This window comes from Aedes aegypti, chromosome 2, assembly GCF_002204515.2.
Source record: "Aedes aegypti strain LVP_AGWG chromosome 2, AaegL5.0 Primary Assembly, whole genome shotgun sequence".
In the NCBI taxonomy this organism is placed as follows: domain Eukaryota; kingdom Metazoa; phylum Arthropoda; class Insecta; order Diptera; family Culicidae; genus Aedes; species Aedes aegypti.
Window position 1 is genome coordinate 84,974,322 of NC_035108.1, and position 60,948 is coordinate 85,035,269.

The 60,948-nt window shown below is 35.6% G+C and overlaps 1 protein-coding gene across 2 annotated transcripts; it reads right to left on the minus strand.

Moving 5' to 3' along the window:
- Window positions 1-25,068: 25,068 nt before the first annotated feature.
- Window positions 25,069-56,855, minus strand: LOC110675711 (general odorant-binding protein 70). Of its 2 annotated transcripts, none has more exons than XM_021841410.1 (5): window positions 56,461-56,855; window positions 35,882-35,969; window positions 35,646-35,761; window positions 26,041-26,233; window positions 25,069-25,282 (listed from the first exon to the last, which is right to left on the minus strand). In XM_021841410.1, exons 1-5 carry the CDS (start codon window positions 56,551-56,553, stop codon window positions 25,182-25,184), a joined length of 591 nt encoding a protein of 196 aa, XP_021697102.1. In that variant the 5' UTR covers window positions 56,554-56,855; the 3' UTR covers window positions 25,069-25,181. The 2 variants fall into 2 exon arrangements, with proteins under 2 accessions (XP_021697102.1, XP_021697101.1); XM_021841409.1 differs by having other exon boundaries at window positions 35,882-35,972.
- Between the last annotated feature and the right edge of the window lie 4,093 nt (window positions 56,856-60,948).

The following is a 60,948-nucleotide window of genomic DNA, read 5'->3' on the forward strand; positions in this document are numbered from 1 at the left end:
GGCCAATATGCATGGCCAAGGAAGTTCCTAAAACTGGACCAAATTTGCCGTCGACTGCTTCCAGATGCATCCAATTTCATTCATTTTTCATAAAGTTATAAGCATTTGAATTTGGGCAAAATTTTGCCTATCTCAATCATTTTGCCTATCCCCTGTACTTTGAAAAATCATAACTCAAGAACGAAGCATCGTAGAAACATAGTTTTTATATGAAAATTTAAGCAAATTTTCTCAAAAATCAAAAAAAAATATGAACTGGAAAAACTTTTCCACAAAACTTTCCACCGTTGGGAAAATTTGTAAAGAAAAGCCGGAAAAACTATGCCCGAACTCGTGGAAAATTTTCAAAAAAATATTTTCGAGAAGGTATATTTATAAGCTTTTATCACTGAAATTTTTGGAATGCACTTTTTTTGAGTTTTTGAGTTATGGCCAATTTTGTGAAAAATGACCAGATGTGCCATATAAGACTTTTCTTTGAAAAATCATAACTCAAGAACGAAACATTGTAGAAACAAGGTTTTTATATGAAAATTTAAGCAAATTTTCTCAGAAATCAAAAAAAAAATATGAACTGGAAAAAGTTTTCCACAAAATTTTCCACCGTTCCGATTCATAAAGAAAAGCTGGAAAATCTATGCCCGAACTCGCGGAAAATTTTTATTAAAATATTTTTGAGAAGGAAACTTTATAAACTTCAATTCTAGTAACTTTCAGGATGTACTTTTTTTTTGTTCCTGAGTTATGGTCAATTTTGTGAAAAATGACCATATAAGCCTTTTCTTTGAAAACCCATATTTCAATCGAAGCATCAGAAAAACAAGGTTTTTTTTATCAAAGCAATTGCAAAATTTCTAAAAGATCTGAAAGAAACGATATGGGATTGGCTTTAATGAAGTATAAATCGGATTGGATTATATTTTTCATGAAACATTACACCGTTAAGCAAAGCTGAAAAAACTGTTTCTTTTCCATTCCAAGGGATTCTTTTTTTTCTATGGAACAAATAAGATTCTTTTTATATTTTTCTTTAATTTTATTTATTCAATTATTCAGTACATAACTTACATTTTATCTTAAAACTATCTATTTTTTCAACCGGGAAGATTGCCTTTGGTTGCTACCACCAGAAGATTTTCGTTTCTTTGTAGTATTAAGAACAAAGCATGCTGTATTTTCTTGGTTTTCATGTGCATCTGAGAATTCACTCGCAAAAATGCTTCGTTCGTCTTTTGGAATAAATGAATGATATGTTTTTGTTCCAGGAATTGGAACAAGGTTAGAAAATCTTTCCTGAAGTAATTTTTCAGCCTCTGAATAGTCATTTTCAGTTGCATAGATGAATTCCCAATCTTTTTTAAATTGGTCTTTCACCTTTTGCGATACAGCCCAGTCAAAAAATTGTTTGGCGTTATTAATTTCCGCTGACTTTCTAATACTAGCATCTCTAGCCATTCGCTTAATATTGCCACCGATACCATCACATGGACCTTTTCCATGTGAGGTTGCCATTCTGCTCTAATTTTAAAATCATTTTCATGGTTGCATACATTTTTGAAATTTGATTTATTTTTGTACTGCTCTCCGCAACCATCAGAAAGATAAATGATTTTTTCAAGCTCAGGAAATTTATTTTTCAATCTTGAAATTAGTTTTGTTTGAAAAGCATAAACTGATGTCGTGTTATGCTTTTTATGTCAGCAATTACAACAAAATTTAAGACTTTGATCGAAGATTTGTCTTTGTAATAAATTACAAATGGATGTATTGTTACTTGAGGTCGTACAAAGTAATGGCTTTGAATGGAATCTTGTATCACGCACGAATAATTTTCCGCGAAATCCATCTGGCACATTATTTCTTTGTTTTCAACTAGTGATTCCTTTTTAGCTCATATATATTTATTTTGTTTATCTACTTTGAATTGATGCACAAGAAACTTCTCTGTGAGATTTTTCAAGTTTTCTATAAAATCATTTACATTTTCCTCTTTGTTGATAATTTCACAACGAGGAGAAATAATCCAAAAACAATACTTAACTTCTTCAACGTTGTTTTCATCTAAGCGATTGGCAACAAAATCTAATTTCTTTAATTAATCCTCACAGGACCTCAAGTAACAATCATCTGTACTATCTGGACATATCATTTGACTAGTCAAAAAGGTGTTAAGTTTTTTTTCTGTATTAGAGGGATTCCACGGAGGCATGCAAGTCGATTCTGATCGACCATTTCAAAAATATCTGAAACTTTGCACAGTTTTTCAGTTCCATCTAAATCGTCATTTTCCGATATCAAATCTTCAAGTTGAGTCACGACTAACTTTTCAAAAGGGTGTATGTGAAAATGGTTCAAAAATATTCAAAAAGCTGCTCAGCAAAAATGGTTCGTTCGATTGTTAGACAACTAAAGAAACAAAGTTAGACAACTAAAAAAAGATTCCAAAAAAAATACACACAGTAAAAAAATTTTTTTTTTTGCATTAAAAAACATCATTTTTGTCACAAAAACTCAAATATCTCAAAACCCTATCGGAATACCAACGTAATTTTTTGAGGGAAAACGGTCCATTATATTAGCTATCTACCATAAAAATTGGTGATGGTAAGCCAATAAACAAAAAGTTATGACATTTCAAATATTTCACAAATTTGACACTAAGTGAAATTTTTTTTTTCATTGTTTTTTTAGGACCGCAGTTTGTTGCTGAATTTTTTGTTAAGGGTACCACATGAGGTTAACAAGTTGTTTTCATGATATTTTATTTAATTATTCATAACTATTATAGAATCTATTAGAAAGTTAGACGCGATCCAGTGTTGTGATCTAAAGTCTTGATAGTGTCATATTTTTTATTGTACGTAACTGAAGAAAAATTCTCTCAATAGTGTTGAAACCTTTTGATAAAAGAAACCTATAAGAAATCTAATATTGAAGACAAAAGCTACAAAAAAAGTTTTCTATACAGGTAAACGACTAGTTTACCTGCAAAAAGTTTACCTCGTAGAGAACAAGGCGGGTCTATACCCAGGTGATCTAGTATACGTAAAGCAGGTCGGTTTTCTCGGCGCTGGTTTTCTCCACAAAGTTAAAATCTGATTACACCTGGGCATAGACCCGCTTTGGTAGAGAATAGACTTTGTTAATCATATTTGGGAGAAAGCGAGTAACTTCAACAACATCAAAAACATGATAGGTACATACCATGAACATACTCACGAAAAAGCTAAACATATACTACCACTATGGTTATAAAAGATTTAATTGTAAAATTTTTCTTCAGTCAAGCAAACGACACCAAACTAGTCAGTAAAAACTTAAAAGTGATTTTGTTTATTAAAATCTAACGAGCAACATGAGTAGTCGCTTTCTCAACTGTTGCAGGCCGTTTGCAGAAAAAAAAGTGTTCGAAAGAGCTACGAAATCTCACCGAAAGCACCATAGATAAACTGAAAGCTGCTGGTTATGCTCCAATGTCTACATTGAATACAAATTTACGCATTTGTACGTCCTGCCGTTTAAACGTTGACAAACGGGCAATCTGTACATCATCGGTTGATCAGGTTGCAGGAAGTTCGAAAACAACAACAACTGAGGAATTACTAGATGCACCGACAACAACTGAGGAGTTGCCAGAAGTACCAAGTGCAGATAGTCTTGCCACGGTACCATCAGCGACATCTGTTTCAACAAATCAATCAGAAGATGAGTGCATCCAGAAGGTCAACATCGAACGCTTCAACGAAGGGATAGCTGGAATAAAAGTGACTCCGATTAAATGGACGAAGATGGGTTACGTCAATTATCCCGAGAAAAAATACCGTGAAATCAACGAAGCTGTACGAAGAAACCTCTTCAAATTAGGACCTGAGGATGTGGAAAATACAGACTACGATGAGGTAATTATGAATATGAAGGAAAGGTTCTCGAATCTAGCCACGACAAGGAAAGAAAAATTATTGATTTTGTCGATGCTGCCAAGCTCGTGGTCTATTCAAGACGCCATTGATGAGTTCAAAACCAATAGAAATACAGCAAAAGAGGCAAAACAATTCAAAAATAACTGTCTTGCAACCAAAAATGCTAGGTCGAGTACTTCATTAACAGATGAGACAAAAGAAAAAATAATTCAATATTTTGAAGACGATGAAGTAAGTAGAGCTATGCCTGGCCAAAAAGATTATGTATCTGTAAAAAAAGATGGAAAGCGTCAAGCAATCCAAAAACGATTAATGATGACTACTTTTAAAGAAGCGTATACACGCTTCAAGGAAATTAACGAAAATATTAAGGTAGGTTTTTCCTCATTTGCAAGCCTTCGTCCAAGGCAATGCAAGCTTCTATCCAATTCAGGAACACATAATGTTTGTGTGTGCACAACACACGAAAAATATTAACCTAATCTTACATAGTTTGAAAAGAATCAATTTATCAAAGGATATTAAAATGTTAACTGGTAGTCTTTTGTGTGAAAATACAACATCAAATTGCTATCTACGATCTTGTTCGGATTGTCCAGATTCTTCATTATTGGAAAATACTTTATTCGCTGAGTTTGAAGAAAATTATATTGATCAGTTATCATTTGAGCAATGGGTGACCACGGATAGTTGTGACCTAGAAACTATTGTAAAACCTGTAGATGAGTTTGTGTCATTTTTTTGCTTGAAATTAGAAAGTTTAATTCCTCACGACTTTATTAAAACAGAGCAATCCCGTTTTTTAAAAAATACGAAAAATACATTACAAGATGGTGAATTTTTAGTCATTTGTGATTTTTCTGAAAACTATAGCTTTGTATTGCAAGATGAAGTGCAGTCCCATCACTGGAACGTACAACAAGCTACAATTCATCCATTCGTTATTTATTTCAATGGAAGTACGCAAATTGAACATTTTAGTTTTATTGTAATTTCCGAAGATTTAAGACACGACTCAGTATCTGTAAATTTGTTCATTGCCAAAATGATTAACTTTTTACGCGTTGATAAGGATAAAGAAATCAGAAAGATATATTTCACGTCTGATGGAGCAGCATCGCAGTACAAAAACCGTAAGAATTTTTCGAGCCTATGTCAATTTAAATCAAAGTACGGAATTGATGCAGAATGGCATTTCTTTGTTACGTCACATGGCAAAGGTCCTTGTGATGCTATTGGAGGAACCATAAAGCGCATGGCCACAAGTGCAAGTTTAGCCAAAGAACGTGAGCATCCAATTAAAACTGCAAAAGAACTATTTGATTGGGCGAATCGCAGAAAAGAAGAAGATTTAACAAAATTATCATTTTGTTTTTCTACTACTGAAGAGTACGAATTAACGGCATCAGAGCTCAGCGAGCAATATAATAACGCGAAAACGATCCAAGGAACCCAAAAATTTCACTGTTTCATTCCATTGTCAGAAAATAAAATTAAAGCAAAACTTTACTCGAACTGTACTGATAATGATGCAAAAGTGTTCGATATTGTAAAAAAATTGAATAACAATAAATAAATAAATAAGTATTATTGGTTTACCATCACCAAATTTTTATGGTAGATAGCTAATATAATGGACCGTTTTCCCTCAAAAAATTACGTTGGTATTCCGATAGGGTTTTGAAATATTTGAGTTTTTGTGTCAAAAATTATGTTTTTTAATGCAAAAAAAATTTTTTTTTTACTGTGTGTATTTTTTTTGGAATCTTTATTTAGTTGTTTAACTTTGTTTCTTTAGTTGTCTAACAATCGAACGAACCGTTTTTGCTGTGCAGCTTTTTGAATATTTTTGAACCATTTTCACATACACCCTTTTGAAAAGTTAGTCGTGACTCAACTAGAAGATTTGATATCGGAAAATGACGATTTAGATGGAACTGGAAAACTGTGCAAAGTTTCAGCACAATAGAAAAAAATGAATTAAAAAATTTACCAAATTTTGGTGCTGTTGCTTGGAATCACTCATTATGAACTTCAAAGCAATTAGTTTTTTTTTTCAGTGCATCAACCATGAATTTCATATTCTCATGTATCATGCAAACACAAACATTCATGGCCGATGAATCCTTTGTATAAACACATTGTTTTGGTTTAAGTTTCCAGAACGATGTGAATGAGACAGATTGCTGTTCACTCTTACAGGTTTCCAAATATTGTTTATATAAAGTATCCAAAGGGTCAAGCAAAAGGCGTTTTTGAACATTTTGGCGCACTCCATTGGGTAACTTAATAGATATGGTATCTTTCAAGCCAGGAAATGGCCGACTGATATCATCCCTTAGGTAAAAATTTGAAACTATGTCTTGGACATCTGATCCATGCGAGAGTCGTCCTACTTTTGAAAGTGGTTGAATCCCTAAATTGAATTTTTTTGATTCAGTTATAACGTGTTGAGACACGTCAAAATGAGATTTAACTTTGGCATATGACCAATTCCTAGGAAGTAATTTTAGAAGTTCAATTTGCTTGTCAGGTTCGGCTTTTGTAACAGCTGAGTTCAAATTTAATAAAACGGAATTAAAATCCTCTGTAACATCGACAATATTAGGCGGAAACCAAGCCTTTATTTTACTCAAAATTTGATTGAACATTTCGTCCATAGAAGCATTGGGATAGTTACTACTAGAAGCATCCAAACGTGAAGATTTTACTTGAAAAGAAATTTAAAAGAATTTAGCAAGCTCTTGTATTTTTTGTACATTATTTATATAACCAACTGACTCACCCGAGGAAGGAGTTTCCTTTGGCGACGCCAACGAAGATAGTGGTGAAACTTGTTCCTCAAACGCCATTGCTTCTGGAAGATCCGTTACGAGAGCCTTCTGGTCACCGGTAATGGAGCACTTCACGCAAATTTTCATCTTTTCCGTAATCCACCGAACTCCATTCGAATGAAGCTTACTGATGAGGCCTTGGCTGATCGATCGTAGATTTGTCCTTACTGATTTGTGGCCGTCCAGTCCAAAGGGGTTACAGCATAAAGAATTGTATTCGTAATATTGAACTTTGTCCATTTCAACAGTTTCGGGAAAACTTTTTTCACTTTACAAAAAAATAATAACGAGGAATATACAGCTGATAGACAACACTTGCACTTTCGCACTGCTCTTTGTTAGTTTTTGGTAAACTTATGATTCTCAAGCCATTTCAACGCTTTAAACTTGAATTGGTAAATACCTATTTGTCATATTGTCTACCCATTTATTTAACTGTCAATTTTGTAGTTACCTAACAGGAAAAAATTGCCTACATTCTGATTGAAGAAAACTTTGTTTCTATGTAGTTTCGTTCTTAAGAAATTTTGTTTATGAACTTATAAATTTGTAAATATATGATTCAAACAGCTCATCCTAGGGGCTGTCCATTAATTACGTAAGATAATTTTCTGGGTTTTTCATAGATTTCCCAGCTTTTCTTTATGAATTTCCCCAACGGTGGAAAATTTTGTGGAAAACTTTTTCCAGTTCATTTTTTTTTCTGGATTTCTGAGAAAATTTGCTTAAATTTTCATATAAAAACTTTGTTTCTACAATGTTTCGTTCTTGAGTTATAATTTTTCAAAGATAAGTCTTATATGGCACATCTGGACATTTTTGACAAAATTGGCCATAACTCAAAAACGAAAAAAAAGTGCATTCCAAAAATTTCAGTGATGAAAGCTTATAAAATTATCTTCTCGAAAATATTTTTTTGAAAATTTTCCACGAGTTCGGGCATAGTTTTTCCGGCTTTTCTTTACGAATTTTCCCAACGGTGGAAAATTTTGTGGAAAACTTTTTCCAGTTCATATTTTTTTGGATTTTTGAGAAAATTTGCTTAAATTTTCATGTAAAAACTTTGTTTCTACGATGCTTCGTTCTTCAGTTATGATTTTTCAAAGTAAGTAGTGTCAAGGGAAAACAAAAAATTTCCACCTGAGTTTTCCGGAAAAATAGGCGACCCTGTATTTTTCTCATTTTTTTTTATTCATATATCCATGAGCCCTACCTGTGGAAAAACTTTCATGAAAATCTGAGACCCTTCAGCCCAAACCCGTACTATAATAAAAAAAAAAACCATTTCTTACTATAGTCATACCACAGGACATTAATAAAATTTTAATCGACCAAACCAAATCTAAAACATCCGGCAAGTCTTACTCAAGAAGCTTTCTTTATGTTTTAGCCTTTGTTGGGACGTTTCTTCAAAAAGCTGACAAAAATTTTACATAATTACTAGGAATTTGTTGACAGAATATGCTTGTTTGTCCGAAGCACCAGAACTTCAACGCCGTGATCTTTCTGATTGTATCTTTTCCGCATCCCAACAAGAACTAATAGCGGAAAATGTCTGAACCCAAATCGGTTCATTGTTTTATCCAACATCTTTCCGCTCTAATGCTGAGCACAGCCATATTCCGACAAATTCCCAAACGGTCGTATCTGGGCGGATAGCCAAACTTAATTGCGCATACACAATTATGCCTTATGGTTTGTCACTCACTTCTCTCAATTGCTGCCATTATTTAATTAGGAAATTTTCGGGTCATCCGGTGGGGTGGTAACTCCAAATTGCAAGTTCAGGGTCATTCATTCAAGCGAAATCGGTAGTTACAACTGAAGCAATCAGCAGTTTTGAGATAGATGAAAAGTATTCATTAATTAAAGCAAACCACTCAAATATCACGATACATTATGTGAAAGAGCTATTATAATTCAATTAAACTGCTATAGGATCTTATTCGGTGAACTTAATGTCATCATTCCAAGACATTTCGCTGCTAGCTCTTTTTAGACTTCATCGGGTTCGTTGCTTTTCGTTGAAGTCTTTCGTCTTTCGAGCTCATTTACCCATGTAGAATTAATAACCATTTTCACGAATCCCATTGAAGTTTGAACTTGAAATATGTGAACTGCTGCTGCTTGTAACAAACAACAGAGACGTTCTTATCGGCGCAACATCATCTTCATTCATCAAATCAGCTCGAAACGGTTGGTAGGTGTATGAAACGAAATTGCAATTTTTGCAGCTTGGCAATTCAGTGATCCACATACTACTTTGTATTGTGCAGCTCTAGCGCCGTGCCGTGTGTGAGTTATGATTGAAGATGATGCGAAAAATTGAAAGATTCGCTTAGGCCGATAAATCAGCACCTTTGCTGCGATCATAGCATATGGGGCTCTAAATGGCCGGATGTGCTTTACACCCTGCAATGGCGATTGGGCTCCAGCTAAAAACAAACAGACGTCGTTTGATACGTACCGTAAAACAGGGTTGCTTTTATAATCCAAGGAGCTTGCCAGACTCGATGTAAAAGTTATGTATATTGTTGTATCAGTTGGTCGGTGTTCAGACAAACCGAGCTAAATGATGTTGTGGCGTTCTAAAGATACGTTAAAGACTCCATTCGTTCTGATATTTCTTATGCTATTTTGATCCAGATGTATCATCATATAGTTAGGTTCCCAGACAACCAAAATGTACGCATAACGAAATCACCTGGAGACTTTGTATGTGCAAAATTTCACTTATAAGATGTCGCGAAAAGGCCTTCTACGTACAAAAGTGGAGGCGATATGCGTGCATATATTATGTGATGATTAATGACATACAATGCGAGTGTATAAATATTCTCCCGAACTAACCTGTTATCTTTTGCGACTTAACTTATGATAACAAATGTTGATTTGACAGCTGCTACGGATTGATTCGACTTAGTTTGTACGAGTGTACAGGACGAAACAGAATGTACCGTTTTGATTCATATTACGGACAGCTTCAAATTCCGGACACTCTCGTTTGTATGGGAAACATTTCACACGAAATGTTTCAATTTTCGCCGTCCAAAAGTTCTCATTTTCGAGGCTCGTTCTATTAGGTTTTTTCCATAAATATCATTGCAAATTTATAATGCCCAACTACCTTAGACGTCTCTTAAGTGGTTGAACGATTTCAATTAACGATTTGACTGTTCCATTTATGATTATCATGAGCTGTCCGTAATTCGAATCAAAGCGTCCGGAATATGGGGCAAAAGTGAGGGAGCGTCCGGAATAAGAATCATGAAAAGGCCACGCGTTTTGATTTATTTAAAATTATTCAAGTTGCGGACGCGTATTCTTTACCCAACATCCGAAAGTTAAGGGCTTCCGACGCTCGATAACGCAAAAAAAATCATACAGAATGATTTATTTTGTATGGTCCATGCTGGGTTATACTTCACTGAGGCCTTAAGTGTCCGTAATATGAATCAAAACGGTACAAATGAACTCAAAAAAAAAGTGTTTTATGCGAGGAAACTCATCAATTTGACGAGTTTATCCACGGTGTTTTGCAGGTTTGATGTAATTAGTATGAATAAACGAGTTATAAAGTGAACTTTCATGCGATTTCTGGTTGTCTGGGTTCCATTACTACAGCAAATAATGCAAATATTTTGTTATTGCGAATCCAAAGCATTACGTTTGCTGAAACTATTAAAAAAACGCTTGATCCAGTCTGTCTGAACACCGACCAGTTAAGCAACGCTCCATGTTAGAAATACACGGCTTTTTTTACACGCCTTCCGGAATTTACACGGTATTTTTTTCGCACGCAATCCGGATTTAACACGGTTTTTTTCTCATTCACATGGATTTCAGAATTAACACGATACTTTTTACACGGATTCCAGAATTAACACGGTGCTTCATCCATTGTATTATACATTTGAGGATCCGAATCCAAATATGCTTGCTTGATCCTTACCACTTTGCTGTTAAAGGAAATTGTTATAATTGATTTTCAAGAATGTTGCGCTGAACGAAGTGTCCTACGGAATTTATAAATGTTTCACTGAAAATTGTTCATTTTAGCGGATTGCATATATACTTACAATGTATGATGGTGGAATCTTTTTCGGAGTTTATTTTAGGCAGAAAAATATCACAAGAAAACATTTTTGACTTAAGAAAAGTTTCTCAGAGTTGTTTTGTTAGAATGGTAATTGCCTAATGATAGACTTATTTAAAATTAAACTATTATTCAAGTCTTATTCGCCCAGATCTCCATTCCTAATCAACAACAATCATTTTATTAACGTAATACAGAACGTGTTTATTCAAAGACCTTACATCGGTTGTTAAACAGTAGTATCATTATGAGTAGACTTTACAATGTGCATACAATATTTAATGTACCAGGTATCAAGGATCAATTTCCCCCGTTTTTACCGAATCAAAGTTACTCCATTTTACGGTACTTACAACTTCGACACGAAATCTGAACAGGGCGCGATATTCGTTCGGCAGATGATGAGATTGGCAAAGTTGTGTGTCGAGGGAGAGGTGTGGTCCATCACGTCACCTAACGTGAGTCGGAATCTACGAGTTCATCTCAAAAGTCTGTGGATTTAATGAATGAAATTTTCTCGCTTGTTCAATGGCCTGAACCGGTCGGTGTGGTGTCAGGTTGAGGATGGGCATTTTTCTGCGCTTTGTATTTGTTTCGGGAAACAAGTCAAGGGTGAATTCATCATAATTTCCAATTGTTTTGTCGGTCGCCGGACCCAGAACCAACAAGCGATTGTCAGAGTTCATGTAGACTGGTGGCGTCCGAGACTCAGAGTACACACTTGAAGAAGACCTGGGTTACTGGCACTAGGTTCTAGCACGAAAGATGTGCGAAGTCGATTAGAAGCTCATGATTGAAGTTTTCAATGGCGTGGGAGGTTCTGATGGCTGACTTCCACAGAACCATTCAGCTGCGGTTGGGCGTCGTGAAATTTTTGGATCGACGTCGGCAACAATGACGCCACGATTGACCAGATTCGCGGAAGTGGCTGTTCGTTTGGAGATGAAGAGGAAGTTAGTTTTACAATGTACGGCTAGCGGCTGGCTGGCAATGGATTTAATCGTTTGAGCTGTTATTTGGTATGAAAAATGATAAATGAGAGCTGGAAAAGGAAATCCTTGTCAGCTCGTTTTCTGCTGTCAAAGATATTGAGTTATCTTGTTTCTTTAAACGCTGGTAAAGATACCAAACATTTAAATTGGAAGGAAGTACCGTCACATGGTTTTATTTTTAACTAATAGAAGATTGATATAAAGGAAGTCTACAGTAAATGAATGTTGTTTGTTTTTGCTGGAATTGTGTGTTGTAAAGTTTGTATTAATAAATGTTCAGTTCTATGAAAATATCGTAAAATTCTAGAATCAATTTCGGTGTGGTATTGGCAGCAAACATAAACTCTTAGTTCTAAATAAGGATTTGGACATGACATTAGCCTGACAGTTTGTGAGGATACTTAACACTTCAGTCGTCGCGCTGTTGTACTTTGTACAACACTGTTGAAAAAACCTCGCTTCTCGTTCACAACAGCAGCGTGGTGGTTCTGACGGTGGCAAACCGCGCGACGACTGGAAGGTTAAAATATATCCCAAAACAGAGAGGAATGAAACTAAAACTGTTTTCAAACAACTTTGAAAGCTTTTAAGTTCAAGATCAGAACAATATTCTTTTCGTTTACTGAATCGAGCGAATACTTTTTCCAAACATTTCCATATTAGATTATAAATGAAGAACCTCTAATTGTTTTGTCTATGTGAATCAAAATCTTTATTGAATTTTCAGAAAATAATTACAAATTTAAGCTATAATTATACATTATGCTTTTAGCCCATAGTGGTCCACATCAATCCGTTGTCAATCCAACTCCTAGCTGATTTTTTTGTTTTTTTTTTTTCATTTATAAAATATTGTATTGTATAAATGAAAAAATATGTTTTAAGTGCCATCTGTATTATTTTTATGTGCACTTTAAATGTTTTTTGATTTATTTATTTTTGGAAACAGTATGGTCTTATTATTCCAATTATTTTATCTTTGACAAATTCTTGTTAATCCACCAAATTTGACATGGAATGAAAATTTTATTTAACCCGTATAGGCCTGAGTGAAAGCAAAAATACTGAAATCCTTACCGCTCAGAGAACTCTTAACGGATTCAAATGATTTTTTGTCAGTTCACTGGCCCACATATCTAGTTTCTAGAAGTGACCAGAGGAACTCGGAAATATTCCTTTGGCCGGAATTATTCCGGTGGGTCACTGGGTCAAGTCGGGTAAAAAATTATTATTTTTCAGGACATGCCTAGTTACCTTTATTTATTTGCAATGTCAATCATTTTAATTTGCATAAATCATTAAGATCTGATATTTAACATTATAAATGAAGAGTTTTGCACCGTTTAAAATATATCGGATGTGGCCATTCGGACGTAATGTTCGGAAGAATCGGCTATAGAATTGTTGGATACCCATAAGCTCGGCACAGATGTTTAGATACAAATTGGCCACTGTATCGTAAGTTTGAGGCGTCCCGGGTCCCGAAAATGGTCATTTGTAGGATTAATCAAATGCAAAACTCAAAGTTATCCCATTCAATCGTTTTTCATAAGGTTTACTCAGTACCTTTCTCACCCGACCTGACCCAGTGATCCACCCGAATAACTTAGACCACAGGAATATTTCCGCGTTTTTTTGTCCACTTATAGAAACAAGATATGTGTGCCAGTACACTGACAAAAACAATATTTGAATCCGTTAAGAATTCGCTGAGCGGTGAGGGTTTTAAATTTTTTACTTTCACTCAGTCCTATACGAAAGAAGAGTCTCTCGTTTTCTTTAAGATTTGAAAATTAGTGTTTTATGTGTGACATCCTAATAATTCTTGATTTCCAACTCTTCAAAAAATTGGCTTTGTTATGGATCAATGGCGTTTGATTTGAACCTTTTATTATTGAGATTGATTGTTTCATTATGGTTTTAGAGAAATATTTAAAATTGAACAAATTCTAACATTTTTCAAACGGTTTTTTTAAATTCCTTTATTAGTATCATTCCAAACATTTCATTCATTTCTTATATCTAGGTGTTCTGTGTTATTAGACAACACTATCATCCTAATTTAGTAAAACAAATTTAAGATTTTATTAACATTTTGTTAACAACATATTACATTTCATTTGCCGTAGTAGTTCAGATTTTTTACAGGTGAGTTGATTTCATTTGCTTATAAAAGAAAAAAAAAACGCTTTGTATTTACTTAACCTAACTTAACCTAAACATATAACGCAATAATCGTGGCAATAGATGATTGTAACGATTTTTGCCTGAAATTATTAATTATTTTATTTGACATTTGTTCCAAAGTTTCAACATTGGATGTTCTATGTAACTCATTGATACTAGAGTGCCTGTAAACAAGAGTGACGTCATGTTCCAGTTTTGACAGGTCTCCTGCTCAATTGGAACGCGGATTTGTATGGAAATGACAGTTCGTCGCTGTTCCAATTTTGACATTGACGCCACTCTTATCTAGAACCACTCTGATTGATACCACAGAGAAACAGACGTAACTCTTAGAACAAATCATAGTCATGTACGCCCAATGCTAAAAACACTATAGTTGGCCGATAGACCAACAGGTGGCGGTAGTGTGTAAATGTCAAACACGAACAAAAACGACGCGAGCGCTGCGGGTGGTCGATTGACCACCTACCCAATATTTGAATCGATCATTAAAAATTTAGTCGATGGACAGCGATGAGAGTGTGACGTCTGTTTGTCTGTGTTGATACTATACCAGGGAGGAAGCTTCAGAATCATTTTCAAAATTTTATTTTGAATTCTCTGCAGAGCTTTCTTCCTGGTATTACAACGGCTAGTCCATATTGGTACAGCACACAACATGGCTGACCTGAAAATTTGTTTGAATATCAAAAGCTTGTTCTTAAGACAAAGTTTTGATTTTCTATTAATAAGGGGATAGAGACATTTTACAGAGTGCTTCGTGAAGCCCAAGCAGTACAGTTCGGTTTTGCGTCGTCCGTTAGATTTTGCACACGATTTCGCGCGTTTGGAGCGTCTTGCTGGGTAGTGCTTCGTGAGGCCCAAGCAGAACAGTTCGGTTTTGCGTCGTCCGATCGATTTGCTCACGATTTCGCGCGTTTTCGTCGCCGGAGAATTTTTTTTTTTTCCTGTTTTGGAGCGTCTTGCTGGGTAGTGCTTCGTGAAGCCCAAGCAGGACAGTTCGATTTTGCGTCGTCCGATCGATTTTGCTCACGATTTCGCGCGTTTTCGTCGCCGGAGAATTTTTTTTTTCTGTTTTGGAGCGTCTTGCTGGGTAGTGCTTCGTGAGGCCCAAGCAGGACAGTTCGGTTTTGCGTCGTCCGATCGATTTGCTCACGATTTCGCGCGTTTTCGTCGCCGGAGAATTTTTTTTTTATTTTTATTTTTTTTTTTTTTTTTTTTTTTTTTTTTTTTTTTTTTTTTTTTTTTTTTTTTTTTCCTGTTTTGGAGCGTCTTGCTGGGTAGTGCTTCGTGAGGCCCAAGCAGGACAGTTCGGTTTTGCGTCGTCCGATCGATTTTGCTCAAGATTTCGCGCGTTTTCGTCGCCGGAGATTTTTTTTTCCTGTTTTGGAGCGTCTTGCTGGGTAGTGCTTCGTGAGGCCAAGCAGGACAGTTCGGTTTTGCGTCGTCCGTTAGATTTTGCACACGATTTCGCGCGTTTGGAGCGTCTTGCTGGGTAGTGCTTCGTGAAGCCCAAGCAGTACAGTTCGGTTTTGCGTCGTCCGTTAGATTTTGCTCACGGTTTCGCGCGTGTTTGCGTCGCCGGAGATTTTTTTTTTTCCCTGTTTTGGAGCGCCTTGCTGGGAAGGCCCAAGCAAGACGGTTTGTTTTCGGAACGCCAAGAAGTTTTGCTGTCAGTGTCAGTTTTGTGTTCAGTCGAGAATGGATTACCAACTGGTGAGTTCGTTTCATGCTTATGATAACACTTTTTCTTGAAAGCGTAACTTTTATGAAATATTAAATCAAACTTTGTATGGTTCGTCACTATAAGTGTCGGCATTATGCTATTTTCTTATACAATTTCAATATACATATATTTTTCTCTTTTTGACATTATTAAAAATTATCTTTTGAATTGTTCGACATTGTGAATGTTGACGTATTTTTTAAAACTTCTACCATATCGAGACAAAATGCACAGTAATACTCATATGTCATTTTCAAACAAACTATGTATGGTTCGTCACTACAAGTGTCGGCATTATTCCTGTTTCATATAATTTAAAATGTGTAATTTTCAGTTTTCGTCATTAATAAAAACGTCTTTTGAATTGTTCGACATTATAGATGTTGACGTATTTTTTAAAGTTTCTTCCAAAAACTTCTCGAGACAAAAATACAAAACTAGCTCTGAATATAAGTCATATATTTCCCCCTTGTCCATGGATCGCATCACTGACCAGAGGTGACTCCCAGATCTTTTCCTCCCTCACTAATAAACACCCTTCCCGTGGTGATTGTGGAGATGCAGAGGTATTCTCGGTCTCTAGAAGCAACAATCATTACACCCTAACATTCCTTCCCCATCCTAACTGACTGTAAGGACTTGGCCGGCGCCGTTATTGATCAATAATATTAGATCTGCTAAAATTGCACTTCGAGAGTAAGCGGAAACTCCCATCCCTTATTCATTTGGATCGTAGTGCAATTCTTACCAGTTCCGATCAATCACGGAGTAGCAACCATTGACATGTACAGTCAGTCTATGCTATGCTATGCTATGCTATGCTAATAAGGGGATAGAGACATTTTACATATTAATTAGATTTGGCTTGAATGCCCCCAATGTGATTTTTGAAAGTTAAATTCTTATCTAGCATGAGCCCTAGATACTTTACTTCATCTGACCAATTTATTGGAACCCCTCTCATCGTGACAACATGTCTACTTGAAGGTTTCAAATAAAGAGCTTTTGGTTTATGTGGGAATATTATTAGTTGAGTTTTGGAAGCATTAGGAGAAATCTTCCATTTTTGCAAGTATGAAGAAAAAATATCCAAACTTTTTTGCAATCGACTACAGATGACACGCAGGCTTCGTCCTTTGGGGCGGAGAGGCCTGTGTCACCCGCAAACAAAGATTTTTGACATCCCTGAGGTAATTCAGGTAAGTCAGATGTGAAAATATTGTATAATATTGGTCCCAAAATGCTGCCTTGAGGAACACCAGATCTTACAGGAAGTCTTTCAGATCTGGAGTTCTGATAATTAACCTGAAGTGTACGATTTGACAGATAACTTTGAATTATTCTAACAATGTATTTTGGAAAATTAAAGTTTTTTAATTTTACAATCAAACCTTCATGCCAAACACTGTCGAATAAGTAGATGAAAAACCGAATTTAGTACTATACCATTTAATTCCACTAGAGTTTGTATCCTTTGACAGATACGCGTATTTCGACCTCAACTGTAAGGTCTTCAGTGTCGTGTACTAGACTGTCGAATGCTTTTTCTATGTCTAGAAGAGCAAGACCAGTACAATAGCCTTCAGATTTGTTGGAACGGATCAAATTTGTTACACGTAAAAGTTGATGAGTGGTCGAATGTCCATGGCGGAATCCGAACTGTTCATTGGCAAAAAATGAATTTTCGTTGATGTGGGCCATCATTATGTTCAAAATGACCTTTTCAAAAAGTTTACTGATGGAGGTAAGCAAATTGATTGGACGATAGCTAGAAGCTTCTGCAGGATTTTTGTCTGGTTTTAAATTTGGAACAACCTTAGCATTTTTCCATTTGTCAGGAAAATATGCTGATTGGAAACATTTGTTAAATATATCAACTAAAAATAATAAGCTACTTTCTGGAAGTTTATTGATGAGGATGTAGAAAATTCCATCATCGCCAGGAGCTTTCATATTTTTGATTTTTTTAATAATAGTTTTCACTTCTTTCAAATCAATCGCACATGAATTTTCGAAAACGTTCTCTTGATTGAGAATATTCCAGAGTAACTTGATTTTCAATTGGACTAGCAAGTCCTAAATTAAAATTGTGCGCACTTTCAAACTGCATAGCAAGTTTTTGAGCTTTATCGCAATTAGTTAGTAATAATTTGTTTTCCTCTTCAAATGCCGGTATTGGCTTTTGAGGTTTTTTTCAAAATTTTAGATAATTTTCAAAACCGTTTAGAGCCAGGGTTCAATTGAGAAATCTTATTTTCAAAATTTTTGTTTCTTAACTGTGCAAAACGTTTCTTGATTTCTTTCTGCAAATTCTGCCATATAATTTTCATAGCAGGATCGCGAGTGCGTTGAAATTGCCTTCTCCCCACGTTTTAAGACGGATCAAGAGTTTAAGATCATCGTCTATAATCACGGATTCAAATTTTACTTCACATTTTGGAATTGCAATGCTCCTGGCTTCAACAATGGAATTTGTTAAAGTTTCAAGAGCATTGTCAATATTAAGTTTTGTTTGTAAAGAAATGTTTACATCAAGATTAGAGTCAATATATGTTTCATCTATATATTCCAGTCAGCTCGAAAATAATTGAAAGTGGAGCTGATACGATTGAGAATCGCTTCATGAGATATTTGAAATGTAACAGGGACATGATCAAAATCAAAATCAGCATGAGTAATCAGTTGGCTACAAAGATGACTAGAGACGGTTGAGACCAAATCAATCGTAGATGGATTTCTAGAAGAGGAAAAACATGTAGGACTTTCAGGGCACTCATCAAATAAAATTCTGCCGTTGGAATTACTTTGAGAATTATTCCATGACCGATGTTTGGCATTAAAGGCACCAATGACAAAAAAATTGACTTATTGCGAGTCAGTTTGGAGCAAATTAACTTGCTGTCCAGAACATTGAAAAGGCAAATAGGCAGCTATGAAAGTATATTTACCAAGTTTCAAATGATGAAAACAGTTGATGTTTTTATACGCCTATGAATGATGATTGCAACTCCCCCACATGCCCCATCAAGTCGATCATTAGATAAACAAAAGAGCTAGGATCTCTTTTGAGTTTAGATCCAGGTTTCAAATACATTTCAGTAATAACTGCTATATGCACGTTATTAGCTGTAAGAAAATTAAACAGCTCGTCCTTTTTACCATTCAGAGGCAGACATATCACTAGAAGTGGGTACATTTGATGATTTTCCGTTAGAATTTTCGGTAGACGATGGCGGAGTAGATGTTACCTGTGGCGGCAGGGTTTTTTCCACTTGACTTGAAACAAGTAGAATGGGTACTAGGGCAATTCAAATTTTGAAAATGTTTGAAAATCCAATTTCCCATATGCTCCTTACCATCTTTACCATAAAAATAGTGTTCTGTGAAATTTTCAGCTTTCTAGGTGGTGATTTAAAGGTGGCCCAAAGACAATATGGGTTTATATGGAAATTACTATGGAGAAATTTAGAGAAATGTTCCAAACACTCTAGTACTGTAATGTAAGTAGAAACTTATCATCCCATATTGAAAACTCATTCTTCAAACCTTAATGAAGGATGTTGCTGAAGAAACAAATCCCTTTTGAGCTAATTTTGTTTGGGATTTTTGTACATGTTTGCAGGGCTATAATCCCATATTAAGCTAAATAATAGCAAACAAACTCATGGATATCTCTTCTGCTATCATTCGGATTGAATTTCTCTCTTCAGCAAATTTCTTCATTATGGTTTGAAGAACGAGTTTTCATACAAACCTATATTGTCTTTGGGCCACCATTAAATCGCCACCTAGAAAGCTGAAAATTTCACAGAACACTATTTTTATGGTAAAGATGGTAAGGAGCATATGGGAGATTGGATTTTCAAACATTTTTAAATTTAGAACCGCCCTAATGGGTACTCATAGTACGAATAGGGGAGGAGTTCAAAATACCTGCTACGATGTCGGCAAAGGATTTACCGTGGGTAGATACATTCGAAATTGAAAAATTCGAACAGCTACCCGACGGATTAAAATTAGTTTGTGAATGAGCATGATTATGATCTTCCTGATGGATATGATTCCTAATCAAGCGATCGTTAACTGAAAAATGAGCATTGTTAGATACTCTACCAGGGAAATTCCGGAAACGACCGTTATCGTGACAGATATTATCTTTCATCTGCTATGCACGAGCCTCAACGACTCTTTTGCGTGAAGGGCAATCCCAAAAATTGGACTTATGATTGGCCCCGCAATTCGAGCATATAAACTTGATGGTATCTTTCTTCACTGGACATACGCCCTTAGCGTGAGAAGAACCTCCGTAAATCATGCATTTAGCATCCATGCGACAATTTTTTATACCATGACCCCACTTTTGGCACTGAGTGGGGTTCTGGTAATTTCCTCCAGGTTTCTGGAAATGTTCCCATGTCACACGGACATCGAACAAAAGTTTTGCTTTTTCTAAAGCTGTGCTTCTACTCTTCAAGATGTTTGAGAAGAAGTTCGCGATCTTTAAGAGTTTCCGGCAAAACGCGACAGTCTCCTTTTTTACGATTTGGAAGGAAACCCTGGTTCCCCTAATGGAGTTCAAGATATTCTGCGTAAATCCCCCAAATTCGGAACAACTAACCACGATAGGCGGCACTCTTTGCTTCCTCACTTGAATTAAAGAGCCTGGGCTAGAGGCTGCTTCGATTTGGTGTTCGGAAAATTTGTCTAGAGCATCGAACTGATTGCTCATTTCGATGCAATTATCAACATTATTCATTTCACCCTTGGAAGAAAGTTCGCATACCGGAGAAACGTCCTTTCTTCCATTCTTCTCACGTTAGTTGCAGTTTTAAATCCCACTTTTTTTGGAAGGAAGTTGTGAATTCAGAGATTCACCCTTCCTTTTGTTTGTTGTTAAGTGAATAAACGAAAGAAGACGTGACCTTCGAGAGGTTTTTTTTTCCCAAGACGGTGTCCAAGAAGGATTACCACCTCTAGCTTTCGCCAACGGGTCCAACGAAAAATCGAAGGCACGGGTCCAAACAAGGACCGTAAAGGGATCAATACTAGAAAAAATAGTACTGAAAAGTACTGTTTTAGTAGCACTGAAAAGTACCGTTTTTAATTTTAGCACTGAAAAGCACTGTTTTTGTAGCACTAAAAAGTACTGTTTTATTGCTTTAGGTAGTTTATAAGAAAACTCCTAAGAGCAGAGAGAATTCGTGTACGAACAGCACGAAGGTACGATGCGCACTGATTTTTCAAACGTTTACAATCAATGTGTTCTACGATCATTTTTTGGTCCTTGTTCAGACAGAACGGACTAGATGAGATTTTGACCTTAAACATATTTTGTACATATGACTTCATTAATTCTAATTAAAATTTATACAGATGTTTCATCAAATCAAGTATAAAAACTGCAGCAAATAATGTAAATATTTTGTTATTTCAATTCAAAATTTCCTAGAATCACTAAAAGAAACATGGTCCAGTCTGATTGATTACCGACCATTCAATGAAGTTTTAAAAAGTTCGCACTTATTCTTGAGATAGCCTAGTTACAGTAGACGTCGAATTTTTTTCTGTTATTTTCAAAACAAATTGAAACCATTTTTTTTAAATCAAGTTCAGATATTTCCATATAGGGTCTTACTAAGCCCCGCGGCTACCCAGCAAAGCTATGCTGAAGGTGTCAGGGTTCGATTCCCAAAAGGTCCAAGATCGTTTCGTAATGGAAATTTCCTTGATTTCCCTGGAAATAGAGTGTCATCGAACTTGCCGCACGATAAGTATACGACTACGGAAATGGCAACTTTGTCAAAGAAAGCTCTCAGTTAATAACTGTGCTCTTAAGAACACTTTGAATTTCTCAATATAATAAAATTTCACAATGGTACCTCTCTTTTTCAACTTACCACAATCATTTTAACTCGCCATTTAATATTGTCCCAAAAAATAACTTAAAAGCTATCCTGCATAGTAGGGTGCGGCTTATTTTTCAAAAGTTCTCAAAACCAAAAATTCGTGTGCTCTACTGAATTTAAATCACGTTAAAAAAGAAAACTCAAAATCTGAGCCAAAAATATTAACATTTAGAGGTGGGGCAAGCGGTTTGAAGGTGAATTTGCAAGTTATAAAAAATGATCTTCAGTGAAGTAAACATAACTTTGTTATTTTTCAACCAATTTTTAAACTTTTAGCTCCATTATCTTCCAGATTAAATTTTTGAAAACTTCGTAGAACATAAAATTTGTCTAAAATTTAAGCTAGTCTTAGTTAAAAATACTTTCATTCTTATTTCCCTTATTTTACTAGAAAAATCATTTTTGTGTGATCATAACTTCATAAATACTCAATCGATTCCGAATCTTTTAACATTTTCTGAGGCAAATTGAGTTGTTTTCAAACTGTCCATACAACAAATTTTTATAAAAAATGGTTTTGACTTACATATTTAACAAAAACTACCCAAAAACATGATATTATAATGAAAAAATCAAATTTCTTTGAATTATTTAAGTTTTTTTCGCCGGAAATTGCATATTTTATATAAAACTTAAGATTATGAAGCATCTTGCCTTAAATACGAGTTTAATAGTTTATTGATTTTTTTTAAATATGTAAACATGCCTTTGTTTCAAAATTATTTTAAAATTGTTGCAAAGTCCTTCACAAAGGTTTAACAAATGAGAAAAACCAGTTTCAGCTTTAGAGATAATATTTAACTGGCAAAAATTTGAAAAACAAGCATTTTTCGTAAAAAAAAAATCATGTTTTTGTGCAGTTTTTGCTGAATAACTTGGTCAAAACATTTTTTCGTGAAATGGGATGTATGGAAGGTTTGAAAACAAGTGCATGTAAAAAGACTTGGAAACGGTTGAGTAATCATGAAGTTATGGTCAAACAAAGTTAATTTTTTTAGTAAAATGAGGACAAATTTGGAATGAATTTTTAAATAAAACTTGTTTTGATTTTAGACAAATTTGGTATTCTACAAAGTTTTCATAAATTCAATTTTAAAGGTATTGATGCTAAAAGTTTCAAAATCGGTTGAAAATAGCAAAGTTATGTTTACTTCACAGAAGGTCATTTTTCATAACCTGAAAATTCACCATCAAGACGCTTGCGCCTCCTCTATATGTTAATATTTTTGGCTCAGATTTTGAGGTTTCTCTTTCAATGTGATTTGAATTCAGTAGAGCACACGAATTTTTGGTTTGAGAACTTTTGAAAAATAAGCCGCATCCTACTGCACAGTTAACTTTCCCTTGGAGTAAAGTGGAGCAAAAGTTCAAGTGGGGCAAAAGTTTCTTTTTAAGAGTTTTAGCTCAATTGAAAACATATTTTTTACATGCCATGATGGTTCGAATGTTATCAAGTAAGTAACTTTCACTCCAAACATTATATAAATCGATTTAGATTTGAAAAAGTTATGACTGTTTGTTGTTTTAAGACGTGAAAACAGTTGCGTAATGAGAAAACGTTGCGTAATGCATCATTACAGCACTGGTTTCAGTTGCGTAATGACTATTCCTATACTGCATACTTTAGTAAGTAGGCTGTTTCATGACAAATTGGCGTGATGAAAAGCAGCCGATTACGATTGAGAAATTGCAAAAAGTTGTTTTTCATGGCTACCTCGATTGTCCCTTAGGTTGCAGTTGCACTGATTTTGTGTTCTGTAACTCGATACCTCCCTAACTCGATGGTCCCTTCAATATCGAGTTGACTGTTATTCCGTAATTTCTGGTGAAATTGATAATTTTTCACGGTTTTTCTGGTCTATTTCCCATAATGTTTATAATGTCAAACAGAACCGCCATTTGAGCCACCTTGTCCAAAGCTCTTTATCTGTAGGTTTACTTGAAATTTCAGAAAACTTTCTGGCGTTCTTGTTGAGATTCCAGATCGTTTCCAATTTGTTTATCGAAATTTTTCAAAAAGTGTCGCTATAGTTTACATTGGTAAGGCTTGTGTAAGAAGGCATACAAATCTTTCAGATCTTTTTCAAAGGCAAATTGTCTGAGATTTAAAAAAAATGTAAATAAAATTATGATATAAAAAAATGTAAATAACTATAGTGTATAGTGCAAAATATTGAGTTCACGAAAACTTTCTTAAAACATGAACATTCTTGAAAGTTTTATAACAAACATGTACGCACCATTATTTACGTTAAAATAAGCTATAAACTATTGAAATCGGCTGAAAAATGGCAGAAATACTTATTGAAATTGTTGGCGTGCGGCTCAGGTGAACTCAAACTTTTGCACGATGACTTGAACGACTGTTTCATTGATTTTGAATAGTTTTCAGATATTTCAGCCAAAATGTTGCGAATGCTCTGCAAAAAATATAAGATTACGATTCTAATGACGCATCAATTGTCAATTTTGGTCAATCCAATGATAATAAAATTAGCCATGTTTTTTCAGTGTGTTTTTTGTAAAATGTCATTTCTTAAGTAAAAATTTAGTAATCAAAATTCGAACAATGTTTGTGTCAAAAATCTCGCTGTTCAACGGATCGAATGAAATACAAGATTTTAACAAGAAACTCTTCCATCTTTCTGAACTCATAAGATTTTTTGACTGAATTCCAAAAAACATTCCTAGAGATTCCACTCCTTCCTCAAACCAAACGCTCTTGTAAGAACTGATTTTTAATACTAGGAATTCCAGGGATATTACTAAGTCCGCACTACTTAGAATCCCATATTCATTATCGAAAGTAAACATGTTGTTTAGATATCGAACAGGTAGCACCGGTGGAATCAAAAATACACTCGGAATTTTATGATCTATAATTTGCTTACAGTAATCTCAAGATTTCTTCATTGGATACAAGCTGAATCTAAGCTGAAATTCCAAAATTCGTTAAACACACGAGGACGGAAAACAAGACATTTAAAAAATCATTAATGTACAATCATTATGAAATCAACCACATGAAGGGAATTCCAGGTTTATCGCAAATTTACACTACATATTGTTTCCAAATTACAGTAACAGTATCTACATAAATTTGTGCACATTCACGCGTGGTTGTTTAGAGTCCGCAATGTATGGCGAAATTGTACATGATAGAAATATAATTTCACATGATGGGTAGTAAAAATATGCCGACAAATATGCGACAAATCTAGCCCTTTTTGTGCATGATTTCACGCTGCATTCACATGGATTTTTCTTTCTGTGCGGCATCAGTTGACAGCTTACTCAGTGTCCATTTTATCTTGATCACGGGAATTACGGTATTTAAAGGGTTCATATTCAGTATAATGTTAATCCGGGTCGTCATCATAAATGAATCAATATAACTACTAACTAAAGCCATTACTATACTAACATCACTTTTGCTATTAAATAATATACCTCTTAAATTTAACAACAACTAAAGGTACCATTGCGCTCTCATTTTCCCCGGACACGTCGAATAACCAGATCAGTGGAAATCATGATGCGGTTGATCACTACAGTACTCTGTTATCATGTCCGAAATGCAGTCAAACACATCAAAAGCCACATTACACTGCTCAAAGTTATCTGGAAAGGGAAGTATTCGCTGAAAACTTAGTCTAATTAAGTACCGTAAAACGGGGTAACTTTGATAGTTTTTTCGAAGAAAACTTCAATATTTATGCATGCTGTTCCAAAGAATTACAATTTATATTTTTAAAATAAGTACTGACATCCTAGCTATCGATTGCACTTGATAGATTGCCAAAATATTTATTCTGAATGGATAAATAATTTTTCATATAATCGAAAGTCGGTTTTCTGTTTTGGGGTAACTTTGATAATGGAGTATAAATCGAACAAGATTGGATGAATTACGGAACATTTATAGGGCGTTGCATACCTCTAGGCGTTTGACGCTATATGGAAATTTCTGACTTAGATTACAAAACTGGTCCCAGTTTGTGAAAATGGTTTTCACTAAGAGATTTGAGACCGAATTCATGTTCTACTATAACTAGGCTATCATGGGTAAGTGACGAACTCATTATGACTTTATCAAATAGTGGTCGTAGAACAGATTGTTTGTAAGCGTTGCAAAAATGCTAAAATCTTGTAAATTTTTAATATTTGCATAAAAATCCTCGAATGCACTTGATTCCAACGAAAATAGCTTTGACGTGAAGTGTCATATTAATACTCTTTACTTTTGCATTCGTTTTTCTTAACTGATTGACAGAAACTTCGTTATTTCGTTTAATATGTTGAGGGTCTCGCCCTATCAAAGTTACCCGCATTATCAAAGTTACCCCGTTTTACGGTACAACAAATCTCAAATATATTACCTGCGACGTCATTGCGTTTCACCTTGTACTTCATGGAGGTCCCCTTCAGGCAACGGTCGACTCCTCGCAGCGTGGCCATGAAGTAGCCCTGCTCGCTGACCCCGTCCGTGTACAAATTGACCAAACCGTCCAACGTGGGCCAACCGTTCTTGTCGACGGCGTTGTTTTTGCGGTACACGCATTGCATCAGGCACTGCAAAATGTATAGAGGTGCATACAGTAGATAGTCTTCACTAGCATGGGCCCTGTGCAGTGGAGTTTTTAACTGTTCATAAAGGGTTCCGAAATTCGAAAAGGTGTTGCTTATCTTTATTGAAGAAAAAAGCCTTCATCAAACAGCAAAATAAATTTCAAATTTCTAAAATTTTAAGATCGGTTTTTGATATTTGAAAAGATAACAGATTGTTTCAGGTTTCTAGAAACAATTTTATGGTGAATGGGAGAATTAGGATACACAAATTAGAGAATTAGGAATATACAAATTTGCATTTATTCATGAGAAATTTTCATTTGATTTTACGAGATTCCTCACTGGTTCCTGTTTCTAAAACTTCTGGTAGATTTTCCGACGTACGAGGTGTCTTACGCGGAATTATTGAAAAGAGACGATCTTGACGATCGACTTGCAAAATTTCTGGAGTAGGTTTTAAAGGAATAGATACAGTGCTCACACTTTTATGGGTTACCTAATCACGATTGTTGATGGAATCCTTAAAAAAATAAGTATGGAAATTTTCAAAGTTTTTTTTTCGAAAAAAAATATCAGAAGGTTGGCTTCAGAGACACGTTTTATGCCTTATGAAGTTGTAACGTCTCAAAAGAAGTCTCCTGATTTTTTTTCGTGAATGTCGTGTTGTTCTTACGTTAGAAAAAATCACACAAATTGATTAGTGTTGCGTATCAGAAATCTGCTAATAATTTACTCTCAAATTTCATCATCATATTTGGACGATATTTTATGTTATGTATCAATAAATAGTGAAATCGCCCACATCTAGTTCACAACAATATTCCTCTCAAAACGTAATCAGATGCCAAAAAACTGGTTCCGAGTAAATTCTGTTCCACTTAGAATTTGGCCGCACTAAATTAATGTTTTGTCCAATAGAGAAAAATATTCAAAAAAAACTTCGCATTTTGTAGCATTTTTATTAAGCTTTAAGGAAAAAACATAAGAAAAAATATTTCTTGGTTTTCCAGTAGAGTTTTTGATCTTTTTGCCGAGTTCCATCGATAAATTCTTGTACAGTACTATTGTAAGCCTTATCTCTATTTTGTTTCATGAAAATGTCTAGACCAAACGGTGTTTCTTTTATTTTCACTTATTTCTTTAATATACGCTTGTTGATTGGAAACACCCGAAGTTCATTGACACAAATATCTAATTAGACAAATTGAGATACAAAATAATAGAATCGTTCTGGTGGGCTTCGATCCCACGACTCATCAGTACGCTAGGCGACCAACTACGTCACAAAAAGCTTGGTTATTGCCTAATTTTTTTCGATCTATTTGATAAGGACAATTTGGTGAACTGATACTTTTTCAATAAAATCGACATTCTTGTACTAAAAAATAGACATGGCATACCGTTCAATTATATGACGTAATGGAAGCTAGCTAAGTCAGGTCAAAACCTCACGGGACCTTTGTTTGATTGAATGTATAGGAAATTTGAAATTTCTATTCTTAACACATTTTTCTTTGTAAATTTGACCATCTTGTTGTTCTAGTTATGTTTTTCTCACATAACGACAGAAAGCTTGCCAAATAATCAACTTGCAAGTGAAATTATTCGCAATTGGGTTGTTCAGTGATGCAAAATTCACAGTTTTTTGTAGCTTGATCAAAGGAGCACATTTTTCTAAATGTAACACGATTCTATTGCGCTTCAATATCTAAGCTTTGATATAGTAAATGATTAATACAGATTTCAATCCGTTGACTCAATGACATTTCATTTTACATATTTTTTACATATTCTGATTCTACGTTAAAAACTTAGCCAGAATCCATAGTTTCATAGTTTTCCGTGCCTCGGTACTATTTTTAAAACACGTTTGAATTTAGTATGGAAATCGCATTTGAATCACCCCTCGGATAATTTTACTTCTGGACGAACTGTCATTATGTCAACGGATTGAAATCTGTTTCAATCATTTACTAGGGTAACGGTCGTATTTTGGACCCACTTCAAAATTTTTTTTTTATAGTAGGCTTCTTCATTGATGATGCTTTTGAAGAACAACCCAAGTAACCATGGAGCATTATATCATTGCGTAGGTACGTAATGCAACTGCATTACCATAAGCCTATCATTAAAGTAGTCTTAAACTGGAAACTTTTATAGTTGAACTAATGCAAGAACGTCGATAAAGCAATCAAGCAATTTATAAAGTAATATTAGTGCAGCAGTGCAATTCATATAGTGATATTAGTGCATTGATACATTTGTAATGCAGGGTAAATTCTTTATTGCCTGACAGCTCTTGAAATTTGTGGAATAAAAGCAATGGTGCATCAATGTTGTTGATTTGCAGTAGAATATGTGCATGCAATGTTATCATGCTTGTGATTACTTGAAATGCCTTTATTAAAAATAAACAATAAAAATTGTCGTATTTTTCAGTAAATTTATAAAAATCAATGATTTTGATTATCTTTTGAAATGGACCGTTCTAAACGTTGTATGGAATTAAACTATTTTGATGGCTTTTTTATTATCACAACATCGTACAACACTAGTCGAACGATGTGCAGAAAATCGATTATGTTCGGTATTTAAACCCCGAAAAACAATGGACGTAATTTTTTGAATCTTTCCTTAGAGCGTAAAAACTATAGCGCAAAATTTAAAATTAAAGTTTGATTGTGTTTCCACCCAACAACAAATGTTTTGGAAAACAGTAGAAATATAATAGAATTGATTCTTAAAAAAAAATATCATTTAAAAAATCATAAAAAACAGCTGTGAATTTACAGTAACAATAATAAATGTTCCAATCATACCAAAACATTCTACAGCGAATACATTATAGACTCTATTGTACCCCATAGATTTTAGGGTGCTTGAACTATTAAATCAATTGAATTCTTTTATTCGGGATATCAACTGCACAAAGTCTACACGCAAACAAATTTTGTTGTATAATCTACCGAATCCATGGTAGAATTAAGAACTGCACCAACGATTTTTAACCGACTACAAAAATCTGTTAAGTTTACTATAATCTGGTAAAAATCACTGAGTCGTGTAGTAAATGTGACTATGTCCATAGTAGCCACGACTACAAAGCATTGTATTTCAATCCGTGACACCCACCGTACAACACAGTATGGTGAAAGGTACAATGCCAAACTTGTCAAATCTAGAATGTTTCTAGTCACAAATACTACAACTCTGGTTAAATAAACAGAATATATTTTCTTGTTGACTATGTTATGGTAGAGTTAACAGATTAATGTAGTCGGTTGAAAATCGTTGGTGCAGTTCTTAATTTTACCATGGATTCAGTTGTTTCTACAATAAAATTCATTTCAGTGTACACTCTTTTTGGGATATCTTTAGTTGCAATTAAACTCCTACCTCTTTTTACGACGGTTCTTTTAACTTAGGCAGCATCCGTTTCGTCCGTAACGCTTTTTGTATGAAAAATTCCAAATTTTTGTATGAGCCGTAACGCTTGAGCATACTCCCCGGCGTTATGAAATATGTGAATGAACCCTTAGATACAGAATTCCGCCACCAGGCGGCGCTAGTGAGCATCAACATTTTGTTTTTCTGATTTTTCAGAATCCAGTTTGCTTAGAGAGATGAAGTTGCTCAGTAGCATAAGGGTTGATTTTGCAAGGCGGCGCAAGCGACTATCAAACTTTTGTTTTACGAATATCTCAGGTAGACTTACATATTTCTCAGGAGCACATAAATGTTTGACGAGCCTCCATCCAAACCGTCTCTCAGCTCATCGGAATCCTAGTGTGCTGCGCTAGACAGATGCTCACGAAAATTCTGAAAGCGCGCGCTAGGTGATGTGCTCTCGGGGAGACTCGTCTCATGCGCTGCTTGGCGCTACGACTCACCATCGGTATCCAAGTTGTGAAACAACTGCTCAGTAACGAAAAGCCTCGACAACTATTTTCGCCTTATCATGCAAGTGTCTAGCTGGCCTACATGATATGGTCGAAGACTCGCATTCCAACAGTTACAATTTCGATCCTCGTTGAAAACTTTTGTAAACACTTCAATTATTGCGCTGAATTTTAAACAGCACATGTGACGGAGCGCATAAGACCGCAGTGAGACACATCTCAAGAAAAATGAGGCGCATCAAATAAGGTCTCCTAATGTATAGCGCGCCCGTGCGCTTGCAAGCAATGAGGCTCCTGCACCTAAGGCTACAGCACGTGCACAGTAACTCTAATATCAGGATCCTGACCACATAGAAAATTGGCGTCTTGGACGAAATTGTTCAATATCTCCAGCCTTATCATTATTTGAGCCAGTTATTTAGTAACTTCAGCACTATCATTATTTGAGCCATGAAATTCAGAATTTTATCACCAGGCGGCGCTGGTACAGCAAAATTGTACAGTAGTACAAAGCAGAGATGCATTCAACGCGTTCATTCTGTTCATGTTCTGTTCAGAACTTGTGCTCACGAGAGCCGTGTTCAAGTTCAAACAAACTGCTTGTTTGATCACATGACTCTGATCATCGCGTGGCAACCGTAACCGTCATTCGTTATTCTCCTTGATACATATAAGGTAAGCGTTCCCTTAGTTGTGGGTGTTCCTATAGTTGCGGTAGTGCCGTTTTCACTGATTTTATTCCATTAACCACAGAACCGACACTGCCAATCGATGTATTGGCTTGTTGATACACGGAATAGTTTCAAAGAGCGTTCAAAATACTTTAAACTGATGAAATATCACCAAAACTGCTCAAACTTGTTTCACTTGTACCAATAGTAAATGGAGGATTCCATAAGAAAACAACGGATACCGCAACTATAGGAAGACAAATTAAAAATTTACCTTAACTAAAGGAACAGTGTATCAATAGTGGAGGTATTATTTTCCACTGACATGCCGTGGATTACTGCGATGAAATCATTTTTCTCATTAACTCAATGGTCGATACTTCCCGTTACAACATTAACATGTACATTAATTGCGCATCTTGAATTTGGGCGGCAGATAAAAATAGGATGCAAAGGCAGAAGCATTACAATTCGTAGTAGTTTTTTTCGTGTCAAGTTAAATTTATTTATATTTAATATTCACTTATTAAATATAAATAACCTATTTATTAATATAATTTCTCTTTCTAGGTCGTACTATTAAGCAATAGCGGTTCTCAAAACATCTCTTATATCTTCTAGATCCATATTCTGATGTTTTCAATGGCAAGATAATCCAATTGATCATGTTTCTTCAAAGCGCAAAATATAGCACGGGTCTTCATATAAATTTGCTAATTCCTTAATAAACATGCATAGCATTTCCAAAAATTATTTTTTACGTTGCCTGTTGAATTAATTGCCAGAATATTTGAAAATGAATGAATGAAAATGATGCACATCCACCATTCGAATATTGATTGACTCTGTTAGCGACAGCAGCTCAACAGGCTTTTGAATATTGCTACTACGCCTGCGATTTAACCACATCGTATCTAACAAAACTGTTTTTCAATTCCCCGCAGCGTTCTACCAAAGAACGAAAATACAAAGTATGTTTCTATATTTGTCTGTTCCGAGGTGATTTTCTATCTATATGTGTGTTTTTTGATCATTCATCCCAAAATTTCTAAGCGCATACAATTGCCTAGTTGGGGCGCAGCCATGGCCCAAACAACAGATCCACGGTTTAGTAAAACCAGGGTAGAAAAAGTGGTAGATTGTATAGTGGGATCGTGGGACTGTAAGGCCAAATTGCATAAATGCGAGCTTGTCAAAAACAACTGGGAACACGAATTTGTGATCAGTCTAGTGATCCTTGAGTTTGTTCAAATACTGAACATGAACACGAGAGCAATCAAAGGAACATTTGTGAACGCTCACAGAACATGAGCGTTCAAAATGCATCTCTGGTACAAAGGCCATCATTATTTTGCCATTATTAGTTCGAGATTTTGTCACCAGGTGGCAGGGCTGCCACATATACAGATTTATCTGTATTACACAGATTTTTTTATTCTGACACAGATTCAATTTGTATGGAACACAGATTTTCTTTCAACAATTTTTGTATGGACACAGATTTTTTTGTATGGGACACAGATTTTCTAACCTAGAAGATACAGATTTTCTATCAAACCATCTGGCAGCCCTGCCAGGTGGCACTAGTGAGCTAATATCTCAGGGCACTGACATCTGAAAAAATATGGCGTCTTCGACAAAGTTGTTCAGTAGCACATTATTTACAACATTATTTGAGCCAAGAGATTCAAGATTCTGCCATTAGTTTGTATTAATGAGCATGGCACTTTTGTTTTGCAAATATCTCAGGATTCTGATCACATAGAAATTTGATTCATCGGTACCCTATTCGTCTGGAAATATGGCGTCCTTGATGAAATTGTTCAGCAGCTCAAGGGCAATCTGTATTTTTATTTCGCAAATATGTGGGCTTCGTGACCGCATGTTGCATGTTGTTAGTCCGCTGTCTAGTGCGGTGCTTCCTTCACATGATCACATCCTTCACAAATCGAACCTTTAAAAATTGGAAAAATGGCGTGTACACGAAAGTTCTTATGTAAGTAAAGGGCTGTTTTTATTCGATATCTATATAAATAAAAATGGAATGGTGTTTGTATGTCACGAAATGGCTCAAGAATGGGTCAATAGATTTGAATGATTCTTTCTCCGCTTTGTTCGTCAAGGGTTCCGAAGTGTTTGTGTGAATTAAAATTTCAGGATATTCATCAGGAGAATTGGATAAACGAGAGTGAATGGAACTGTCATTTTGTATGGGTCGATCCATAGCGTTTTTCAACAGCCAACTTGATGGCAAGACAAAGTTTGCCGGGACCACTAGTTTTAGATAAAAAATTGTTCCACCTGGTGGTACTAGTAAGCATTTTTTTTTCGCAGATTTCTCAGGATCATGACTAAGTGGAAAGGTAGCGTCTTCGGTAGAGTTTTTCGAGTCACGAAAAATTTGAATTTTGCGTGATATATTTTGTATACCATCCCCACTTCCATATAATTGACTCTTTGCATAATAATCGAGCAGTGTTGCCATTTAATGTCAGAATGAGAAAATTTAAATGTCTTTTTTGGAAAGTTCTCCATTTATGCTCCAACTATGTCGGATCAGTATTTCCGCATCATGACGTTGCATTTTTCAAAAATATGAAGAATGAATCATTTGTGAAAGTCGGGTGCTACAAAACGCTCATGAGACCTACGGTTCTCTATGGGCAGAAAGCGCCATGCTGGAAGATGACCTGAAAGCACTTAGTGTATTCGAACGGAGTTGTGGAACACATAGGTACAAGGTGGCGTGTCCAGGTGCAACAGTAAATATCCACAATTCTACGACACAGTTTAACTCATTCTGCATCACACAATTAACATTCTCTTCATGTCACAGAACATTGATGATGATGGTTTTTCAACATCATACAATTGCAGTTTGGCAGTAAGTTTACTCAGTAAAATGGCAATTTATCTGTACAATATCATTAGCAGTGCTGCTGAGGAATAAAAACCGACCGTTGGCCATTTCTTCTTTTTCTTTCTGGCGTTAGGTCCCAACTGGGCCATAGCCTGTTACTCAGCTTAGTGTTCTCATGAGCACTTCTACAGTTATTGACTGAGCGCCTTGGTCATTTAAAAATCTTAATAACCGGAAGAGTTACAATGGGAGATTTTTTTTTTATTACCGTACGGGTTTGGGCCGAAGGGTCTCAGATTTTCATGAAACTTTTTCCACAGGCAGGGCTCATGGATATATGAATAAAAAAATGAGAAAAAATCAGGGTCGCCTATTTTTCCGGAAAACTCAGGTGGAAATTTTTTGTTTTCCCTTGACACTACTTACTTTGAAAAATCATAACTCAAGAACGAAGCATCGTAGAAACAAAGTTTTTATGTGAAAATTTAAGCAAATTTTCTCAAAAATCCAAAAAAAATATGAACTGGATAAAGTTTTCCACAAAATTTTCCACCGTTGGGAAAATTCGTAAAGAAAAGCCGGAAAAACTATGCCCGAACTCGTGGAAAATTTTCAAAAAAATATTTTCGAGAAGGTAATTTTATAAGCTTTAATCACTGAAATTTTTGGAATGCATTTTTTTTTTCGTTTTTGAGTTATGGCCAATTTTGTGAAAAATGTCCAGATGTGCCACATAAGACTTTTCTTTGAAAAATCATAACTCAAGAACGAAACATTGTAGAAACAAAGTTTTTATATGAAAATTTAAGCAAATTTTCTCAGAAATCCATATAAAATATGAACTGGAAAAAGTTTTCCACAAAATTTTCCACCGTTGGGGAAATTCATAAAGAAAAGCTGGAAAATCTATGCCCGAACTCGCGGAAATTTTTATTAAAATATTTTTAAGAAAGAAACTTTATAAACTTCAATTCTGGTAACATCGGGCATAGTTTTTCCGGCTTTTCTTTACGAATTTTCCCAACGGTGGAAAATTTTGTGGAAAACTTTTTCCAGTTCATATTTTTTTTTGGATTTCTGAGAAAATTTGCTTAAATTTTCATATAAAACTTAGTTTTTCCGGCTTTTCTTTACGAATTTTCCCAACGGTGGAAAATTTTGTGGAAAACTTTTTCCAGTTCATATTTTTTTTTGGATTTCTGAGAAAATTTGCTTAAATTTTCATATAAAACTTTGTTTCTACGATGCTTCGTTCTTGAGTTATGATTTTTCAAAGTAAGTAGTGTCAAGGGAATACAAAAAAATTCCACCTGAGTTTTCCGGAAAAATTGGCGACCCAGAATTTTTCTCATTTTTTTTTTATTCATATATCCATGAGCCCTGCCTGTTTCATGAAAATCTGAGACCCTTCGGCCCAATTTGTACGATAATAAAAAAAAAAAATCCCCAATGCGATCACGTATTTTACAGTGATTTTGTTTTAGATTGATTTGATCCAGATGCATAGTATAGAATGTTTATAAAGTACTTTGCAGCAATTTCAAATTAATAGACAAATAGGGTGCAGAACCACTTGGGCACTTCCATGATTCACTTTGGCATGGGGGGTTTTTCTCGGCCGAATCGTCTGAAACTTTGCAATTAGGAGCAATTCTCTACAACGCATATTGTGGCCAAATATGAGCTTTGTAGCTTTCAAAAAAACCCCACTGCCGAAGTGAATCAAAAGTGCCAAGAATTGGGTTCGGCTCCCTACTATCCTCAATCACATAACTGTCTCATACGAATGGACAACCTAGCATAGATTGGACCGATATGTGGTTACAGGCAATATAGATCTTAGTTGATCAAGTAAAGACCTCGGTGCAAGAAACATCCATTGCACCTACAGCTAGACCTATAAAAATAGTTCATCGACATTCGCTCCAAAGCAATCAAACTCTTGGTCGGTGTTCCTAACATGGATCTGTTATGACCAAACCTACCCCTGCGATCCATTTGTCTTCATGCGAAACCACCGTCGGATGTTGGAAACCTTCCTCGTCTGCAACGGAACGCTTTTTGCGATCGTGCCAATCCTCCTTGTACACCCGTATGGCATCTGAAAAAGATATAAACCTATTAAAAAAATCAGAGAACCTTCGTCGTCGTCGTCGTCGTCGTCGTCGTCGCTAAGCCCTGAATCTCATCTATGCAGAACAAATGGCAAGTTTTTTTTTACCTTCAATTAGACTCATTTTAATCTCCTCCTGGCATTCGTGTATCACCTTGTCTACCTTTTTGGATACATTGGGTTGGCTCATGCAGCGCTTCTTCGGGTAAAAATTGTCCAATGCCGCAACGAAGAGGTGAAGGGGTGACGACAAACGTGTACCGGAAAATAGATGAATAAAAAATAGTGAAAAACAAACGATCTCCTGCGGATTAAGGCATGCTTATATGTTAGCCAACCAAATGGACGATGTCACTTCTTAGCTGGTGAGCTAAGCCAGACGTACACATGTTATGCAACGAGATGCAACTTGCACCCGGATGATGGCGCGATGCAGTTTTAACAATGTCACATGCAACTGTGCGTGATCATTAACGAAATGGGCTTTTTAACTCGGGGTAGGCTTCAAGCAACTTGGGAGTTGAGTTTTCCAGTTTTGTTATAACGTGATGGCTGGCAGAGGAAAACTTAAGAGGAGCCAGTTGAATTTATGTAAATGCTGTCGTAAAAAAACTATAGCTCATTACACGTGGGTTCTTCTAGTGGTTCACTGTATCAATAGTTCATTTATCTTTTTACTCCTTTTTCTTCTTTCAGTCATTACGTCATTACAACTGGGACGGAGCCTAATTTCATTCTTGGTGTTCTATAGTTAGGCTGCTTTCTTTACCAATTAACCATTTTGGCATTTGCGCATATATCGTATGGCAAACACGACGATATTCTATGCCCTGAAAGCAATTTCGTTGAAAATCCTGAAGGGTTCTGTTTTTTTTTTTGCATTAGCTTTTAGTGCATGGAATAATGCCAATCAAGAAATCAACAAAAAAATCATTTTATTGGAAATTTCCCCAGGAATATACCCTTTGAAAGTATTACCAAAATTTCACTTGAGGAATTTCTTTGAAGATTTTGGAAGAAAATAAAGGGCAGATTCTAGAAATATTGAAAAGAATACTGGAATTCTAACATTTTTGAAGTTGTTTCTGCAAAACCTTTTTGACGAGTTTTGAAAGGTTGCTTTCACTCCTGATAAACATCTTGATTTGATTACACTGATTCTTCCTAAGATTCTTCAGAATTTTCCATGTTAAATTATTAGGGAAATTGAAGGAACTTACTCAATGTATATTTTTTTCTTCGCATCTAATATTTTGAATCTAATCCAACCAAAAAATGTCACCTGGAATCACTACAAGATTTCCTTTAAAAACTAATCTGCTGAACAATTTTCAGATATGAATTTAAAGCACTGCATTTCTTCAGGGATTATTTAAATGATTAGAGGATTTTTTAAGAAATTTTTAAGGGATTTCACCAAAAATAATCCTCTTCGGTATCGAGATTTATCAGAGAGCTTCTTTGTACAAGCTTCACAAATTTTACAACGAGATTGATGCGACTAGGCGTCTAGGAAACCCAAGAATGAGCCTTACAGAGACTTGTCTTGGTGTTCCTCCCCAGATTCAACTCGTTAATTTTGTCAGCCATTATTCGGATATTCTTAAAAATATTCTCATAAGCTTTCTTCATAATCTTTTCATTTTTTCTTTTTACCATCACTTTTAGAAATTCTCATAGATTTTCATCCAGGGGATTATCCTAATAAGAAATCTTTCTGTAATGGCCAGCCCAAGAACATATCCTACATGATTGAAAAAGTTACACAGAATTGATTCAACCATGGCCCTAAATCTAGTGAAAAATACCTTGTTATAATTCCGAATTATTGATATCAAGAAGAACGTCCAAACAAATTCCACAAAATTGACATGATTCACAAGCAAAAACAAACATGCATGGGGAAACTACAGAAGATTTTTTAAGTGCAGTCAGCTCTTCTATCGGAAATTTTGGGATACCACATACTAAGCACGAAATATGAAACAACTTTTTTTTTTAAATTGCAAGATAACTCCAGCTTGACAACGACAATCGAGGCAGTCTATTCTATGTGTTTAATTATTATTTTCATTGGAAAAATTAAAAATAAATGCATATTTCAATACATAATATTCAATTAGATTTGAAGGTGATCTCGTTACATTACTTTTGAATATGTATGACTTGATTCTCATTTGGGTTATGTCACCTTTGATGAAATGCAAATTTATTTTTTTGCGATTCCGTTGCAAATCAATCAACTTTCATTGAGAAGTTGGTCAACATAGACATAGGCCGCAACATAACGGAAAAAACAGTGCTGAAAAGTGCTACTTTTCAGCACTCTTTTCGGTGCCGAAAAGTAGCTCTTTTCAGTACTGTTTTGGTAGGCGTCAACCGAATAACCCAGTCTCTTCATACCATGCTTATTCTGCGCGGTCGAGACGAGTCGTCCTCACCTCGGGTGACGTGAGGCAACTAATGTTAATCAAATGGAAGCGAATCAACACCTCACTGATTCGTCTCGTCTTACATGCCGCACAGAATAAGCACAATTGCATCTGAATATTGGGTTAATTCTACGACTGGCATGAGGCAAGAATTGTCGGTCCATTTGGTTTACACGGCGAGCCACTTCACTAGAGTCTATATCCGTCGTGCGATTTGGTTCCGACACAGGTGGGCGATTCTGAAGTGGAATCCGATTGTCCAGCATTTGTAGTCAGCTACTGTTTGTGCTGTCTTACGTGTTCACCGGCACCGCTCAAACGTCAAATTTGTGAACTCGTGCACAGGTCCATGGACCTATGCACAGGTTCACTATTTGACGTTTCAGCGGTGCCGTGTTATTTATGTGACCATGGCAACGAGTGAATTCGGCACTGCTCAAACGTCAAATTAGTGACCTCGTGCATTGGTCCATTGACCAATGCACAAGTTCACTAACTTGACGTTTGAGCGGTGCCGATTCCACGTAAATAACACGGCACCGCTAAAACGTCAAAAAGTGAACTCGTACATCGCTCCATAGGGATGGGATGGCACTATGGGCAATCAGGTGGCCAATAATCGAAAAAAATACTTGTTCTGATACCTTTTTCTTGTACATCATTCCATAGTAAACACTGCTATTAAGATATTCCTGGAATATCAGGGCAAGATCTTTCATAGTTTTATTGATACAGTATGTCAAAGTTGGAGTTTTCAAGAAAAATAAAGAATTCAGTGCAAACACAAGGTATGCATAGAATAGAATATACTGCACAATCGTAATATTTTATACAGATCTTTATGTACTGTGCGAAAGCTTATTCAAAAGGCTGTCTTAGAAATATATAATAAAACAAAAATTCGCACTTTAGGTCGGATAAATGCGGGGAGTGCACTGGAAAAAATATATTTGATTTTTTTATTGAAACTTTAAACATCCCATACTTTTTGTCCCAAGTTGTCCCAGGCTAAAAATCATTTCTAAGGGTACTTTGAGATGTAAACTAAAGGATCGGGAAGAATTTAGCTGCACAAATTTGCACTTTTTTAATTTTTCCAATATTTTTGACCATTTTCTATTAAAAACAGCTACAAAATAATTCAGAGATTTTATTTTTATTTCTATGTAAGTTCTAATATTTATGATGATTTATACCACATTAATCGCATAAATGGCTTAAATGCATCATTAGTTCGCTGTAGGCCCTATTCAAAAGTTAGTCTCGAAAACTTGTTTTTGAAAATAAAACATTAAATTTATATCACAAAACTCATAAATACCAGAGAATATGATTATACTAGAGAAACGCGGAGAGGATTTTGACTTTGTTTATAAACAATATTTGCAACGACTATCAACAATTGAGTTCATTCAAACAAAATTTTAGTGTGCGTGTCATCCTGTCAGTTGCCATAAGAAACCAAGCTTATCAATGACGTCACTTTTGTATCGCTTTTCACTAACACACATCCATCGGCTCTTTTGCGTAACATCTTTTTGAGTTTCATTGAATTTGCTCGATTGGAATCACGTTTGACGGTTCAATTGGAACCTTTGGTTTCAGAATTCGCGCTTCTCTGATTCTCTGATAAATACGACATGAGATGGAAAAAATATTTTTGGCCGCCAGTCTGTATGGAAACTGTCCATAGTGCGATGGGAGCGAGAAAATTTGTGTCATTCAATGGTACTGCAGCAATGAGAATATATACTAAGGTGTGGAAGAAGAAGCAATGGCTACGTATTAGTAAACAGAAAAAACGTAAACAAAAATAACTACGTCACTAATTTACTCGGCCTCTTATGGGAGCTAGCTCGCTTGTAGTTGTGAAGCATTTTGCACCGTACACGGATGTCACGCACACTAAATGTCGTCTTCCTCACCTCGGTATATATTCTCATTGGTACTGCAGTATCACAGCCTACGTGATTGAAAAATACTGAAGTGAGACTACGCATGGTGGTATGACCATGTGGGTTCTCTCGAAATGTTTGTTTGTGCTTTTAGAGTTCATCGGCATTTTTCGAAATACAGTTAACTCTCCCTTACTTGATATTCCGTATCTCGATATCGAGTTAGAGAACCTTAGTGAAAGTTGGTTTTCATGGCTAACTTGATAGTCCCTTGGATCGCAGTTGCATTGGTTTTGTGTTCTATAACTCGATACCTCCCTAACTCGATGGTCCCTTCAATATCGAGTAAGGGAGCAATGACTGTAGCAAAAAAGGTTGTATGTAACTCGTTGCAAAACTCGATTTTTTCAGCACTCGTTGTATTTATCCAACTGGGCGAGCCTCGTGGGATAAATGTACAACTCGTGCTCTAAGTTCACACCAAATATTGATGATGATGCAACTTGTTGCATAAATCACTTCTATTTGATAAATTGCGCTCTTTTTCACGTTTGTCCATGGTTTAAGTTTCTGCTCTCAGTGACAATTCGTGACAGCAGTACCCGAGCAGAAGAAAATAACTACTGAATATCAAACTGAGGTATACCATACCAGATAATTTCCAATACTTACAACCTGATTGAGGTATGAACGAGCCCTACATAAGAGGTAAAATACCTCAATTATTATCTCAAGCATATTCTACGAATACCAAACTGATAATTAGATCAGGTATTGTAATACCTAAATAATAATTGATGGATTTTCATATAAAAGTGATTTTTTTCAATGATAGTTCGAAACCTCCAGCAGTCCTCAATACCTATCGAATACCAAAATGAAGTATTTTTGATTGTTTTAAACATTTTTTTTTCAAATACCATTATAATACCTAAATGAGGTATTAACAACTGAACAATACCTAAATATGGTATGTATAAGTTATTTCGAGTTATTCTTTCCTCCTCGGGTATCTTGGCTCACATCGAAGTACAGAAATTTAGTACATATCGGTTTCTCTCTCCTAGAGACACCACTGAGGTTGATACAATTGCAAGATTTGAATGATGGCCAGGCTTCTAAACTTGTAACGTAATGTTTTTTTTAATGTTAAAATTATGTTTTTGCACAGTAAAGCATCTCATATCGAATGATTGACTGCAGTCAAAAGGGCGCACAGAAACAGCAGAGATCAATTGATCTTAGCTTAGCTTAGCTTAGCTTAGACTGACTACACATATCAATGGTTGCTATTCCGTGATTGACCGAAGTCAGTGAAAATGCACAAAGAATCAACTAGAAGTTCGGCTGGGATTGGCCATTTTCTTCTTCAGTGTGCATAATTCAGTGCCTCTATTTATACAGAGTCAATAACGGCGCCGGCCACGTCCTTGCAGTCAGGTGGGATTGGGGGAAGGAATGTTAGTGTGTAACCTTTGCTATTTGGAGACCGTGTTTGCCTCTGCATCTCCACAAAGGTTACTGGGAGGGATGTTTGTTAATGGGTAGGATCGTTGGGTCACAGGATTCACTTTGATAAGCGATTAGACCATGATAAATAATTATTTGTGAGATATAAACATGCTTATATGTAAATATAATATTTTCATTTGATACGAACAATATCTATGTAGAGAAAAATTATGCCGACACTTGAGGTGACGAACCTTTCAAAGTTTGTTGAATAAAGTGAACCTTTCGCAAGTCTACACTTGTAGTGTCGAACCATTCAAAGTTTTTTTTAATTACAAAAAATAAAGGTAAAAAGAAAAAGGATTTTTGAAAAAAAAAATGATAATTTATGAATCAGAGTTTATGTCGACACTCACAGTGACGAAACTTTCATAGTTTGTTGAAAAATCATATTTACGTCTCACCGTTGAAACGATTAAAGGTGCAGTCATACATATTTTATAGATTAGAAATAGTAGCATGAAACGAGCTCACCAATTGATCCGTCATCTTTGAGCAGTGACAATCCACTTTCCGCTTCACTCGTTTGCTCGGCTATATAAAGGCACTCAGAGAAAATAGGCGCGCGACCCGAGAGGGAAAACAACTGACGACTGCTCGGGCTTTCTTGACGCACTGCCCAGGAGCAAACGTCAACGTCGAAAGATCAAAAAGAACTAATCGAATGCGGCAATTTTTCACTTTACTCGACCGATGCACGACATGTTTGATCTTGCCCTCATCGCCGGCCTCCGGAGAGGCAAGCGTCAAGGTGAAAGGATCAAACACAACTAAAGGATCACGCCACTTTTTCACTTTCACTCGACCGACGCGCGACATGCTTGATCTTGCCCTCATCGCCGGCCCCCGGAGGAGCAAGCGTCAAGGTCGAAGGATCAAACACAACCGAAATAGCAGAGATCAATTGATCTACACACAAAATTACAGAATATTGATTAAGCCTTCAATAGGATTTACCATAGTAATAAGTATGTTATGTTGAATTCAAAGATAAATTATTACAAAATGGCATATACCAATGGTACTCAACATGCAACCCTCATGATCCATAACTGTGGCCTTAAATTTCGTACAATACACAAATAAGCTTCTTATCACTTTAATTTGAAATAAGTTTAACTGTGTTTTCGAAGCTAAGCTTGTTGTTATAAAACAACCATTTTTTCGAAATCAACGTAAATTTGTCAGATTTTGCTATGATACCCCAAGATCCCGATATGAATATTCAGGTCGTCTTTAATACTCCACAGGGACCCGCTAGTACACTGAACTAGCTCTCTACGAATCAACAGGATCTTGTTTAGATCTCTCATGATCATGCTTAGGATTCAGATAGAAACAGACATCTGCCCAAAAGCACGCTAGAAAATATTGCTGGAAATTCTCAAGTCTCCAAAGTATGGTAATACCCAAATTCCTCTGGAAATCTACTCAGAATCCTCAACATTTCACCAGAACTACTCAGAATACCACTAGAAATCCACTGTATTCCACTAGAAATTCACAGGACCACTTTCAAATCAGCAGTTTAATGAGAATCGCCAGATTTCGCACAGCATCTGCAATAACTCATCAATGTCCGATAGGAATACCCAGATTTCGCTCAGTATCCTCAATAATCCACTCTGAAAATTCACAGAAGCCTCGTAAGAAAGCTCCAGGATTCACTTAGAAAACTGCTATACCTAGATAGAAATCACCAGCGGCTAACATACTTGATTAAAAAGTGATATTAAATGCAGCATACTCCAGCGTCAGCACCCTCAAAATACTTTTTTCATTTTACCTTTATTTTTGTATTAAAAAAAACTTTGAATGGTTCGACACTACGACTGTAGACTTGCGAAAGGTTCACTTTATTTAACAAACTTTGAATGGTTCGTCACGTCAAGGGTCGGCATCAAATGAAAATATTATATTTACATATAAGCATGTTTATATCTCACCAATAATTATTTATCATGGTCTAATCGCTTATCAAAGTGAATCTTGTGACCCAACGATCCTCCCCATCAACAAACATCCCTCCCAGTTACCTTTGTGGAGATGCAGAGGCAAACACGGTCTCCAAATAGCAAAGGTTACACACTAACATTCCTTCCCCCAATCCCACCTGACTGCAAGGACGTGGCCGGCGCCGTTATTGACCCTGTATAAATAGAGGCACTGAATTATGCACACTGAAGAAGATTATGGCCAATCCCAGCCGATCTTCTTGTTGATTCTTTGTGCATTTTCACTGAATTCGGTCAATCACGAAACAGCAACCATTGATATGTGTAGTCAGTCTAAGCTAAGCTAAGCTATACAGGAAGCCGGTGGGAAATTTACTTGAATAACGTAATTTATTTTGAATTTTTGCTTGATTTCTTTCTATTCTAATCTATATGCTTCTTCATACGCAATGTACGTAATTCCATGCAATAATAAGAACAGTGAGGCCTTCTGTAGCCGAGTGTTAGAGTTCGCGGCTACAAAGCAAAGCCATGCTGAAGGCTTGTCAAAAACGAATCCCAAAATCGTCCAAAATGGCCGATGCCAAAAATGGAGCATGATAAAAATGAACCAATTCCCCACTTGTGGCTTGTTCAAACGAGCTGCTCCAAATCTGAAGAAGAATGGTTTTAATTGACTGTATAACGGCAGACTCATGTGGGCTGATCACAAAGTGTGAATGCCTGAGAAAAGAATTCGAAACTCTATACTTATATAGATTGTGCACGGCAACTCTAGCAGTTGGTGCGATTAGGTTGAATATCGACGAAGATGGAGCTCTGGAATGCTGAAGGAATGAAAAAAAAAAAACACAATGCCATTAACAAAAATTTACAAATTTTGATGGTATTCAAAAATGTTATCAAAAACGAATCCCAAAATCGTCCAAATTGGCCGATGCCAAAATCGGGAGGTTTAAAAAATGGAGCATGCCAAAAATGGACCATGTCAAGAACGGAACTCTTCTGTAGTAGCTTAGGGTTACGTCAAATCATAATCATTCTTTGTAGTTCAAGGAAGAAGTGCACCAAATACGTCAAGATGATCCGATGCAAACGTGCACTTTTATCACACTTTTTCTGCATTCTACAAATTTTGTGATAGTTCAACCTGGGGTGAAGTGCGCAATAATTTAATTCCTGATAGATATTCAAAATTACGGCATAATGTTTTTGACGCATTTTTTAGGTTTTGTCTATAATTTCATTTATATAAAGTATGACCTACAAAAAATGCAAAAATTTATTGAACGCAAATTTAGCATCCACAAGCGTTATTTTCATTGTTTTCGTGAATGAATGTTATTTAAGATTACTGCACATAATGCACATAACTTCTGTTTATATGATGATTTTTGTCATATTTTTATTACTAACCTAAGTAATGTACTAAAGCAAAAAGCTTGAAGGTTTTGTTCGATAAAAGTCAGAAAAAGCGTTTGATCGTCGCATACTTTGGTGGTAAACTTTACACTTTCGAAAATCATACTCAATTTTTGAAAATATTAGTTTGTTTGGTATGAGAGGAGGAATGAGATCTTAAAGAACGTGTTTTTCAAGGTCGCAATAAAATATTTTGTCAGGTTCATAGTTTTGGGAGCATTTGCATCTTATGCGATTGATGTGCCTTTATTTTTCGTTAATGCCTAATAAAAAAAATACAGAGGTCTATGAAAGTTTTTTTGAGGAGAAGGTTGTTCCTTCGATGAGAGACCATATCAGTACTAGCTCATCTTCACTCGTCTGCTCGACTAGCTCGTCTGTTCAAAAAAAGCCGCTCATGTTTAAATCTCCAGCGCTTCAAGGTAGGGGTAGTCGGGGCGGTTTGGCCAATGGGGTGGAATGAGCACCCCTTGAAAACTACATAAATTCTTGAAATTTCATCTGTAATAAAATGCAACCCCAAAGCTGACGAAGAAATCAAGCAATAGGCATGTTATAAGTCAATGTTCAAAACTCAAAGAAAAAGAATTAAATGACGTTCGAAAAAACTGCCCATATTGCCCCGAATGGCTTCTTTTAAATTTCATCATTTCAGAATGATGATGTTTGACTGTTAGAATGTTCTTAAAAACATATATCTTCTTGCATGGAGTGTTCATAAATACTAATAACTTTCAAGTGTAGTAACAAAATAATTGAATTTTCAGATTATGTGAGATTATTTTGCAATCAAAAATGGGGTGCTCATATCACCCCATCAGTAAAAAATCGACTCGAAAAATGACAAATTTTGAAAAATCAATCATTCATCCGTGAACTTTATAAGACAAAGAAAATCATGCAGATCTAGTGTATTCATCTGAATATTGTTGGAAATCATTCAAATAAAGTCTGTCCACGTTAAATTTCGGACACCCAAATAATGGCAGCAAAAAAAAGTTACTCATAATTCATCAAAAACAATTGTTTATTTCAGAATAAAAGAGTTATATCTACAAAGTAAACAGTTGACAAGGATGTTAATCCTTCTTTCTGTAAAATTCTCGAACTTTCTGTGGTACACCCGCCATCCGTGTCCGAAATTTATCGTGGACAGGCTTCATTCGAAAAGTTCATAATATTTTCATCACTTTTATCGACTTTTCCTTAAGGTGGCCAAACTGCCCCACTTTCCCCTATAAATCCATCCTATCATTTGGTATAGACGAATGTTCGAGACAAGGCCTATGAAGAATCTCACCCCATCGTTGGCGTCTCAAAAACTTGTTTAACAAAGATATTGAAATTGAATTTGAAGGTACGTTTTCAATTCCGATCCAGTAAGAAGAAAGTAAAAGGAAAAAAATCATGTCTATAGCATAAAAAGAGGCCAAACAGATTAAACAATAAAAAATAATTAATATCATTTTCGTTTCGTTTTCATTTTCCATATAAAATATACCATAAAATACGAAATGATGGTTTTCGCATTTTTTCATCGGCCATTCTGTAATGCCGCAATTTACGCTTGGTGCTTGAAGCTTCCTGATATTTACTATCTAAAAATATGGGCTATTGGAGCCCACACCACATTCTGCAATAACAACAACTGGTTCAAACGAACCTCACGCCACTTCCTTAACTGGCGGTCATGACCAAGTGTTTTGAAGATAATCGACAAGTACGAGTATACGGTAACTTGTGAATGGACCGCAATTGGCGCTGACACGCATCGAACTATTGCGGAAAACGACATGAAAAAATGACTCGTCTTTTCCAAATATACAGAAGCTTAGGAAGCATGGTGCCTGCTGACAAGTGCGGGAAAGCATACGATGAAAAAAAAAACCGTTCTCTTCACCAAAATGTACCATTGCGTTGCAGCAGTTTTACTTCCTCCATAAACACCATTGAGGGAATCGATTAGATAATTCGGAAAAAAAAGTATTGTAGAACAAATCTCACTACCAAATACACAGCGCAACAAAAATTATATTTGTGCGTGTCTCAAGGATTAAATTGTGTGTCTCTGGTAGATTTGGAGTTGCTGAATCTGATGCTATTCTCAGAAATGTTCCAGCACGTCACAATTTTTAGCTACAGGTCGCCAAAGTTGTATAAAACACTGGTTTTATTGATGTTTACATGAAATTTAAAGTAAAATTTATCAAACTTTTTTGAATTCTAATCCACTAAACATGCATAATAGAACTTGAACTTTCATTTCAGACATAATTTGATTGAAATTGCACGATTAAATTTCGATTAAACCAATTTTTTCAACATGCTTGCAGTCTCCATACAAATTTTTTCGTTTAGTCTATATGGCAAAAAACAACGATTCTCTAAACCATCAAAAACTAACTTTTCCGCATCAAAAGTATTACAAACTTTGATGATAAGTGTTGTTACACACATATAGTTTGGATTCTGGGGCAAATTAAGCAAATAAATTGCCTTACAAGCTGGAAAACTTGCATGCAAGTTGGCTGAAATCGTCAATAATTTTTGCATTTTCAACAGCCAATATCTCAAAAACTAGACGTTCTATAATATTTCTAAAAACGGCAATGGATACAGCAACCCTTAATTAAGTGAATAGCGGTATTTTGGTGCTTGAGACAAAAACGTGTTCCGCAGTGATATGTATCACATGACATTGAAATTTCAATTCAAAGGTCATAGTCATCTCTTCCAAAATCCGTCACGGTTTAGTCCCGCCTAAATCTAAGTTTCACATTTTAGCCCAACGAAGCATGGAAATTTGAATCCGCTGGAGACCATATATTAGCCGGTAGCTATAAAAAATTGCAACTTCCACGCGATCGTATGAAGAACTGCTTGTCCGCTGATGAAAACCCTACCTCAATGTGACATCTGATCGAGAAACGCACCGCCAAAACAATCAGTAAAATTTCATTCGTATCGCTTTCCGTTTAAACTGACTCACTCGCACTGTTTGATTCAAGGTAATGGCCGGCATGGGTGATTGAATAGAAGTATTTGCTTCGTGACCACACCAAAAGAAGTTAGTTCTTCAAATGTTGTTGGTGTTCTAGCTAAATGATCGTAATACGTAGTTTTCTTAAATGGTTGAAGCAGTAGTAAGTTATGGTAGTTAGCTCAAAATAAGACAGATACAGTAGTTTTGATAATTTTTTACTGTTGTCCATGTCTGTTTTCTATAATGTTGCAAATGCCAAACAACTGAATGTAAGAAAACAAGTACGACGGTGAGCCTCATTGGCTCATATACCGAAATTTTCATTCAGATGTGATTTTACTGCTGAAAATCGTTTTTAAAATAAAAAACCATGGGATCCCATTTCGGGGTGAAATTGATCACTTGTCAAAACGATTATTGTTAGTTTTGAATACAACTTTACTTACTTTATTTGGGCTTCCTTAATGCAAATATGCTTACTAAATTCTTAACAATGCAAGATTTATGGAAATAATAAACAACTACAATTCAAGACTACCGCAGAAAACGCCTAAATGTAGGCAATTTACAAGGGAATATTTTGATATTTATCAAAAATTCAATTAGTTCAACAAAATGACCAAATTGATACAATTTCGATGATAAAATCTGTTTTGGGATAACTTTTAAGCATCCTCACAAACTTTCAGGTTGACACCATCTTCAAATTCTTGATTGAAACTAGAAGTTTGTAGATATCTGTCAATACCACATCGAACACGATTATGGAAGTTAACATTATTCTCATAGAAATAAACATTGTTTAACTCAAAAAAATCTTCACGACATATAATTTGGCAATAGTTTAGATAAACTACGTTGCATTGATTTTTGTGCTCTATTAGGAAGAAATAAATTCATATGACACGGTGATTTCACCCACACAATTCCACCCTACCGATCAATATTTCCCGAATTTACGAACTTTTATCTCTTTTCCTTTCATAACTTGTCTTTACTGGAACAGAGCTAAGAAGCAGAAGCTTAATTAAAACGATAAAACCTTCCGATTTTTCTAATACAGACCGAATACTTATCTCTAGCAAGAAACAATGCAATGTACATCCGATTTTTATAATCGTCTGATTCAGACATAGCAAGTGGCATAAGGACTGTTCACTTCATAAAGTGGACACGTAGTTTATGTTACATTTTTTCTGTTCATTAAGGAAATCGTAATCGGTTAAAATATAAGATCTAACAAAATGCTTCTGATTGAAGGCTTAAATAGTTTTTCCAACAATTCCCAAGGAAAATTAACTTCTTCAAAGTTAATCGTTATTTTTCGTATTACAAAAAATCTTCATTTTCATGAACAAATTGTATGTTGGTATCCTTTACTATTCTACTAAAGGTAGACTTTTGAAAGGATTGTACCCCGTTTGGCATAAAGTCGTTTGGCATAAGGCCGTTTAGCATAAAGCCGTTTGGCATAAAGTCGTTTGGCATAATGGCCGTTTGGCATAATGATTGACTTAGAATGAATATCGGCATTTTCGAATCTTTTACCAAGATCAACACCACCGAGCTCATAGCACAAAATTTTGGAAGGTTCTCAACAACGTGGTGCTCGTTCAGAAATTTTCCAAGCTATGAATTTCAAAATTGTTGTGACATTAGAAAGCATAACTAAATAAAACTCGTGACATATCCCAGAACATAGAGTACTTTGAGCTTGTTGCGATATACATATTTGAAAATAGTAAATTTGCAAATAAAATTCTCAGTTATTAATAAAGGTAACGCTCAAATAACATTTCGCCTGCAGATCAAGCTCTGTCCCAGTGTGGTTGATTAAAATTACTTGGTAAAATAAGTGACAATATATTTACAAAATATTTAAGGCTCTTATCCAAAATTCTATTACTGCATCAAAAATTGCCTATATACGAGAGCATACTATTTTTCGTTCAAAATGTTTAGGGCTCTAACGCAAAAAAAAATCTTCTCACAGCGTAACTCAAAGGAACAACACATTTTTAAATGAAAATATTTGTGGCAAAACTTTCGAACGGTTTAATATTAATATTAATTTTGGAAGTATGTATCAAAAACACTAAAAGACGGTGTTTTTGATACATACTTCCAAAATTAATATTAATAAAAGTAGAGAAAATTTGAGATTGAAATATATTTTTTTCCAGCATATCTCGAAAGAAGATCATGTTTTTGCAAAAAGAAATAGTTGAATATGTATTGGCAGGTTCTAAAGTAATTATCATTCTAATAGCACGTCTTCCAAAAATTGATAAAACAGCAAAAAAGAAAAATGGTTAACATTTAGCTTTACTAAATAATAAAATTTAAAACAGTATAAATATAAAGAACAGCCTATTTTTAAAAGAAGGCAAAATTTATGATTGAATCAATAGAAGATTAGACGCCAAAAATTATTGCGGCATAATAAAACGAATTGACATCAAAAATTGCGTTCAGGATCAAGGAAGTGATTGTGCTTCTTTTCCCCAAATGTCGGTTCCCCGAATGACCCTCTACCCTGAAAGCCATTTTCCCGAATGAACCGTTTCCCCGAAAAGTGGTGCAGTTTAAATAGGTGTTATAATAGTCTTCAGTGGTTATATGGTGAACAAGAAAGAACGATAAGCAATCGAAAGAAGAAAGTATTCGGGACCCTAACGAAAGGCGGAAACACGAAAGGCGGAATCACAAATGGCGGAAACTCAAAAGGCAGACTAACTAAGACGTGTAACAAAAGGCGGAAAATAACATAAGGCATAATCTAAAAAGGCGGAATTGTTCAAAAACGATTTTAAAATGTTTACTTAAGCTTCTAAACAATAATAAGTCTGAGCTGTTTAGGTTCCTATTCATATCGACGTTTTCAAAATCTCTAAGCGGACTTAGAATTACTTTTGAAAAACGGTGTTTTTTTGTTTTTCAATTTATATGTAGGTATTAGCCACTATAACCAAGAAATATCTTCCCACACCAGGTTGATGTTAGGTGAAATATCCGTCGCCTGTTTCTATTTCTTTTATTCATTGTCGACTGTTTCAGCCTTAGGTTTGCGCTAAATTTTCGAGAAATCTAGCCAATTTTATTGCTTTTTCTTCTTGGCACTACGCCCCCACTGAGACACAGTCTGCTTGAGTTAAATGAGCACTTCCACCGTTATTACCTCAGAGCTTTCTTTGTCAAAGTTGTCATTTTCGCATTCTTATATCGTGTAATTCTACGTCACTAGCCCGAAAGACACTTGCTCGAAAATAACTTTTGCCCGGATGATGGACATAGTCTATTCTTTGAAAAGAAATATCTAATACTTTATCAGTGATTTTGCCTTCTTTTAATCATCGGCTATTCTTTCTGAACTTATCACCTTGAATATGTTTGGCGCCACGAGCAACTAAAGAGCCAGTTGAAATTGATTCTTCTTTCTTCTTCTAATATTGCTGCTAGTGGTATTCAAGCTGTTCATATTCACGTTAAGGTGAAGATGAATCGAAGCCAAACCTCGAATTTTCAGGAGCACAAGTCTGAAAAACCAAACATCCGTTTGAGCTGAAAACTTAATCGATTGGTCACTAGCTGGTGGTGACCAATCGATTAAGTTTTCAGCTCAAGCGGGTATTCAGTTCTCCAGATTTGTGCTCTTGAAAATTTGAGGCTTGGCTTCGATTCATCTTCACCTTAATGTTATGGCACAGAAAAACAGACGTAACAGCTAAAACAATAACTCATTTGAAACTTTGTCTCGCAAATGTTCGCATTGGCTCATGGAAACATCGAGTCATGGAACAGAAATGCTTTGGAGAGCTGCACAGAATACAAAACTATTAAGTCATACTCTTTACTCTACTTTACTTGTGAAACTCAAATTTGATTTGTGAACATGTGACATCATTCCTATCGTAGCATTACCATCCGGACAACTAGATCATTTTTTTACAAATTTTTTCGAGGTGGATAGGAATGACCTAGGAAAAGTGTAACAGTTATGGTGGTTAGCGGTTCCCTATTTGGCCATATGATAAATTTAGAAATCATTCACAATTGGAATCTTTTTGAATGGTTTAACGTGACGGCATATTTAATACCTCACAACTGAGACACAAAAATAAATTCAAAATATGAAAAAAAAAAGAAGAAATTAACACGTATAGCGAATTAGGGAACCATTATGTCCATCACTGGTACACCTACCATATATCACCTTTTTAATAGTGTACACCGTAAAAGAATGTTTGAGGGGACCATCATATTAATCATGAAATTTAGGTTTAGTATGATATCATGAGTCGTTATAGAGTCATGGAACATGGACTCATGGAGGTTTCACTGTAAAAGCAAAGCACAGAATCATCACAGTCCGCCTAATTGAAATTAGCCTTATGTGATTCCGCTTTTCGAGATTCCGCCTTTTGTGTGTAGTCGCCTTTTGTCAATTCTGCCTTTCGAAATTCCGCCTTATGTGTTTCCGCCTTTCGTGTTTCTGCCTAACGTAGGACACCCGTGCAGTTTAAATAGGTGTTATAATAGTCTTCAGTGGTTATATGGTGAACAAGAAAGAACGATGAGCAATCGAAAGAAGAAAGTATTCTGTAATTCTCGGCTATACACATGTTGGCAAAAATGCTGAGGACGGTAAAACTCAAAAGAACCGCCAATTAAATAAAGAAGGGTGCATATTAGATGGCCGTTCACCGCCCTGAAATTTATAAGGTTACGGCAATTATGAGTGTCAAAAACTTTTCGGGGAAGTGGGCTATTCGGAGAAACGGGATATACTGGGAACTTGCATTCGGGGAACTGGCGTTCCGTGAAACGACATTCGGGAAAAAATAGCGCATCCCATAGAAGCAACTGCAGTAATCGACATCTTTTTTCGCTGATATCTTGATAGTTGGAAACAAAAAATATCTCAAAAATATAGCTCCAAATAACAGCGTATGTATAAGAGAAGGTGAAATTTATTTTAATTTTCAATCAGCAGTTTTTTACCTATGATTACATAATATTTAGTTTTATACCTAAAATAGCATCATATTTAGAAAAAAAAAATGTTTAAAAGAAGATTTGTGCTAAATATATCAAAAACTTTAGTGTGAAAAAGTATTCCTATAGCAAAACTCAAAAGAAGAATTAATACATGGAAGGCATAAATAATAAAATACCATTGACAATAACTTTCCTTATATGCGTCAGTTTATTCAAGAACATATGATTGTTGAATAAGGTGTCATTTTGCATCAATTGATTCCAAAACAAGCCTGATGCCATCAGAAAGATTCAATAGAAACGAATAGACGAATGTTATCTTTAAAAATACTTGATTTCAGACTCATTATGCCAAACGACTATTATGCCAAACGACTTTATGCCAAACGACTTTATGCCAAATGACCATTATGCCAAACGGCTTTATGCCAAACGGCTTTATGCCAAACGACTTTATGCCAAACGACTTTATGCCAAATGACCTACCACCTTTTGAAGCATCAATAATATTCCACCAATCTTGGACACTAAGGTACTGTAGTAATGTATCCATATATGGCCAAATTTGCTGAAATACCATCCTCTTACTATTTTTTTTTGTTTACTGAGACTTTACCCAGAAGGGGCATTCTTCTTTATTCCATCCTCTTAGGGGTTATGCACAAATTACGTCGCGCTCCAAGAGGGTCAGCCTTACACAATTTTCGAAGGACTCATACAAAAAACGTGACAAGGAGGGCGGGGTCCCTTACTCCCAGCAAAAAAGTAAAGTAAAAAGCTTGTTCAGAACAGATTTAGATTACTGAAGAAATTATGTTTTTTATAAACCTGCTTAATCGAGAGTATTAACCACATTCTAAAGTATAAACTTTACTCTTTATGTTCGTTTTATTGAAAAATCTCATACTTTTTATAACATGTACGCATATTTTCCGTTCTACAGCAATTTGTAATCTTTTTCTCCAAATATGTTGATTGGTAATCTCAGAATAACATATTATGCAAATGATACGTGGAAAATAGATTCGATATTGACGATTTTCATTGTGCTTTCAGAGCTATTTTGAAGAAAAAAAAGCATTATTTTCTCTATTGTGCTTTGATTATGACGTGGTAACTAAATAAGTAATTCTATGAAGACGTAGGTTATTTTTCATATTAAGACTATATTAGTACATACGTTGGGACGTACTTTAAACCTGAAAATTCTACTCATTTCAGTTCTCTTTAAATGTAATTCATGTCTCTCTAAAAAACGGTGAAAATTGTTGCCTAAAAATAACTTTTTTTATTTTTAGTAGACTTCTTCTTGACAGTGTTTTTGGAAAACACGCTTTTTTTGTAAAAAATATATTTTTTCGAACAATTTCTAATAATTATTGACATTGATAACCTTCAAAAATTGATCGTTTTAAACGTTGTTATTTATTAATGTGAAATCTATTCATTTTGATGGCTTTTTAACTATCACAACATTGTACAATATTAGTCGAACGATGTACAGGGAACCGATTGCCACGCGATCAACACATGTAAAATATGGCCAATTGGCATAGAAAGCACTTAACCTTTCTAATGCCTTAAGAAGAAGATACACATTATGTGTTAAGGGTCAAAAATGACCCATGACTTTGAAACGCTCTCAAAAACCCATTTTTGAACCGATTTTTGTTCTTTTAGCTTTATATGAAATATATAATATATGAACTCTAGAATGGAATCCTGGTAATTGTTCGTGAATATGGCCATTCTGAGCACAAGGGGCCTGAAACCTGTTTCAGAAGGAACTGGCGCATATCATATTCATCAGTCCATACACAAGTATATAATCATGGTTCAAATTCCATGGTGTTTCATTCCAATTCACAAGAGCACCAGCATTTAGATTTAGTCGGTTTTTCGGAGTATTCCGGAACCGGTTCCGCTAGGGTGTGATGTGGACATTTTCAGATCATCATATAGTTCCATCATGCGACGGCTCAAAATACATGATGTTTCATCCAGATGTAAATGGACACCATGCCATATACCTGGCGTTCCGCCCCTACTGGAACAGAGCCTGTCTCTCTCCTGGCAAGCACGATGATACTCTATGGGAAGTCGAAAAAATTTCAGAGGCTCTTCCTGAGAATTCTCCCGGAATTATTTCGACGATTCCTTCCGAGATAATCTCTACCGTAATCCTTACAGCAATTACTTCACTAGGGCTTTTGCCAGAGATTCCTCCAGGAAGAACTGTTGTTCTCCATGATACATTTTAGACCAGATCCGATAGGGCTTCATGAATACCTTAGCAATACCTCCAGGGATTCGATAAGGAATTCGTCCTAGGATTCCTGTAAACAATGTTTACAGGGATTCCATTAGAGATTTCGCAAGGAATTTTTGCAAGATTTAATACATAGTGATTCTTCCAGTAAAGTTTTTGCTGGAATTTTTCAAGGAATTTCTCCCAGAAATCTATTTCAGGAAAGCTTAGGAATTCCTCCAGAAAATTTTCAAAAGATTTCTTCCCGTATTCCTTGAGAGATTCCTCTATAAAATCAAGGATTCTTGCAGATAACCTTCAAGGCTACACTTTTTTAATTTCATGGAGGGATTATTAGAGTATGTTAATGTTCAATTAGTGGTTTTCATATCTTCAAGGTTTCCTCCAGGAGTTAAACTAGGACAATTTTTTTTTCAAGGATTAGTCAAGATATTTATCAAGTGATTTCATCAGGGTTTCCTCCGAGGATTCCTCCACGGAAACATACAAAGATATCCCCAATAACTGTGGAAGTGTTCATAACAACGCTAAGCTGAGAAGCAGGCTCTGTCCCAGTTGGGACGTTACACCAAAAAGAAGAATAATTCATATTAGCTCTTTTATCAGAATACTGTATGTTATAGGGTATTTAGAAGATATTGTGTTTAATGTTCGAAATAGTTCACTATGGATAAAAATCATTGCGTGCGTAGATTTCCACCAATAGCCTTACGAAGGTTTTATTTTGTTTTGTTTGGATTGATTTTATGATCGATCCATTAGAATGATTAATGTCGCTGTATAATCATTGCAAGCAAAATGAATACTCGGAAGCAATACGGCCCGAATACGGTCCAAAACAGTATTGCTAATCGTTAAACTTCTCTTGCTTCCGATTCTAGGTTTCCATAAAAGAGAAGCGCGATGAACATATAAATGTTCAAGGCTCTTCAACGCTACGCTATACTGAATTTAAATTGAATCATGTTCATGTTACAAGTTCCAGCTTAGATTATATTGTTTCAAGTAGCTGCAGTTAGGCAAAGACCTTGAGAAGCATTCAATCTATGTGTTTTAATTACTCAAGCACCATCCATTATATCATCGCTTTATTTCTACTGCTTTCCTCGGTGTATCAACCAATCGAAAAACCGCCATCCAATCAACCTATTTGCGACACTTTTTGTCGTAACCTGCACTAGCTAAGCCAAAAGCTTCCACAATGTTCGATTCATAACTCACTTTGGTCATCTGCGCCTGCACTAGTGACTGCGACGACGATGTTAGCACAATCGAAAGGCAAAAGCTCATCAAAATTTGAACTGTCGACACCATCTTCAGCTGGACGTGTGATTCTCCTCCGTGTATGTACTTAGGTGCCCCCTATAGCTTTGGGGATTGATAATTAAATAAATTGTCGAAATTTTCTCCACACCCTTTCTTAAAGGCACACTGCTTAATACACAGATCTTCACGGTTGAACTTGAACTTCTTGAACACTGAATCGTCTACAAAGCGTGATTTGCTTATGCGATTTGTAACGAATACTGAAACGCGTGCGCGATGGTGTTACCTTCTCAGATTGCGCCTCTTCGAACACCCTGCTAGCTCCACAACGCGATAGCTAATGATGGGAAGGTTTGGATTCGGACGCAGATGCAGTCGTTTCACGCACGCCGTTTTTCCTTCACTGGTTTATCACTTTTTTGCTTTTCGGTGCGGTCGTTTCGGTTCGTTGCCGTGAGCGAGGTGGTTGGTGGTGAGCAATGCAGTTTTTAGTCGATGCGATCCACGACGACGGTGAGTATGGAAAAAGTACATAAGGCATACCGGCGATACAACGATATCGGTAAATTTGCTTCTAGCTACTTATCATATCCTAACTACGGCTGTTGAGATTAATTTCATTTTTTTTAATCAAAATGGAATCAGACTACTAATTTTACTAATCAGAATATGATGGTTTTCGCCAGTGGCGGTAGTTACAACCAGGAATAAATGTTCTTGGATAAATTACCATCAGCATTCCTGGAAGTATTTCTTGACAAATTACTGGAATGCATATCAGAACTATCAAGAAATTCCTAAAGAATCGTTGGAATATTTCATGCATCCAATCCAAGACCAGTGGAATCGTGTACTGAGTATAGGTATCTTAAACAAATCTCACTTGTTATATGCACATAGGACGAGCGTAGTGCTGCTGACGGTGACTGCTGGTGTTCTTCATTTCTCAACGCATTCATGGAAAAATCTGTTCACGCTAAGCTTGCTCAACGCAGCGCATGTGTTAAAACTACACAGAATGAGGCAAACAATGCAGGACTCTCTGACTGAGTGAAAATTCTGTGTAAGTCGCACTCATGCTATGTGTAACCGATGTGTTGGCCATTGGCTGTGCGCGGATCGATGGAAATGGAACTGTCAGTCATCTCTCGCGCGGCAGCAAACAGTTGGCCGTTGGTAAGATGGGGAGTTTTCAGGGATTTTTTCCAGCGAAAAGCCGGAAGATGGTCGCAAATGAGAAAGTTTTTCCCCCATTTGCTTCCGCTTCGGCTATTCGAATGATAAAATCTCTGAAAAACTTTATAATCGGAATGTTTTTTTAGTGTTTTCAGAAGCAAAACAAACATGGAAGCGAATTCCGCATTCCAAGCGTTCCTCCTCTGTGCGCATTTCACTCATTCGGTTTGTTTACCACCGTTTGCACAAAACTGTGTACAGCCCGCATAATCAAGAACTAAATTGGTACTGTATCTCGTAGTATGCACAACTATTTGCAACAATATATCAATAATTTCGTACAACATCCAAAATAACAACAAATCGACAATACCGCTAACGGTTTTTACTGTTTGGTGAACAGTAACCGGAAAAATAACAATACGGGTAATAGGAGGTTAAGTTATGTCACCATTTAAAAATAAAGATTTTCTCGAACAAAATTTTTCGTTTACATTTTGCCAAGTTGTAGATATATTATCCACTTTTTGTCCATCCTACTGTAAGTCAAACAGTACAGGAACAGTTTTACCATAAAGTTGGCCAAAGCACGAATAATGTATGTTATTTGGTTGGTTCATAGTGCTTTATGGTATTTTAACCGTATACGGTTCTGTTCTGATATATTGAAACAATATAATTATAATTATTTAATAAATTTTATGTAAAATAATGAAACAAGGAAATACGCGTAAAACATCTCTTTTAACTATTTACTTCTGAAGTAAATAATGATTGCTCGTATTTTTAGTTCCATTATTTTATTTTATATTTTATTTTCAGCACATCTTTTCTTCCGTCTATTGCATTTTTCAAAAAGGTAAATTTAAGAAATTTAACAAATATCATCATGCTTATCTAAAATTTACCTACCAGCCTACAATCGGTTGCGAATGTTACAACTTATGTTTATTTAAAATATAAATTAATTATACAAGTCAATCAATCTGAGGAATTCAAGTAAAACACAGCAATTGTTCTCATCTCAGACGATGGCATACGGGCACAGCTATGCTGATGACTGATTTACTGATGTCAACTCATCCGAACGCAGGAATAACGGGGCAATTACGACATCTGTACACTAGCAACGAGTTCTGGAGGAAAAATAAAATACATATTTTTAGAATATGCCTCTACACCGCAATATTCTTTTATGTTACTTACCAATTATTCCTTCCATTGTTCGAATGCAGTTTCAATCTGCACTTTTTCGATGATTTCCTATAGGCACCCACATGCCCATCGAATTTACAGTTGCAGCATGTGGATTTATTTATTCCGCAGGAAAGCGACCCGGTCTCCATGACGTTCCGGCTTGTGGGGCAAAAATATATACTCCTGTCCAGGGTTGCCATTATGCAAGATTAATCTGGCACTGCAAGACTTTTAACGGAGAAAAAGACAGAAAGACAAACTACCCATTCTGCAAGACTTTTTCAAATTCAGTCAGACTTTACAGATCGACGCGTAGCCATAACCACGTTTTTTTCTCATGTTCGGTTGCCCGCTTTTCAAAACAATAGTTTGATAAGAGAACGCTGTGAAAAAATGAAGCTAATTGCTGCGACCGTTTTTTGAGTAATGAGTATTTATGTATTTGTTTCGCTTTGGCCGTAAAAAGATCTAGAAAACTACGAAAAACATCATTTTCTGTACTTTAGAAGACAGCTTTTTATGAATTTTTGAGAAAAACTCCTTGAAACCTGTCATTGTTTATCCCATATCTTTTTTTTTAATTCATTGAGTGAAAAACAAAATGACGGCCAAATTAATTTTATATTGGAAATTTTGGTCCCCATCGAATATCTGAATATTTCTTTTTGGCTCTTTAACCAACGATCAAAATTGATACAGATTTTAAAAATGACTTCGATTACTATGGGATGGAATTTCAGCTTTTAAATTTAATTTAAATTTACGGTAGTAGTTTGAGCTGTGACTAGTAGAGCGTAGTTTTTATATAAATTCGATATCGATTTTTGAAAACAGACGTATGGCACGGTGAAACTTTCTCACGAATTAATCGTTTTGGATTTTTTTTACAATTATAAAAATCCAAGTGCCAGGATCTAAATCAAATATAAAGGATATCAATTAAGATAAATACGATAAATTCCATAGCTGAAATACTAAAATGTTTTCTAATATAGCCTTATGCATTTAAAAAGGCTGAGCTAAAGGTTCAGTGCTGAAGTGAATTTAGATAAATTTTTCTATGTTCTATTATTGTCGAAATTTCTAGTAGCATACCTGCATAATGGTGTCTGCCAGATTTCACAAGACTTTTTAATTTGAAATCGCCAGACATTTTTTTTAAATCTATTGGCAACCCTGCTCCTGTCTGGTGTGCAGATCACAGCGCAGCTTTACAATATTGTTTTTATTCATTAAATTTCCATTCACTTTTCTACACTTTTCGCTTATGGGCGAAGAAAACAAACATGACAGCACAGCTAAACGGCAGAAATTTGGGAGTACACATCGCTTACGAACACAAATTCGTTCTACTATTTGCCAAACTGTTGTTAATTGATATTATATGTTGAAATGCACATGTGTAAGTGTGTTGTGCAATATATAAAAAATAACCATTTGGCAGAATGTGAAGACACAGTATCACTATTTCTCACACTTTTTGATATTTATATCATTTTACAATATTTGGATAATATATTTTATTGTAATTGTTTGGCATTTGGTATACAAACCGTTTCTAATAGTCTGAATCTTCAGTATTTATACTGTTCAACATAAATCAGACAGTTTGTGATACAGTAACAATAACGGTTAGAAGAAATTTATTGTTGACAATGTTAGACAAATTGTGATTTTCTATGCGGGCTGTAATCAAATAATTGTTTCTTTATAATCAGAACACTAGAGGGAAAGTAATTATACTTACCATTGATCTATCCAAATTTAAAAAACACTTATTTCACAGAGTGTCGTGTTTCTCATGTATACCTAAATGAGCTAGTGCGCCATGCGATATTTCATATCGCAGCTCACAGATTATGTGAGGCACGAGACGCGGATACGTACAAAATATATCTTAGTGAGCGAGTCTCATGAGACATCTCGTGAGGCTCGTCACATGCGCTTACCAGGAGTACTTTTATGCAGTTATGTTTGCCTAGTACAATAGCCCCACGGAAGCATATGACTTCGGTCTATGCCTATGCTTCTTCGGTGGCCATGCCAAGTTTTTCAATGCAAAAGCTAAAA

Coding starts and splice junctions, on each gene's coding strand:
- LOC110675711 (XM_021841409.1), bottom strand. CDS start 56,553: ATGGTGTCGACAGTTCAAATTTTGATGAGCTTTTGCCTTTCGATTGTG. Junction 26,234..35,645: donor AAGACAAATGGATCGCAGGG/GTAGGTTTGGTC, acceptor TACATTTTGCAG/TGCCTGATGCAATGCGTGTA. Junction 25,283..26,040: donor GAAACGCAATGACGTCGCAG/GTAATATATTTG, acceptor TTCCCTTTCCAG/ATAACTTTGAGCAGTGTAAT.